Source organism: Centroberyx affinis, unplaced genomic scaffold, assembly GCF_046629955.1.
Source record: "Centroberyx affinis isolate AG114_WGS23_722 - 3 ecotype Tasmania unplaced genomic scaffold, CSIRO-AGI_Caff_v1 ptg009448l_1, whole genome shotgun sequence".
In the NCBI taxonomy this organism is placed as follows: Eukaryota; Metazoa; Chordata; class Actinopteri; order Beryciformes; family Berycidae; genus Centroberyx; species Centroberyx affinis.
Window position 1 is genome coordinate 3,556 of NW_027284532.1, and position 63,847 is coordinate 67,402.

Genomic DNA, 63,847 nt, shown 5'->3' on the forward strand with positions numbered 1-63,847 from the left:
CATTTCCACTCTATTTCACAGTAGTTTCTGCTGCATTGCTGCTCTCTTACACATGCAGCTCTTCAGCTTAATTCACTCTGCCCCATTTCAACATGTCTTTTACATATTTTCATACCTTTTTACTTCTTAGTATTATTACATTTTAGTACATTTCTAACATTAGTACTTGTCACTGCCCTCCTACTCTTCATAGTACTAGTACCTTCCAGCTTTTCACATAAGCCTTCCTACTATCTATCTACTACTATACTTTGTTCGCCTTCGTACTCTTCCTACCAACTACATATTTTTATATCTTTTTACTTCTTAGTATTATTACATTTTAGTACATTACTAACATTGTTACTTGTCACTTTCATATTTTCTGTTTCTACTGAATATATACCCACTCTTCATACTTAATACTTGTTGTACCTTTGATCATTTATATATACATTAAGCCTTCCTACTCTTCCTACTGTTCATACTACTAGTACCTTCCAGCTTTTCACATAAGCCTTCCTACTCTTCCTACCAACTGCATATTTTTGATACCTTTTTACTTTTTAGTACTGTTACATTTTAGTACATTTTAGTACATTTCCACTCTATTTCACAGTAGTTTCTGCTGCACTTCTGCTCTCTTATACATGAGCTCTTGCGCTTATTTCACTCTTCATTTCAACATTTTTTTTTACATATTTTCATACCTTTTTACTTGTTAGTATTATTACATTTTAGTACATTTCTAACATTATTACTTGTAACTGCCTTCCTACTCTTCCTACTCTTCATACTACTTGTACCTTCCAGCTTTTCTCTCATTCACATTGTTGGATACACGTTTGAACGGACGATCCAAACAGAAACACGCACACACACACACACACACACACACACACACACACGTGCTTACACACACCACATATGCTAGGTATTTGTTGTTATGGGCTGTCACATTTATATTGCATGTTCAGCAATCACACGCATTTTCTCCAGAAAATGCACCTTTCTAGTTTCTATTTGGAGTGGGCTTGCAGATGCATGTATTTACAAGTCAAACTTTTCAAGACAAATGGATGTAAAATAAGTAAACATTTATGTGCAATTGGATGTCACATGCTTCTTAGGTAGGTGTGTGTGTGTGTGTGTGTGTGTGTGTGTGTGTGTGTGTGTGTGTGTGTGTGTGTGTGTGTGTGATATAGACCTAAATGTTGTCTAACAGCCTTGAAGCATAAACATTCCACCAAGCCTCCAGCCGCTCCAGCTGCACCGGGATGAAAGCGGCGAACAACTCGAAATTGTGTGGAGTTCAGAAATTCAATAAAAGAAATAATACATGTATATGAATAGAGTTAAGCAGTCCAAGTAGTCAATTTTGTCCAACAATGTCTGATAGGAAATAATTGCAATATTTGTGTGAAGAATTCCCTGTAAGTCTCCTTTTTCTTTATGAGCAGTGCATTTAGTGAGTATCATCCAGTTAAGATGCAGAGCACTAATTATATACTGGTGGGGCAGGGGGGTGTAGGTACAGACAGTCAAACCTTTTCAATAAATTTCAACATTTAACTGTTTTTTTTGGTCCTTCATTCTCGCCACCTGTCACCTCACCTCCTTAAAGCCACAACCTGCACTCCAAATGTAAACAAAGGGAAGCCCCACCACCTAAAACTAGGAACTGAAGTTTGCCTCTGGGTTGGACGAATGTTTTCACTCTCAAATTGAATGAGCGAGCTCTAGATAGAAGGAATGGCAGTTTGTAATAGCTAAATCTGAGTTTCAGATTACTTTGAACCTGTAAAAGGTTTACGTTGGTATTGTTTGTGCTTACCGAGAGGTGGGGGGCCCAATAGGACATGTGTGCCCAGGGGCCCTGTGCTCATCACATTGAACTGCATGGTAATGTTAAGTGAGATGTCAAACAAATTCAAACACTCTAAACAAATTTATCTTGCATCCTGACTTATGAAACTTACTTCAGGATATTTTTAGTCAAATTATCTCATTGTGCCGGCAGATCATTTTGCTAATTTTAATAGATTTTACTTGATTTGTGTCAATATGTCAAATGTCAACCACAAAACAAGGATTTAAATCTTGCAACACGATTTCAGGATATTTTCAATCAAATCATCTTACTGCACTGGCAGATAATTTCACTGGTTTTAAGAAAAAAATGTTTCTCTAGGACATCGAAATTTTCCTTAAGTTTTGTCTGAAAGCAAGTTAGATTCTCAGCATTTTAGGCATCAGCCAGGTGGAAATGAAATCCCTACAGTCATGACCACAGGTAGAAACATCCCCGCCGCTAACAGAGACGTTATTGCCATTGCCCGGGGTGGAAAGATCTTCTTGTCATCGCCGTGGGTTACGAATAAACAACAAATTCCCACCGCAAGTAAAAACATCATCACTGCAGGTAGCCAGGGTTCCCACACCTTCTTAAACATCAAATTCAAGGACTTTTCAAGGACTTTCCAGGCCCAATTCCCTCAAATTCAAGGACCCAACACGGCGTAGTTTGAGACACAGATCAAGGTTAATTACTGTTACAACACTGAGAATATTTATAATGAGAACTAGCAGGCTTTACAGAAGCTCACAGACAACAATTAAAAAGAGAGAGAGGCTTGAATGTGTGAACACTTCTCAACTTCACAGACGGCGGGAGACACACATGCAGACAGCGGAACGTGGCCTACTTACTAACGTTAAGTAAAAAAAAATATCAAAACTTCAATTTCTATTCTTGCACAAAATATATAAATTCAAGCACTTTCAATGACCCATGTATTTATGTCTATTTTCAAATTCACAAACTTTCAAGGATTTCAAGGACCTGTGGGGACCTTGATCGACACTTTAAAGCCTCACCTGTAAACTGGGCTGCTGTGCCAGGAAGGCCTGGAGGATCTGTTTGCTGCTGCGGATGCGTACGGAGGCGCGCTCCGGCTCGAAGGCGGGGCTCAGCAGGTCGTGGAAAGGCTCGCTGGTGATGTCGTTCCCCAGTAAAGAGTAGTAGAAGAAGAACTCGGAGCCCTCCGCTGACAGCTTCATGGTGCTGGGGATCAGCTGGGAGAAACAACAAATAAACAACAAACAGATGAAGCTCTCTGTGCTGCTCACTGTGCACTTCTTCTTCTTCTGGGTCAGCACTGTGACACTGACTGTGACTGCTGCTAGGTGTTCAGGAGGAGCACTTTGCTTTCTGTAAATTCATTCTTCTTTTAATTCTTCTTTGACTTGGCCCGCCCAAGGTTTCTTCCATTTGTTCCTAATAAGGTTTTCCCTGTCTTCCTGTGTCTTGCGCTTTGTTCTGCTTCCCTGTGTTTGTCTTCCATCATTCTGCTCTACAATTGACTGTTGATCAGTTAGATCTAGTTAGGCTCATTCTCTGTACAGTCCTTTGAGACAGGCTGAGATACAGGGCTATACAAATAAATTAACTATAGTAACTAAACTAACCCTTGAAAGGTAAGTCAGGGTTCATACAGATTACATTAAATCAAATTCATGGACTTTCAATGACTTTTTCCAGCACTATTTTTCAGTTCAGCACAAAAGCAAGAAACATTTCTGTAAACCTTACTGCATTTTAACAGCCATCAATGCTTTAAATCACTCTAAAACAAATTGGTCTTCGTTTTGACTTGCATTCTGTCAGATACTGCAAACATTTTATTTATTTATTTCTAATCTATCAGAGTCTCCCTGCCACTGAGGTGGGGCAGGTCACCCTGCCTTAAAGAGCTGTTCAGATTTCATTTATATGGGTTTGAATGGAGAGTTTTAGAGGTTAGATGTCCTGTCACTAGGGTGAGGGGAGGTTTCAGCTGTGTGGTTGTCGTGGTAACAGGTATGGTGAGGAGTTAGAGGTCAGGGGTCGAGTATTGTGTGCACCTGTTCTAGTTTGGTAGCGAAGGCCACAGTGACAGACAGGACGAACATGTCAGCACAGCGGTCCGGAGGTCCGACCTGGTGGAAACCCTGATCCTGGATCAGCTCCGCCTCCAGCTTCTCTGGAAGCAGATCGGTTAACGCTGGGGAACCTGGAGACAGAGGGATACAGCAGAGTAGACAAGAGTAGAATAAGAATGCAAGACAATAGAAGAGAAATAGGAAAGAAGAGAGAAAAGGAGTAGTGAAGAAGAGCAGAACAGAATATAACACAATAAAACAACACACACAGAACACTAAGCTATATATTCAGTGTTTCCTTTACATTTAGTTAGCTGCAGTATGTTTCTAATACTTTGTCAAACTTTTTCTGCAATTTCCAAACTTCAAGACCTGGAAATTACCAGTTTTGTTTTCAATACATTTCCAGACTTTCCAGACCTGTAAAGCAGCTGAAACGATTAGTCGATTAATCAATTAGTCAACTGACAGAAAATGAATCGATTACAATTTTGATAATCGATAACCGAAATGAATACTTAAGTTTTTATTGGCTGCTGGTCAGACAAAATAAGCAATTTTAAGAATCACTTTGAGCTGTTTAGAGACTACATTTTATGACATCACTTATGACATCACTTCGGGCATTTAAGAGACTAAATGATTAATTGAAAAAAATAATTCAGACAGACCCCCCTGGATCCCAACAAAGTCCACATTGAATCAGATGTTTATATCAGCTAGATAGATGAAGAGTCATTTTTATCAGATTACACATAAACCGTAAATAACCCAAAAACCAAGTTACAACAGATTTAATACATGACAGAAGTGTTACTTAGCTGAAGTTCTTCTAAGAGTGGGCTTTAACGGTCTGTACTGTCCACCTCTGCATTTATCTATCTCACAGATCTAAGAACAACACAAACAAAGCTACACAAGATTTAAGAACCAACAGCAGTGTTCCTGGATCAGCTGACCTTGTCGGGGCGGGGCCTTCTTGGCTTTGAACCTATCAGGAGAGGGTTCGGAGGGCTTGGTGTCGCTCTCCAGCAGCACGCTGAGCAGGATGGCCGGACGCTGTTTGGTGTATTTACTGCTCAGCAACGGATACCAGCGAGGCTCCTGGACGAGACAGAAAAAACAACAACAACAAAAATGTATCATAACCTGTCCAGGAAACTCTCCAGCCACTTTCACTATTTTACCAGCCAACTGACTCCAAATACTGGCTGTTTACTTACTTACTTACTTACTCACCATGAATAACATTTAAGAGGCTTCAATGTATAAAATCTCATAGATTTTCATCTTAAACTCAAAAGGATAGTTTGGATAGTTTAAAAGTAGTGATGGGACAATATATCGATATTCAATATATCGCAGTACAAAAATGTGACATTACATATGGTGGGTCAGGAACATGAATGGTGATATCAGCTCCATGTTATTCTGCTGTCAGGAACATGAATGGTGATATCAGCTCCATGTTATTCTGCTGTAGTAATCACTAATGAGACTCTTGACCATCACAGTTTCACAAGCTCTCCATCCAAATTATATTATTGTCACTTTGTAATGACATTTTTAAATTGTTGTTTACATTCTAGCAGCCAATGGCATCGCTGGAAAGATTTGTGTCTCAGAAATAAACAGAATTCTGCACAGTCAGACTTTGTTGTCACTGAACTCTTATTTATTTCATCGTAACATTTCACTTCAGCATCAGGTGAGCAAAAACTCTAACATCATATCAGAAAGTGACAAAAACTTGGCACTCTGATTGGAGCCAAACAGATCTTGTCAGCTGACATCAATCCTGACATCAATCCTGCTCAAAACAAACTTCTAATCTCATCTATTTCAAAATGTCTTGATGTCAGGACAGAGGGAGAAGAGTTTTACCTGTTTGACCTCCTGCACAGACCGGAGGTCCAGGACGATGTATCCCACACTCTCCCTGGCCTTACTGACCGAGTCCACAGCAAAACACTGAAGCTTGATGGGAGTTCTCTGCAGCCTGGAGGACAGACAGGGAAACATACAGGAATATGATGCAGAGCTGGAGACTCACTTTCTCCATCTGCTGGCCACACAGGCTGGGGGATTCCAACATTCACCAAACACAATATTTAACACCAGACAAGGCCAATGGATTTTGGGCAACTAAGAGAAGGCCAACAAGCCCTCCACTGAAGGGGATAAATATACCTTTTCAGCTTAGCTTTTAATTAGCCTTCTTTTTAACTTTTTAAATTGATTGTGTTCTTTTTTTCTTTCTATTCTATTCAATGCACTTTGCTTGTTCTTTTAATGAATTTTGCCTTTCTATCTGTCTTTTATTTGCCTTCTATTGATGTAAAGCACTTTGAGCTGCATGTTGTGTATTAGGGCTGGGCGATATGGACAACATCAAATATTTTTGACCAAATACCTTGATATCGATATTGCAACAATATTGTAGGGATGACTATTGGTGCTTTCACAAAATATTTACACAAAGAGATTTTTGACAAATAATCATCAGTAATGTGGATATAATGACTAAGTGGGTAAAGGCAAATAATAGAACAGCTAGAACAGTCTGGTAAGTTCAGAAAATGACATCACTTTACTGTAATGCAGCCTTTAAAACCAGGAAAAGACACTTATGCCATATCACAATATTACGATATCCAAAATCTAAGATGATATCTAGTCTCATATCACAATATCAATATAATATTGATATATTGCCCAGCCCTATTGTGTATGAAAGGTGCTATACAAATAAAGGTTATTATTATAATTATTATTATTATTATAACGATTATGTCCTTGTGTGATTTTAAAGATCTAGTATCAACACTGGTTTTTACAGAAAATGAGTCTTGGAAAAGTCATGGAGAGATTGTGAAAGCGGAGTTATTTCAATGCTAAAATAAAATAAAAAACAAAACAGTAGTCAATTGATGCTAAACCAACCAAATATGATTTTAATAGAACAGGAGCTCTGAACAGTGACTGGATTTCTGCCACAGTGGCTCATGGTTTGACAACCACAGTCAAAACTCCCAAACTTTGCATTCACTTGCATGGGAAGAGTGCCTTGAATCATGTTTTCTGCTACTCCCTGTCACCTAAGCTTCAATGAGCACCTCTCCACTCTACACTGAAGCCAAAGCAGCGTTCCTCTTTGTAGATTAATATAACTACAAGTTGCCTCTTGAGTAAGTGAATCCCAGTGAGCACAACACAGTCCAGAGAGCTGCTGACCTGTGCTGGTGCAGCGTGCGGCGGTCCAGCTCCCAGGCCAGCTCCGTGCAGAACTGAGGCTGCTCCCTGTGGTCCACCGGGTCTGTGGCCAGCTGCTCCCCGTCGAACCGAGCCTGGACCACCAGACTGTGGCGCTGGCTCTTCGGGAAATGACGACCTGGGAACGGCAGAGGAAGATTTACACTGACACTCCTGACTAGGGACGGGACAGTAACTTCCTCAGGATGGGAAGTGCAGATCCAGAGAGGCAGACTGAGGAATCTGGGTGCCACATTTTAGTGAAGGAAACTATGGTTCTTCACACACCTATACCAGGAGACAGGTGCGTAGGAGAGGACTGGGAAGCTGGCAGATATGATATATATTTTGACTTGATTCGATTTGATTGACTTTATTGTCCACCTCAGTGGAAATTTGTCTTTGGCTTTTCCCAAAGTACAACAAGAGTACATACATTATGCATAGCACAACACACCATTAAAACATACAAATATACAACATACAATAATGCAAATGGGCAGGTAGCAGCAAATAGGTTATATAAATAATACCAGAGAGCAAATCTTATGAAATACAAGTGTTCCCTGATACAGTAATTCTGTGTTGAATACCTGTATGGCATAGGGAATAAAAGACTTCTTGTATATGTTCCGGCTGGCCCTTGGGACCCTGAATCCACGGCCAGACGGGAGCAGCTCAGACTCTGGGTGCAGTGGGTGTGAGGTGTCTGCAGTTATATGTTTAGCCTTCCTGTGTACAGCACTGTCAAATATATTGCAAAGTTGTTTTTGTGACTTGCCAATGACCTTCCCTGCAATTTTAAAAATTTTGGAGAGCTTGTTTTTGCTTGTTACACTCAAGTTGCCGCACCAAGCTGTTATGTTAAATGATAAGATGCTTTCAACCAGGCTCCTGTATGTATATATTTGCCTGACGAAGGTCTCACTACCGAAACTTTGCTTATTTTCTAATAAATGTTTTAATGCAAGTATAGACAGTGTGCGGGAATCTCTACTTATGTTCTGCCACATTTTTAGTAAAATAGTCGGCTACTTTCAAGGCCATCCATTCATTTTCAAAAGCGTTTTCTATTTTCTTTCATAGTTTTCCAAGGCCCTGTGGGAACCCTGGCAGACAAACTCATAACCAGGACAAGACTGTTCTGCACAACAGACAGTTCTGCACAACAGCCTTGGCTTTAATTCAGCTGTCATCCACAACAGGGAAACTGTGGGCCAGTCTCTGCCAGGAGGCAGCAATCTAGCAACCAACAACACTGTGAATCATCTGTACCCCAGAAAAATTACAACTCAAAGTGCATAAAACATGTTAACTTGTTAGTAATGGATTTTCCTGTTAGAGGCAACATTTAGCTGTTAATGGAAGAGCTCAATAAAGTTTCTCTTGATGGTTCAGACTGGTAAATTATCACCATCATGACTCAAATACAGATAGATTTTGGCTGTGGCTGGTAAATTTGTCTAATCGAGCAGCGACTTTGGCAGGTAACCAACCATCATTTGGAGTTATTCTATTCTATTCTATTCTATTTTAAACAGCTAGTTGGCTGGTAAAGTAGTGAAAGTGGCTGGTAAATTAGTCTACTCTACAAGTAACCAGCTGTCATTTGTATTCTATTCTAGAAATTGGCTGGTAAAACAGGAGTGACTGGTAAAATAGTCTGCTCTAGCAGCTACTTAGCAAGCAAATAATCAACCATCATCTGGAGTCCTATTTTTATCCCAAAAGTCTAGTTGGCCGGTAAAATAGTGAAAGTGGCTGGTACATAAAAAAGGTAAAGTTTCCTGCTGTGGTTGTTTCTGGCTCTGGGAGAGTAGGACTGGATTCTCTGGAACAACGCGGGTAAAATCCGTTTTAAAGTGGATTTAGCTAACCAAGCTGTCCATCACCAGTAGCAACAGGCTGCTGTCAGCCAGTCAGTCAGCTAGTTGTAACGTTACTTCACTTATGACAGAGATTTAACTAATATCTGCTAATGTCAGCACATTTCGACTCACACAGGCAATGTGTACTGTATAATTTGACGTTGGTTTTCAAGTTAGCAGTTAGTTAGCTGGTAAACAGAACAGAAACTTACCTTCCAGAATGGACACAACGATGAGAAGTTGGTCTGTCTTCGAAGCCATGTCGACATTTGTAAAACCCGCAGAGGAAACTTTCACAAACCAACGTCGACTGTGACTGTCTGTTTAAATTTCTAACTTTACGCCTTACTTTAGTTTCTAACGTGGTTCTGGAGAATAAACAGATGAGATTTGTTTACTGGAGGCTGTCCGTTGCAGCAAACAGCCGCTTTGTTGTCAAGCTTTGGCGCCACCCATTTTGTTTTAACAGCGGAAGAGTTGATGGGAGAGGCTCAGGCGGTGCGCGCCCCCTGCTGGGGGGGAGGGAGACAGCAGGGGGCGCGCAAGAAAGAAAGAAAGAAAGAAAGAAATGTGTTGAATCCCCAAAGCTTTAGAGAGAATACCACTACTATTATTTACTACCACGAACCATACATACGACTAGTACTACTGCCACTAATTTTAAGTTTACGCTGTGTAAACATTGTTTTCGAAAAGCTGCTACACTACACACAAAATCTGGTTAATAATAATATTAATAATAATGACAATAATAATATGTATTAATAGATAAATAGAAATGTACATTTCCTGGAGAAAATATGTGGGCTAGCTGAAAGCATCTGGAAGTCAGCTTTAAAGTTGAAAGAAATTAGTAAATATTATCATTAGAAACAGTTAATCTTATATGTTAAGGTACAATTTGACCAACAATGGTGACAATTCACTCTGCCATTAAAAGAAAAGCTGGAAGTACGTAGGCTACTGTAGTAGAAGTTAGAGTCCCACGCTTTCAGCAAACTAATTAATAAACACACTCTCTCACGTAATATACAGTATACACATATAAACTATAACAGTACTGCATATCTTCAGGGAGCAGTCAAAAGAAGAAGGTTATTTTCCTAATCAGCAGCATTTCAGAAGAAAAACTCGAGACAAAAGACTATATATAAACATCCTTTAATCATGATTGCCAAACATATGAATTAAGGCATATACAGTATAAAAAAGCAACAGCAGGTTTCATGTTTATACGATTTCAATGTAATTAACTGGATACACCGGGTGGATAAACTGAACATACCAAGCAGCCTTATGAGACAACACCGTGTCTCCCAAAAGATGACAGTATTTTGTAAACAGAGTTCATAGCACTATATTCAAGTAATAGAACGACCACTGATACGATGCAGGTAAGGTGTTGTGAGGCAGAGCCGCTGGTAGAGAAGGCTTGGCCATGAGGGTTTTATTGTCAGGCCTGTTGGCTTCAGTCCTGCTGCATGGTTGTTGCATTGCTAACTCATATGATCTTAATGGAGGCTTTTAGGTGACGTAACCCTCTGGAGGCCATGTTGGAGGTCCACTAACTAGGAACTGATCATTTCATCACTGATCCATCTGATTGATTTAGTGTTTAGATAATGTCAGCTTGTTAGCTAGCTAACCATAGTATCTGGTCAGCTAACCATCACTGTCTTGTTGTTAACACATCTGATTAGCACACTAGCTAACGTATCTAGTAGCAGCTAGCGTTAGCATGTTCACATTAACATCAGTGTGTTTGCTGGCTAGTTAGCTAGCTAACAGTTTGTTCAGGTTAACTGAGCTGACTCTTCTCAAGCTACAACTCTTCATGTTTTGGAGTAGAGACTAGGGCTAAAGACAAGACAGTTTACTGTGTCACAGTAACCTACATTTGGAAACAAATCCACCTTATCACACTATTCACTTTTACTGAGAACGTTACTGAATGGATCTGCAACCAAACCACACAAATCTTTTTCAGGTATCTCTCTGTTTTTAGCCTGGTTGTTATATATTTAGCCATTATGTGCACACAGCCAATTCTCCACTGGACCTCCATGATGGCGCCAAAAATGTCTGCTAGGAAATTGTGACCTAACTGTAAAGCCTGTATGGTCACCAAGGTGATGTTATGGAGGACACTGGTCCATATTTACAGCCATCACTTCTCCCTTCTAGAGAAGACCATAGTACAAGCTGGACTGATTGTGCATTCATGTGCTGTCAGAATTATTGGATATACTTTCCGACCAGGAAGCACCACTTGTTGGGAAATCGGGATACTAGATGGTACACAAATTGGCCGAGTTGCGATGTAGCTAACTGTAGATAACTGCTTACTTTAAACTTGATAAATCAATCAGATAGGACGCTTTTATCTCCTGATCAAACGCAACTTGCAAGCTATAGCGTTAGCATGCTTAGCTGACGTAACAATTGAGATGCTTCAGCACCTCAATTTTTGTTTTTATTTCCGACCAAAAAGCACATGAACGCGTGCAAATTGGGTGTCCAACTCCACAACTCGTACAGCCGATGTGCACATGAATGCGACAGAACTCTATCAAGGAGTTTTTGACAGTCCGCTCCATGAAAAAGACAGCAGGACAGCACTCCAGAGTTTTGATCAAGATAACACAAAAATATGGATGATTATAGAGGGCTTTGCTTCCTATTTACAGCCAACAGTTCTTAGTTGTAGAGGAGTGGCACTGGCAGTGGTATGGCACCAATAGTACAACCTGACCAAACTCAGTCTATCAGAGGCTCTGGAGTGAGTAAGAGCTGGGTCACCTTGTAGAGAGCAAGGGAGCGGGGCGGGCCGAGCCTGACGGGACCCTGACCGGACACAGCAGGCTGCTTTGACTTGAGCAATTTTGTGTCCCCAAAAGAACATGCTCACACTTCCAGGGTTGGGGGTTGAATTCCCACTGGGGCCACCAACAGTAAAAATGTGTGCGCTCATTTTACTTAAAGAGTAACGAAACCCCAAACACAAATCTGTGTAAAGCCTGGCATGTAATGGGAAAAAGCGTGTTAATGAAATGGCCATCTGCTATTGGCTGATCTTTGGTACCAGCTGATGTCACCACCTGGGGCGTGTTCAATCGCCAAAAGGATCGCCCAAGGAAACAGTAGTGCATTGAACGTCCTGTTGCAAATTGTTTGTTACAGGTTGCTACTGACTCAGAAGAAAAGAAGAAGAATCTCGAAGAATTCTCTGAGCCAATTGTGCAAACGGGTGACAGGCGTTCGTACGTAGCCAATGAAAATACAGAATCACCCTGAACGGGATCGAACAGACCTCAAAAGCCATTATGGACGTTTCACACCATTGACAGCAAACGATTTGCATCGTAGCAAAACGATGCAAGCTTTGAATGACATCACCTGGTACCAAAGATCAGCCAATAGAAGATGGCAATTTCAGCAGCATGGTTTTTACCTTCAGTTGACAGGCTTTACACTTTTGGGCTTCAGGTTTAGTTTCTCTTTAAAGGTGCTTTGGATAAAACCATCTAGCAAATGGCATGAATTACTTTAGTATTCACTGCTTTAGAATTCACTAAATGGCACATATACCTTTCATGTTCAGCAAACAGCATCATATACCTTTAGCATTCACTAAATGGCATTCATCATCAGCATTCACCAAATGCCATACACCGTTAACATTCATCAAATGACACACAGACCTTTAGCACTCACCAAATGCTATATACTGTATGTGATAATGCAATATAAACAGCAATGCCATACATCACAATGCCACCAAGTCAAGTTCCTGTAGGTTTATTGTACCTGGAGGATAAAGTGATTCTGACTCTGCTGCCTTCCCCCCCGCCGCCCGCCGCTCCCCTGCATGGCTGATGGAAATAAACATAGAGTACGATAAAGCATGTTAGTGCTCTGCCATGAATCTATACAGAATATATACACCACTGGGTTCCTACATGGCACTGGGCAGGTAGATGTGAAGGTTTACTCTCACATAAAGACAATACAATCAACATGGTTACGCTCAAGTACAGGTTAGTAATACAAATGTAGCGTCAGCACTATGGGGGGAGGAGGACCACTTCAATAATCATAATAATAATAATCATAATGATAATAATAGACTTTTTAGCTTCCTAATGCTGTTTCCCAATAGGAGTTTTTAAAAAAAACAAACGATCAACACTATTGGGATAATGTAAGTCATCATCAGTACATTCAATCATATGATCATATTACACTACGATAAATGTGCATTTATAAAGTTGAACACGCAGCCGTGGCAGGGCTGAGTGGGCGGCGCTGTGGGATGTTTTCTTTTTTTTTCTTTTATACACGCCACTTGCCGGGCTTCCGTCCAAATTCTGCAAAATCGAAAGCTTCAAAAGTCTAGGTTTCTGGATTTGTACAGTTATTTCGTCCTTCAAAATGATCCCAATCCCACTTTCCATCTGTCCGTCTGTCCGTCTTCCCGTCTGTCTGCTCCTTGGTGGTGTGTTATAAAACGGGTGGTTGCTGTTAGTAAGAAATGAAAGAGGTTTCTTTTTTTTTTTTTGTTCTCTGCCTCTCAGCGAGGCGAAGCTTATTCAACACCATGGAATAGATGTCTGATAAATCTGCCGTTCCTCATGTGAGACGTGGTCACATGGTCCTACTTCTTCCCTTCGCTCTCTGTGGAGACAAGGAGACAAAACACAGGCTTACATTTACATTCTGGGCATTTAGCTGAACGGCTTAAGTCGCTCTTATCCAGAGAGACTTACAGTGAGTGAGCAGGTAGCACTCTGACGTGGGCCGTTACAGGGATCAAACCTGTGATCCTGCAGCCATGCGACGGCCTCCCGAACCTTTAGGACAACCTGCCCACTGAGGCAGCGGCAAGATTAATCCGTTTTGTCTGTCCGTCTCTGTTCATTTCAGTTAATTTTCAATGAGAGCTGTCTGTTATCCGGACAGGACTGATGACGCTCCGTCTGTCAGATTTCCATCTATTTTGACGGACAGAAACTTTACCTCAGTTGAACTTTTTCTGGACAGACGGATTCCTCAAAAACCGTTCAGCCAATCAGAGGCGTTCCTATGTTTGTTTTGGAAAAACTAGCACACAGTCCGACCAAAACAAAGATAAACCAGAGAAAGCCTGGTGGAGCGTTGGGATGACTGGAGGTTTTCCAGCTCAGTTTCTTATTGAATTTAAACTGTAGAGTCTGTTTCTGCTGTTTTCTATGAAGCAGCTCCGTTATGAGCAAAGCTTCCTGTTCCTCTGCCTCGCCGCCATGTTGACGCTCAAAACAAACCAACAGACAGAAAACTATCATCAATAATTCTGTCTGTCTTCTGATGGATCAGTGTGGCCGCCATAGGAACTGTCAGAGTTAGATCCGTTGATTGATTGAAGCAATAATACCAGACAGGGCGTTTTTTTTCTGTGATTACAGGTATGACTGTCAGGCTGATATTGACGTTTTATTAAACATCTGATATCGGCCGGGCATGTCGTCCACTGCTGACATCATAGTGGTTCCTCCCTGACCACAGCTACATAAAACCAGTCCATTAAACCTTCAATGAAATTTCAATGTCTTTTTTGTAAATACATTTTTAATTTAAAGGCAGTAATGTCTCCCAGAGTTTCTCCACCATTGAACAGGTGTGGTGGGTCACTCTGCCTCAAAGAGCTGCTGACACTGAAAGAATTTCATCAGTCTGGTTTCAGTGGAGAGTTTTAGTGTCCCATGATGGTCTGAATTAGGGCTGGGCTATATGGTTGAAATCAATATAACGATTTTTCTCGATATCAATATATATCACGATATGGTTCATGTATGCAAAATCACATTAAATAATCAAATGAATGTTCATCTCATTGAACCGAATGGTAATGTTAGGTGTGGTGTCAAACAAAACAGAAATATTCAAACAATATTCCTACCATACCTCATTTTATGAGAGTTTTTAAGTAAAATTTGCTTGTCATCATCAATTTAGATAGCAGAAATGTGTCACGATATTAAAATATCTTCATATCGTCACAATATAATTCCACTGAAACGATAATATTGAATTATCGTCCAGCCCTAGTCTGAATGATGTTTTTTCCACCTTGACAAGAATACAGTTCTGGGGAAAACATGTAAAAAAAATGGAATGATTTTGAATATTGGTACAAAATATAGGCTGCTTCAATACGAAAACATCTGTCTTGCTGGTGGCCTTGAAAAATCCATGCAAGCTGAGCACTGAACTCCCCATAATGACAGTCAGAGACTCCCTCATGGGTATTATTGCTTTTACACAATGGCTACCAGTGCATGTGTGCGGTGTGAAACATTATCTTCAAATAGTTTACATCTGGGTTTCCCCAGCTACCATACCAGTCCACACTCCTGTTTTTCCCAGGATTTTGCCTTAATTCAATTCTCTTCCACTGAGCTTCCCATGACGGCTTTACTCCTGTTAATCTCCGTATTTCAGAGCAGTTCTCATTTACAGATAATTGCAGTCTTTGCAGCAGTCATTTGTTCTGGAGAGTTACTCATCACATTATGCTGCTCTTTCACGTTCTTTCACGCTTTGAAACAGAAGCAGTGATATATGGGCTATGAAAATGTATGGAAAATATTGCAGCGTAAGTAATGATCTATCTGGATGATAATTTAGGCAACAAGGCACAAGCTTTAGAGAGCAGAATAAGCAGTGAGTTGTGATTCCAAGGAGAAAGGTGGATATTAGATTTATTGACCCAGCAGACTGCCTGAAAATGAGACAATTCTGTATCTCATTTTGCTCTCGGTTTGCATTTCAGATTGTTTTATTACGTGGGCCTTTTGCCAATTCATTTTATAAGATACAAACTAAGAATATAAACTATGAGCCTGGGATCCACACTGAAAACCCATCTGGGGTGTAAACGATATTCAGTATAGAAACTGGCATTCTGTGATATCCAAATATAAATAAGGCCAATATAACTTTAAAAAGACAAATAGTGCTACCAGCTAGCCCAAATCGGCCACTAGTGGTGTGTGCGCGTGTGTGTGTGTGTGTGTGTGTGTAGGAACATACGGAACATAGCCTGATGCTAATACTACAGAGTCAATATGTTAAGGGAACACAGGCTGGGCTAATACTAACATGTCAATATGTTTAGGGAACATAGCCTGCTACCAATACTACAATGTCAATATGTTAAGGGAACATAGTCTGGTACTTATACTCAGTCAATATGTTAAGGGAACATAGTCTGATGCTAATACTACAGTGTCAATATGTTAAGGGAACATAGTCTGGTACTTATACTCAGTCAATATGTTAAGGGAACACAGTCTGGTACTTATACTCAGTCAATATGTTAAGGGAACATACCCTGGCGCTAATACTAACATGTCAATTTGTTTAGGGAACATAGCTTCTTATCAATACTACAGTGTCAATATATTAAGGGAACATGGCCTGATACTAACACTACAGAGCCAGTATTTGAAGGAAGGTGTCCTACCAGTAGAGGAGTGTCCTGCCACCTGCTGACTGGAGACCAGCGATCTGGAGCTCAAACCTTCAACACACAGGAGAACAAGAACACAGTGAGAAAATCTGATGTGAACTATCAAACCCTCAAAACACACAGACAGTAAGACGAACCTACTATAATTGATCAAACCTTGAACAGGCACTGATAATGACAGATGTACTGTAGCTCATGTTGCTGTTGGTTAACAGACTTGTAATGTCATCATACACTGTGTGACGGCACATCAGATAAAATCTACTGTAACTTGCTGTTGTTTGATAGACAGATTTAAACCTCAACACACAAAGACAATAAAAAAATCAAGTCTGTCCTTGGAAAGATGAAATATTTAACAGATTTTCTGTTTTTGTGCTAATAAAGCCTTTCTGAAACACCAGCATACAACTATCAGATGAATCTGAAATCAATTTCAGTTTCTATTTCTGATGTGTTCCAGTTCTTGTTTAGTATTTAAATAACTAATTCAAAGTAGCTTACATTTTTATCCTTGAAAAAAAAATAAAAAATAAAATAAAGTTTATTCTGTTTAGAGATTAATCTGCTTCAGTTTGAATCAGAGACATGGCAGCCGCTGTGCAGTTTTACCTTGGTAGATGTCGTACTGTCCTGACATCAGATTGTAGCTCATACCCAGGTGTGTGTGATGGTGTGTGTGAAGATGCCGGGCGAACGACACATGGTTCCTCTCTCGCTCCGTCTCTCTCTCTCCCTCTGGTGAACCCTTCTCTCCAGGCTGTGGGAACAGACACAACTGGAGTTTCACTTTTCCTTTCCAACCTACTATAGCAAACTGTTCCTTCATGTTGTTCATGTTGATGAGATATCTGTCACTTCTGTCTGCAGCATTACCACTTCCTCTCTCTGTTCTCCACAAACCCAGGGTCACTTCAGGTCCTTCTGTCTTGGTGACACTGGTGCAGAGACCAGCGGTGGTCTAATCACAGATTACATTACTGTTCTTACTGTAAGTGAGTTGCTTTTTTGTGTTTACATTTGGCTGAAGGATTGTTCTTCGCATTTAAATCGCATTCCATTACAGAGTAAAAATTCTCTCCATAAACACTGCATCAGAAACTGTCAAATTATAAATTGCATCTGCATCAAATATGCACAATAATGCGGTTGTAACATTAACTAACTCTGATATTAAATAATCAAATTCATCCATGATATCTTAGTTAGCATTAGCCCAATAGGTTAACACATATGTTTGCGTTAGCCTGGTTGTTGTCCTGCTAGTTCATTAGCGTTGCTATTTGGATAGCTAACAAGCTAATAGCGAAAGAAACATCAGTGCAGTAACTGAATAACAGGGATAGATATTTTCATTTTTTTTTATATCACAGATGAAATAAAGACATGAAGTCTAAATTTTTATAAGCTCAACATAGTCTATAAAAACATTTACATAACATATTGAACTCCTTGTCCTTTTTGCATTGGATTTGAAAGATCATATGTAACAATGTCTGTTTTATTTAAAGTAACTCAGTCACTTTTACACTATGACTTCATTTTAAATGAGCTGCTTTTTACTATTACTTAAGTAGATTTTTACACCAGTAATTTAACTTCTGCTTGAGGAAGATGTTTTGGTATCTTTCCACTCCTGGCAGAGACAAACTGACAGCTAACACAGTCCAGTATAGACAAGGCACAGCCAGGGAGAGCAGGACCTCTGCTGCAGAGCAGAGACTCTGTGGACTGCAGACGATATAAATGACTCTTGGTTTTTTACAGTCAGTAAGCCACTGGAGATATATGACTGTTTCCTGCCTCCATGGTTCTCAAACAGACATCTTGCTGTGTAACTTGCTGAACTGGGCCAGTCTACCACACGCACTATGAAATTTAAATGGCTGCTGCTGCATATCATAGGCAGCGTTGTGCTCGTGTTGTGCGTGTTAATGAAACATTTGTCACTTTTGTTAGCAGCCTTGTTGCCACCAGGCTCCTGCTGCACTGCTGAGAAATCACTTAACAACAATTCAAACCTGTTTGTGGCAGCAAACTATCATGTTGGGTATGTTAGCAGTAATTGTGTCAATCGCACCAGCAGCATTATTGCTTTCCTGTTGCTGTTTTAATATTCAAGTCTCATTAACACCATAATCACATTCACACACTTTGGCAAGTCATGCCTCCAAAACAAGTCATGTATTTTCTTGTGCTTGTGATGGTACAGAAAACACTTTTCCACATAATTTAGAGTTAATTAAATGTAAAGACTAGAATAATAGCAATTGACTGTATCAAGCATTCATCACCAGCGTCCATTTTTTACAGGCAGCGTCTATTAAATTTGTTTTATTCCTGTTGTATTTGGCTTTTTTCTTATTGTTTTAACTCTTTCTCTTTCAGGCAGTTTTTTGCTCTTCACACTGATTAGAAGAAATCAGATCTGTGTCACATGTTCGGTGGCCGAGAGAGCTGAACGCACTGCAACTTAGGAAAACACATGCAAACAGACAAAACACAAGCAAATTAAGAAAACATCTTCATCAATTTGACAACACATCCCACTGAGCAATTTTACATTGATTAGACGTTTAAAACACGTCTAAATGGCCCATAGACGTCTAGGCTAAATTAAGTTTAAATGGGGTTGAAAAGTGAAAGTTTATTAGATGTCTATACATAGACAAAATTATCCTGGACTATATGAGAGCTACGCATAGACGCAATGTTGAAATTACTTCTTGTGCTCAGATAATTATCTTGTAGGCTAGTCTACAGGACTTCTCTGGTGCATATTTTTGGTATTTACAGATGTTTATTCATTGTAATAATGTATTTACTGCTTGGTCTAAAATAGGTCTATACATAGCCGTAATGATCCTGGGCTATATGAGAGCTAAAGCACAGACGAGACGTTGAAATCACGTCTTTTGCTCAGTGGGATGCGCTGCAAATACACACAACACAACCAAATATAGAAACGCTAAAATAAACGTTAAAATAAACCAAAAAAACATACATTTTACTTCTTCAATAACTTCAAAAGTCACAAAGCATTGAACAACAAGTGTGTCCCAGCCGGGTTCATCACTTTTTTGTGTCCCCTGGAAACAGAGCCGTTGTCGTCTGTGCTACTTGTAGCGCATTTGTGTATTTGGTTGTGTTGTGTGTATTTACAGTGTGTTTGTGTATTTACAGTGTGTTTGTGTATTTACAGTGTGTTTGTGTATTTGGTTGTGTTGTGTGTATTTGGTTGTGTTGTGTGTATTTACAGTGTGTTGTGTGTATTTACAGTGTGTTTGTGTATTTACAGTGTGTTTGTGTATTTGGTTGTGTTGTGTGTATTTGGTTGTGTTGTGTGTATTTACAGTGTGTTTGTGTATTTGGTTGTGTTGTGTGTATTTGGTTGTGTTGTGTGTATTTGGTTGTGTTGTGTGTATTTACAGTGTGTTTGTGTATTTGGTTGTGTTGTGTGTATTTGGTTGTGTTGTGTGTATTTGGTTGTGTTGTGTGTATTTACAGTGTGTTTGTGTATTTGGTTGTGTTGTGTGTATTTGGTTGTGTTGTGTGTATTTGCAGCGTATGTGTTGTCAAATTGATGAAGATGTTTTCTTAATTTGCTTGTGTTTTGTCTATTGCATGCATGTGTTTTCTTAAGCTGAAGTGCGTTGAGCTCTCTCGGCCACCGTACATGTGAGAGAAAATAAAAATCAGCCTGGGGACAGGTGCAGCTGCAGTGTGAACGGAGCCTAAATAAAGTCAGTGAGAGCGAGTGGTTCTCACAGCAGGTGATTTCCCGTGGTACTGATGGCTCTGCTGCTGCAGCAGCTCCAGGGCCGACGAGTCGCTGCTCTGCTTGCTGCTCACCGCTCCTCCTCTGCTGGGCTGGTTCACCTCCGAGTCCTCCCTGCCCGCCGTCTTACCGTACAGAGGGTAGTGGAAGCCTGGGACACACACACACACACACACACACACACACACACACACACAGCCATAGACAAAGAAACACATATTCACAGATGCACACCCACACACGCAAAGTAAGTTTATATAGCCATGTAAAACAAAGAATTTCATAATGTACTCCTACTCAGTTTTATTTTTAGAGCCATTTAATTGCCATATTACACATATTTATAACTAAAGTACGACAGCAGCTGAATGCGCTTTTCAGCAAACTAAATGTTTTTGTTTCTTTGGTTCTTGATGTTTGGGTTTTCAGTGCTTTTTATTCTTAGTTTTCCTCTCCATGTCTAATTCCTTCATGTCTTAACGGCTTTTCTAATGTAGATGCTGCTGCCTTCCCTCTTAGGGATAATAAAGACAGACATAACTGTGGATAAAACTGTGGATTTGGTTTTTGCAGATCTCTCTTAGTCACACCAGAGGGGTCAGAGGTCAGAGGTCAGAGGTCGCCCGCAGTGGCAGCCATGGGTTCAGTTTAGTGCTCAAAGACACTTCGACAGAGATGAACACACCGGCTGCTGTGAAGCCGTCACCACGGTTACAGCAGGTCTCTCTCATCACCAGCTCACCTCAGCCTCATTATCAAAGCCAGAATCCCCCCTGTGACAGAAGTACCATATGTTCTCCCTTTGATCGCAGACATCTCAGTCTACATTTGTGCAAATCTAACTAGACGCCAAAAAGTCACACTGTTTGTCTCTTCTCCACTGAGAGACAACAGGAAGCTAAATTTCTAGACACTTTGACAGCACTTTGACAGGGTAATTATCCGGAGATATGAGCACATTTTTATGGTTCAGAGGTGCCAGTACTATAATGACACAAAGTCTGTTTGGGTGTGAAAGCTCAAAGACACATTTCATGAGGCCAGAAACTCAAACCTACCATTCACAGTTAATAGAGAAGCAAAAAACGATGGAACAAACAACCATGTCTCTTCATAACTCAGATCAGTGACTCAGTTTTCTCGATTCCAGCTTTATGACAGAGATTCTCATGTTCATAATTATTGAACTGTCTAATATCACAAGTCCAACATAAGTCAATTTTCCTTTACAAGAAAGGCCAGAGCAGACTCTATCTGCTGAGGAGACTTAGGTCTTTTGGAGTGCAGGGGGCATTCCTGAGGACCTTCTTTGCCAGCTCTGTCCTTTCTCCTTTCTCCCACCACCTCCACTGGGTCAAGGGGGCATCCCACCCTTGACCCAGTGGAGGTGGTGGGAGAAAGGAGAATGATGGCTAAGCTATCATCCCTGATGGAGAACATGTCCCACCCCATGCAGCACTGGGCAGCTCCTCCAGTGACGGGCTGCTTCAGGAGAGGAGCAGGTCCTTCCTTCCTGCTGCTGTCAGACTTTACAACCAACACTGCTCCCAGTAGACCACACACACCAAGTCTGAACAAATTCACTCATGTGCAATATCAATGTATACCAAACTGCAATATCAATATTTCCTATGTGCAATAATGTGAATTCAACCGTTTACTGTAACTGTTTACTTATGTATTTATTATACTGTATCTTGCTTTTTACTGATGCCTTTTTCCCTTGCTTTTGCACTATCCCCTTTGCTGCTGTAGGCTAACACTGTAAATTCCCCCGTTGTGGGATTAATAAAGGATTATCTTATTTTATCTTATCTTATCTTTTCTGTGTGGCAAGTGGTTAGGAAGGCTGCCCTTCAACCAGAGGACCGAGGTTCAACCTCCTTCACATCAAGCATCCGCCCTGCTGAAGTGTCCTTGAGCAAGTGACTGAATCCCTACCAGCTCCAGGACTGCTGACCCGTGACCTCTTTGTTATCTCCGCCAAGGAGGTTATGTTTTCAGTGCCGTTTGTTTGTTTGTTTGTTTGTTTGTCTGTTAGCAGGATTACGGAAAAACTACTGGCCTGATTTTCATGAAACTTGGTGGAAGGGTGTAGCATGGGCCAAGGAAGAACCCATTAAATTTAGGAGCGGATCCGGATCTGACTCACGAACAAGCAATAATAGCATGAACCTTGGCGGAGGTCTGCGCTCTCCAAGTGCCCTTCTAGTTTCTAAAGTGTTTACCAGGATAGTTGTCTAATACAGAGACTGGATATAAACCAGTGCACAACAGTCTCCGTGCAGAAAATAAACAGTTTGGTTCCAAAATGAGATAAAAATGTAACATCTACTCTGACAAAGTGACTGCTGGCATAAAAGTAAAACTCACTACTAAAGGTGATTTTCTGCTACCTTGAGCCCTTTACTTACAAAGCAGTAACATTTTATGAGGATGTAATCTTTTACAATGTGGAGCATTTAACATCTAAAATGGACAAGTAGTGTTTTGAAATGAAATCCCCCTGAGCAAAAATCTATTCTGGTGCTCAGAACCAGTTGAATATGACACTCAAAGAAGAAAAATGGCCTGCACACTGAGGAAGGTCTTAGTGCTGAAGTGTCTGTGTAGTGCATTCTTTTTTTTTTAAATGTTTTATATTCTGCATTGATTGAAGAAGTAAAAAGAGAAAATAAAGCGAGCCTGAGCTTTGACTTTTGAGTGCAGGCAATTTTTCTTCTTCAACTGAAACCCCGTCAAACCCGGTGCGGAGTCTTACCGGGATAGTTGTGGACCAGAGTCGGGGACACTCCTCGGTAGGAGCCGCCGCCGCTCTCGCACATGGCCAGGTAGGGCGGGTAGGAGGAGTGCTGGTACTGGATGTAGGGCTGCTGGGGCGTCATGGGAGGAGACACCGCCGCCCGGGCGCTCTGGGACTCCTCGGACAGCGCTCCCAGCGGCTCCTGGCCCTGCTCCTCGAGCCCCTCCAGCCTATCGGAGTCCTCCGTGTCGAGGGCGAGCGGGAGTTCGTGGGATCCGTGGGCTCTGGCTTTTTTAGCATCGCCGCCTCCTCCTCCTCTTTCTCCTCCTCCTCCTCCTCCCACTCCTCCTGCGGTCATCTTGGCCCCGGCAGGCTCCATGGTAGCTCCCCATTCCTTTGCCCTTTCGGCCTCGCCCTCCTCAGCCTCCTCCCCATGTTGACTCTGTAGCTCCGAGTATTTGCTGTGAGCGAGGCGGTGAGCCCAGGCCGGGCCGTCTGAGGGCTAGATCGATGGGGACAAGTGTTGGTGCTAGTTGCAGTGTTTCCCCTATAATTCTTTGTTAACAGTGGTGGGTGGGAGTCATTTTGGGGTCGGTTCAACATCCGTCCATGTCTCTGTCCAGTTTTTGGTTCTAAAGCCAGTTGTGGTGCTAAAACTGTTCGATACTTTTTTAATAATAAGTCTAAATGCTACGCTCTTTTCTCTTTTGTGTTTTTGGGTGGGAAAACAGGCTAAATTATAGCGCTACTTTCATTTTCACATTTTCTTTTGGCAGGGGCGGAGAATTTCTTGCTGTGGCGGCCCACCGCTGCTGAGTGACTATAGAGGAAACACTGAGTACTGGTGTGAACAGAGCCATAGACAGACCATCTATCACTGGCTCTGGTGGGTGATGTTGATGAAGGATGACGACGTTTCAACAGGCGGCCATTTTGAAGTGGGATGAGAGGAGCATGGCGTCCCGCCCATTGACACAAATCAAGATAAACACCTGATAAACTGCAGAATTTAGGTCAGACTGAAGGAAAACAGCATTACCTCCCCAACACGGCCTTTGTTCAATTTGTACAAATCAAACACTTTGTTTCTTGACCCAGTGTCACTAGAGTTAGCGGATAACTGCAGCGTGAGATGACATGTTAAAAATCTGTACAATATTTCTGAAAAATCAGCTCATATCAAAACCAACACGTATGTATTAGAAAAGTTTCTTTTGCTTGTTTATGTGTTGAATGTTTTACATTTACAGCTACAGTTGAAATGACACATTTTCCCCCTTGATTCACACTCAAAACATTAAAACCATTTGCATTCATCAAATCAAGCCACACCATTTAGCTTTGATGCCAAAGCACATCTATAGCACCACACAAACCACATCGTCATTGTTATTAGCACCTATTGGATTTGCTGTACACAATGTATGATTAATCTCTTTGTGATACTTTGAATATCAACAACAGTCATTTAACACACCAACACATCACCGGCGGCGGCGGGCTATAGACAGAGGGAGAAACTTACACTGGAAAAGGAAACATTTGAGTCCAGATCTGTCTGACTGTTCTGGTTGTGGAGTGATGAAGAAGAGGAAGAGGAGGATGACTTGATGTCATCACAGTCTTTCATCGAGACCTGGTGCTGGTCCACCATGCCGCCGTGCGCCGACTTGGCCCCCAGACTCTGTCCCCTCTCCCCTCTCTCACCCCTCTCTCCTCTCTCACCCATCTCCACGTAGGACAGGACGGGCTTAGGACAGCACCCTTTAACGCCGTCCACTCCTTTAGCCAGCAGGGGTCCGCCAGCTGAACCCCCGACCATGTGTTTAACCTCCTCGCTGTCTCTCACCCCCTGTCCCCTCTCGCCCCTCTGCTTGCCGCCAGGCGGCTGGTCGCAGCATTTGGAGGCCAGTAACAGTTTCTGGTCCATGTACAGTCCTCTGGAGTACTGGCCGTAGTACAGGGACTGGGCCAGGGCGGTCTGGGTCTGACTCATCGCCAGCTGGAGCTGAGACTGAGGCGGACCGTCGGATTTCTTAGAGTCCGAGAACTCGTGGGAGGAGCTTTTGTCGTCCTCCTTCAGGTCCTCCTTCCTGTCCTTCCCCTTGCCGTCGTGAGCTGAACTCTTGTGGAAGGAGGAGCTGCTGCTGTTCTGCCTGTCGGCCTGCATGAAGCCCTGCAGGTAGTACGGCTCGTAGCCGTGGTAGTACGGGGACTGGGGGTCTTTCGAGGACGGGACGGACGCCGTGGGAGGGGTTTTTCCGGGGTTACCGTGGTTACTGTTAGAGGTCACCTCGGAGGAGGCGGAGGAGCCGGACTTGGACCTGGGCCCGTCCGAGCGACATTCGGAGGATCCGCCATCGTCCCCGGCGTCCGAGATGTCGGAGTAGGCGGGGCTGTTGTTCTTGCTGCTGCCGTCCGCCGACGCCAGGCAGCTGCCGCCGGCGTCGAGCCGCGAGGAGCCGCCGATGGAGGGGCTGGGAGCGTTGTCGGTGAAGGTGTAGACCTTGTCGGCCTCGGCGCGGATGCTGGCCATCCTGCTCTCCTGGCTCTCCGTCAGCCCGTTCATCACTTCCTGCTTACTGAGGTGCTCCTTCAGAAGGCTTCCGGAAGCTTCCTTGGCAGCCATCTTAGATCCCCCGCCGCCGTCTTCCATTTTGATTCCGCCGCTGTCCCCGTTAGGCGTCCTGGTGGGCGTGTCTTTGCTGTGCTTGTCCTTCAGCCTCCGTTTCTCTTTCTTCCTGGTCTCCTTGCTGCAGGTGACCAGGGTGGCTTTGACCAGGTTCGGCTCCACCACGATGCTCAGCTTTGGTTTGATGGGCTTCAGGGGAAGGTTTTTACTGGTGAGGCCCACGGCGGCCATGGGCGAGGGCTGCTGTTGCTGTGAGGTGGCGGTATCGGCTGTGTTGGTGCTGGTGGGGTACGCGGTGTTGGGGATGGCGATCAGCTTGGGGGGAGCGGGGGCCGGGGCGATCGGCCGGTTGGTCCGCGACTTGGACAGCTTCTCTACCTTCCCGTTGGCCTTTTTTCCCTTGTCGCAGCCTCCTCCCTTCTTGTCGATCAAACCCTCGGCTTCTAGTTTGGGCATTTCCACCGTGGAGTTCCTGTCCGGGACCATGCAGTTCTCCAGAACCACGGTCATGTTGGAGATGATGGGCAGGTTGCTCAGGTCGTCGATGAGCCCGTCTTTCAGCAGCGAGGTTCTTCTGGTTTTGGAGTTGGCCGTGGGGCTGTGGTCGGTACTGAGGAGGAGCCGTCTGTTCTTAGGAGAACCCACTGTTGTTACCTTGTACAGCGGGGCGGGCTTCTTGGAGGAACTGTTAGCATTAGCGTTGCTGTTGGTCTCGGAGAGGTCGTACGTCAGGTTGCCGATGGTTTCCTCGCAGTCCGACAGCCGCTCCTCGCTCTCCCCGTCCTTCATGGTCTCCAGCTCCGGCTTCCTCTGCTCCTCGGCCTCCAGGTGTGCGTGCGTCTGGTGGTAGCGCAGGCCGTTGATGTGCTTGTAGCGCTTGGTGCAGTTGGGGTGGGGGCAGTCGATGAGGATGGGAGGGGGAGGCGAGGAGGCGCAACCTCCTCCCGGGTCCATGAACGAGGGGTCGGACTTGCCCTGCGGCGTGGACGGGGCGCTGCGGGACTTGGCCCGGATCCTCTTCCCGTTCCCGTTTTTAACGTCGTCAGAGGAGACCAGGCTGAGGTCCAGGTCGGCCGGCGGTTTGTTTTTTCGCTTCCCGGAGGAGGAGAGGGAGGAGGTGCTCGTAGGTTTCACCTCCTCCACGGTGAAGAAAGACTGAGGCGCTCTACAGTTACTGTTAATGAGGTTCAGGCTGCCTCTCCGCCCCTTGCTGTGGATTGGTCCAGCGGTTCCGGCCACGCCCCCTCCGCGGCTCCTGTGCTGTGATAGGCCCCTGACCTTGGCAGCGGGGGCGGGCTCGACGCAGGGTCGCTCAGCGATAGCCAATCGCATCCGTTTCCCCCGGCCACGCCCACCTGGCGTCTCAGGGTCACTGGAGGGAGACTCGCAAAACCTGGACAGAGGAACAGAAGAACCAAAAATTTAAATGGCTTAATTTAAAAATCACTTATGCACAACCTGGCAAAGCTCCAGAGACGAGAGAGAGCAATATGTCATATCATATACTGTGTATCATATCATATCATATCATATCATACCATATCATATCATATCATATCATATCATATCATATCATATCATATCATGGGCAGCTTGCTCTTATCATCACCCAAATTAAACTTCATCACACACACACGCCTTGGAAAACGCCTAGATAAAAGATTATTATTCAAGACACATGTGGAACACCCACAATTCAAGGATAAAAATTGGATTTTTGTACAGAAGCAAAGCCTGCTTCTCTTTTGATGATAGAAAAAAACACATTGCCCAATCCCCAGTCGTGTCCTTATTTGATATGAAGACGTTTTGTATTCACATGCTGTCCCTTCTACTTTGAAGTCATTTGATGCAGTTTACCACAGCGCCTTGCATCTTATTATAGGAGATACATTTCACACTCACCATTGTGATTTACATCAAAAACCTTAACTGCACACTGCATTAAATGTATCTACAGTATAAGGCTCTACTCTTGAAGCTGCCCCTGCACCTCGCATCACTGCTGGCTTTTAAACCCAGTAATTATGACGCCACACCACAGCACAGTTTGTGTTAAATACGCCACAAACAAATATGGATCTTGGCAACAGTGGTTTTTGGTCTTATAAAACTTATAAATAGAAAAGACTGCAAAGCACTTTGAAATTAGAATTTCTTTCCCCCTCACTGATTTTAAAACAATGATATCTCACATTCTCTATGATGTTTGTAATTGCTTTTTATAATGTGGGTCCCTGAACGCCACTGAGTGTGACCGACTGCTGTGACTGAACTGTATTGTGTCGTTTCTTCTTCTGTTCTAAGATCTCTCTTCGAAAAGCGATCTCAATCTCAATGAGACGACCTGATTAAATAAAGGATAAATGAAAAACAAATGATATGATATATATGATACGATATGATATAATGTGATGATGTATGATATATGAGATGAGATGAGATTACATGAGCTGAGATTAAATGATGCGAGATGAGTTGTCACGTGAAACGCGGCGAACAGATAACAGCGGAATACAAAAGGGATTTACATCACTGACCTACAGGGATCCACTATAGCCTACATTTCCCATAATTCCACTTTCCCTACCAGCTTGAATTTGTTAACTTTGTCCTGTTTAGCTGTAATAATGCAATGGCTCTTCAGCTGTTCTTCTTATTTTATTTTTATATTATGCATGAATGTTATGTTTTGTACTTTTAATTTAATGATTTCATATTTTAGCATTATTTAGTCATAAATCCATACAAGACAGATAATGAATCATCAAAAAGGAACCATTTTGCTCCGTTGAATTATATAATAGAGCTGCATTCAATCGCTGCTGACAGATGTCCTCAGTGACAGAGTCCAAATGAAAAAAGCAATTTAGTTCCTGGTTTCTGAGATTAAGCTGTAATTGCCATGACAACAATCATTTGCATACAGGAGCAATAATTGAGAGGTTTTAGCCCGGAGAGTCGGGACTGTTACATTTTCCACTTGGCAATTACAAAAGCCACTCTCCATTTGTAAAACATTTAGGCTGGAGAGTGGAGAGCATTTTGTTAATACCCAACTTGGAACAACAGCTGACAGCCACAGAACTGATTTAGCCTCTTTTTTTTTTTTTTTTTTTTATCTCGGTGACATAAAAACACATTGAGAAACAAGCTCCCTTTTACAGAAGGTCCAATAAACAATCGACAACAAATAAAAGCCAATAGGATAAACAATAAACTGGTTAGACATGAAGAATAAAACAGGAAAATACATCAAGGAAAAGCAGATGAAAGCCAATTATATGAAAGTCTGTCTGTAAAAATGGGTTTTAGGAAGCTATTTAAAATATGACCCTGATTTTACCAGACTAAGCTCCTCTAGCAGCAACATTGTAGAATTGTCTGTTAATTAATAAAAGTCTAAATCTCTACCAACTGTGGCTGCAGATCCATTCAGTAACCTTCTCAGTAAAAGTCTCTGAGTTGTATGTTGAGAAGAGTCAGCTCAGTTAAAGGAAAACTCTTCCGCTGATATACATCATCAATCTGTGATTCACTCCAGGAGTTATTTTGTGATGCAGTGTTGTAATTTACCAGTTTGTTGTACCCACTTTCCCTCAACCTGCCTTATCTACTTCTATTTGAGTTAGTGATTTCCTGCATTTCCCAGAATGCCTTTGGACAGCCCCCAGAGAACGGGCACGAATTTGTTCCATTTAGCTGTGACTGGAGCAGACTGTGTGTACGTGACAGGAGTGAAGTTAGCTTGATATTGGATATTGGCTATTCTGTGGATATTCATTTTTCCACCTTCAAAAATTTGTAAAGCAAACAAGTAAAAGCTCATGAATGAATGTTTTTGTGATTACTGGAAGAAGAAATTACAACCACTTTTTTTCAATATTTGTGACAATATTTTTCTTATTATAGAGAAACAAGCTACTGAAATTTGACTGTGTTCGTAATTTGTTTTTCAAATATTGAAACCAGTGGTTGTAAATTGTTCTTCCTGCTCCAGTAAAAACTCACGCCTTTGATATAATTCAGTCAAAATGGCGTGAAAATAGGGAGTTCCAGATATATCAGGTGTTGTGGAAAAACAACAAGACAGTTAACCTGGACAAACTGTTAGCTAGCTAACTAGCCAGCAGGCTCATTTAGCAAAGACACTGATGTTAATGTGAACATGCTAACGCTAGCTGCTACTAGATACTAGATACTAGTGTGCTAATCAGATGTGTTAACAACAAGACAGTGATGGTTAGCTGACCAGATGCTATGGTTACCTAGCTAACAAGCTGACATTATCTAAACACTAAATCAATCAGATGGATCAGTGATGAAATGATCAGTTCAGTCAGAAACAGACAGAAATTAACCGTCTGTTCAATTCTGTTGAGACAGAAACACAGTCAGCTGTTCACAGAGCTGAGGACCTCCAAGATGGCCGCCAGAGGGAGGTTATGTCACCTGAAAGATCTCTACAGAAAAACAACTGAAGGGAAAAAACTAAGACAACAAAACAGAAGCAGTGTTACCTTGGAGGAGCCCAGTCATGCTTGGTACAGTCTAACAGTGTTCCCACGTAGGTCCTCTTTCTCCACGTCACATTCACCACCAACACACCTGCCAATCACAGGCAGAAGACTGTTAGGATCAGGCTTACCAGAACCACAACAACTCTAGGTATCCACGTCACTTTGAAGACCTCAAAGGGTAAAAAAGCTCAGGATGTTCTTCTACAAATGACATTTACAAAATTACAAATTGTATTCCAAAATGCTGCTGTTGCTGCCTGAAACTCATCAGTATTTCAAAAAACAGATGACTGTATCATTCAAAACTACGGAGCCCCTTAAGTCCCAAAAGGTGATATTTTTTTTATCTTGTGCGCACAAGTTAATTATCTTGTGCACACAAGATAATTAACTTGTGCGCACAATATAAAAAAAAATATCACCTTTCGGGACTTTAGGGGCTCCTTACAAAACAGAACGATTTTGTGAGCAAAGGTCATAACATGACTCATAACATTTAGTAACTCATAATGTGCAGTCGAGACATTATATAATATCCAATAAATTCATTGTATTTGTACATTTGTCCAAATAAGTAAGCTAATAAAACACAATGATAGAAAAGAAAAGAAAACAAACAACATTGTGTGCAGGTAAACAATACAAGAGGCTTTTAAGAACCATTCCAACAGACAGGATAACAGATAACAGGTAAATGGAAATTCAACAAGCAGGAAAGCGGCTAAAGGTTTGGAAACAAAACGCTCACAACACCTGGAAGTGTGAAGTTCAGGTTTAAGAGGCTAAAATTGTTTTCAAAATGGTTCGAGCTGTTTGTGTGCTGCGGCCTCTGTGAAATTGTTCAAACTGATTCTGGTCAGGAACGTCTGACGAGAAAAATACACTCTTCCATTCCTGTCAGGTTTCTGTCAGGAAAGAAACTTCAACCTGCGAGGTTTAAACTCTAATCTGGGGATGAAGAACCTTCAGCCAGCCGGGGTGAGTCTCTCTCTCTCTCTCTTTCTCTCTCCCTCTCTCTCTCTCTCTCTCTCTCTCTCTCTCTCTCTCTCCCCCTCTCTCTCTCTCTCTCTCTCTCTCTGTCTACACACACACGCACAGACTGACATTTTAAAACCATTAACCTCTCTTTTGTGATGTGCCAGTGGCAACGCAGAGAAAATCAAATTTGGGACACATTACAGCTTTAAAACGAGGTTTGACTGCAGCACACTTCTCGCTCTTCAATTAGCTCCATCGCCACCTTTAAAAATGCTTTCACAGCACGGGGGATAAACCAGTTTCTGTGAGACACGGCGAGCGTGTTTAACGAGAGCGAGGCGCCGAAACCTCCGGGTAACGAGCCGGACGGGTCTGATGAGGAGACGTCATCAGTCACCTCAGTCCCTGTGAGGTCACTTCCTGTCTTAACAGCATGAGAAACTAGAGTGTCCAGACGTTAGACAACAGACAGACAGACAGACACAGCTACAGACGGCTCTACGATCCAGTAATCCCTTAAAATACCCGTACGTTTACATTAAACAAAACCCCCTTAAATACACATTTTTGACTCAGGAAATTTCAGGGAGACAAGAGCTTTCCATTCATGATTAATAACTAATAACTAATAATTAATAACCCTGTAAACCTTGAATCAACCCATGAATAAATCCCTTATAAACCCATGATACTAACCTAACTTTTTTAAAAGCTGTGTTATTTTTGATGGATAATAAATTATTAGCCTATGTAATAGAGAAATTAAGGACATTTCAGGGATAAAATGAAGGGTTTGGTTTTGTAGTGCAGAAAAACTCCAATGAGAATTTTTGATCCAAAAAAAGTACAGGCTGGAAATCGATGAAAAACATCCGGTCAACCTCCAGATGCATTATGGTCATTTTGTGCTATGGAGCAGAATATGTCTGATTTCCCCTTTAAGGGAAAAAAAAAAGCATAAATTGACACTTTTACAACTGAAATTTTCTAATTGATTTTTGTTATTGATGGTTGTTTGCATTATGATCATCACTGAAGATCATATTATCCTTATAATTTACCACCAGATCAGACAGACAGACAGACAGACAGAAAGAGAGGCAGACAGACAGACAGACAGAAAGACAGACAGACAGACAGACAGACAGGCAGAAAGACAGACAGACAGACAGACAGACAGACAGACAGACAGACAGACATATAGATGTAAAGTCAGACATGCTGTGAATTCTGGGAGCGCAATAAAGAGTCGAGCCAAAAGCCGTTTGATTTGCGCTCATCAAACGCTCCCCAGCCGCGGCGGGGGGGAGGAGGGGAGGAGGGAGGGGGGGAGGGGGGGAGGGCTGAAATGGTGGTCTTCTTCTTCTTCCTCTTCTTCTTCTTCTTCTTCTTCTTCTTCTCTCTCTCCAATTAGTATTCCGCTTAATCAACATGCAACCCAGCAGCGGCGTCTCCCTCGTATCCCTCCGCCAGAGGAGGGAGGTCCGGTTATCACTACGCCTTCTGAAGGATAGTCCCCGAGCGGCAGGGAGGAGAGCACAGCACAAAGATGATGGAAAATACTCTTTTCTCTCTCTTTCTCTCTCTCTGTCTTTCTCTTTCTCTCTCTCTCTCTCTCTCTCTCTCTCTCTCTCTCTCTCTGTCTTTCTCTTTGTCTCTTGCATCTCATAATATAAAAGCTAAAATCCTCCCTTTCCATCCCTCTCTCTTTTCCCCTCTTCCTCCTCTTCTTCTTCTTTCTCTCTCCATCTTTCCATTCCCCTGCCTCCTCCTCCCCCCCTCTTCTTCTTCTTCTTCTTCATCTCTCTGGCTATGGGGAAAAAAACAAAAATCTCCATTGCGCTTCTCTCCATCCTTCCTCCCCTCCTCTTTTTCCTCCTCCTCTCCATCCCTCCCTCTATATCTCTGGCCTGTTTGGAGGGAGGGAGAGCATTATGTACTATCTCTCTCTCTCTCTCTCTCTCTCTCCCTCCATCTTTATCCCTCCTCTCTCCTTCTTTCTCTCTTCCATCCCTCCATCTCGCTCCATCTCTCCCTTTATATTATATACCATACATATACGTATTTGCACATTCTGTATTACTATATTGTATAGAATATACCATATTATATCTATATTATATTATATATCCTACATATAGGCTACATGCATATAATGAGATTGTATATATATTTTATGTATACGATAGTTTCAGTATCTTTATCCAGATTCCACATTATTCATATTATATATTTGTATCCTATTGTAGATAACTATATTAAATCTCCATATATATAATATACAAATATCCCCCAATTCACCCTACATTCTACATATATTACTGTTACTTTGCACATCGTATTTCTAGGTTAATTTCTAGGTTCTTGAGCTGTGTTTTTAGACTCGCACAAACTGGAAGTTACAGAATTTAGTTTCCCCTCTGCCATTGAAGCTCTGAATTCAATGCACTGATTGAATGTCTTGTGCCAATGTATTGCTAATGTGTTGTGGTCTTCCTGTTTTGTATGAATATTGTGTGGTGGGTATGTGGGTACATGTATGTGAGGCTGTGTATAAAGGGTGGAACCAAATTTCCTCTTGTAGGACAATAAAGTATCTATCTATCTATCTATCTATCTATCTATCTATCTATCTTATATACTCTGATATTTTCCCTTTGCATTTATTTTAAATATTTTGCTTGAATATACTGTTACACTGCTACTGTTATATTTCTGTTTCTGTGCTTGCTGTCTACTGTCTTCCCTCTTGTCGTTGCTATTTTCTTTTTACTGTCAGTTTAATGCTATTGTCGAGAAGGAGCAATGTTCAAATAACGCAGAAGATGAACTGCATCTCTCTGGCCTGTTTAGAAGTACAGCAGCACAGGATCCATTATCCACTGTCTAGCTTTTCCCGTCTCATTCCCTCTACCTTTTGGCTTCATTAAAAGCACAGTAAGTGTCTGCTGTATAATTCACTGTCTATCTTTCTCCCCTCCTTCCTCTCTCCCTCCGTCTCTCTGGCCTGTTTAGCAGCTCGGTGCGTCTGGGAAATATTCCCCCGCGTTGTGTTTGTGTTTCCTTTTTTGCCCGAGCGGACAGGAGCTCCAGTTAATTAATACTGGGCCGGGATACAAACGCCTCTTCGCAAAACTCGACACTCCACTTCAGAAGGCCGGCGGCTGGCAGAGCGCGATGGGCGCCGGGAGATGGGATTTATTCATTAGCGGCCTGAAGTAAGGTATTACACCTCCGCCGAGAGGCTATAGCGCCGCCCGCCGTCCTCGTTAACGCTCTATCAAAGTGCGGTGGCGTCGAAATCGGTGAGAGAATCGGGCCGTCTGATCCGCTGCCCGGCGGCCCCAAGGTATCATTTTGTAATATTGGAGCGGTTTCTCTGCTTTGGACTCATGATTGGGTCTAGTGCCGCGCCAAAAACTGCTCTCATTTGGATAGTTGGTTGTGATGAAAAATTAGGACTGTAATTTGGTTGGAGATGTTTTTATTTCTTTTCATATTGGCGTCATAAGGTGTCTGAAAACGGGATTTTCTTGTTGCATTTGTTTTCCATATTCACACTAGGATAGCAGAAGGGTCTAAAGGTAAGGTGGCCGAGATGTGTCGAACGAACTGCATATCCAAAACGCTTTGCAAATTCGAAAAACACAAGCGCGTTAACGGAAAACACAAATGCAAAAGCCACAACATAACAACGGAAGTGAGCAACAACGGATGTTGACAACGAAACGGCCGATTATTATTGCCGGTGGACTATTACTGCCTGCACATGTGGAAGAGGAAAGTTCTTGCCCGTTTGAGAAGTAAGTGAAACGTTCGCTAGCTATATGATTACTATCGCTATGTGATTGTCACAAATTAGCAATGTTGTTCAATGTGCAGGCAATAATAGCCCACCGACAATAATAGTCGGCCCGTTTCATTGCTCACTTCCGTTGTTATGTTGTGGCTTTTGCATTTGTGTTTTCCGTTAATGCGCTTGTGTTTTTTGAATTTGCAAAATGTTTTGGATATGCAGTTCGTTCGACACGTCTCGGCCACCGTATAAAGGCCTTTACATGGTGTGGAAATGAAGGGTTCGTACACCCACCCAAACGGACAGTCTGCAGTCATTTGCCTTTCATATTCAGAGCGTACCCGTACGTACTAAAGACCTACATTTCCCACAATCCTTGCTCGCGTTGCCAGATGAAACCGGGACTACGAAGCGGATTTAAGGCGTCAAGAGTCTCTGGAGGTGAGGGTTTGAATCCCTCTCCTGACAAATAAATTGTCTTGATACTCATTCAGTTGTCCGTTTCCCTGTGATTCCAGACTTTTCCGGACACCCTGTAGAGCGACGATCTGCAGCCATGTGCCGTCTAAAGCCAAGTGTCTGCAGGTTTTCATTCCAACCAAACACTACACCAGCTGATGTTGCTGGTTTGCACTCCTTCAATCAGAGAGACGGGAACTAATCAGTGAAATCAGCTGCTGTAGTGTTTGGTTGGGATGAAAACCGGTGGACACACGGCTCTCAAAGACACCTGGTTGAGAATCAACTTTGCACGTTGGTGGCCCCAAATGGCAGCGAGAGGTAACTGTTTGAATTTTGAGGACTTCACTGCCCAGACACCCTGTAAGATTGAGGTCAGTAAACTAAATATCTTTGTCTCAGTGTCTGGCGAGGTGGAGGTGAGTCCAGCTTTCTCTGCTGCTGTTTAGGAGACACTTTTTTGTATTTCTCTCTTCAATTTGGATCGGTCAGTTTGTGTGTGGAGAAGATTTCCCACCAGTGAGCAAACTGACAGCCGAATTTAATTTGGACAAACAGGGAGAATCTGCAGCGGCTCAGTTAGTGGGGATGAGACGCTCCGCTCTGCTGCAGAGACTGAGAAGACGCTGCGGCTTTACATAAAAATCCTGCCTGGTGCAGCTTTAACCTTGTTTGTGTTTTAGGGGGCGAACTGAGCTGAATTATGCAGCTTTTTAATTTCATATTTTCCCAAAAGTGGTAGTGATGATCTTACCGTGTGGGCTTATAAGAGCTGAATACATACAAGAGATAATATAATACATAAATTTCCACTGCTATTCTGTTTTGCCGATGAGAGACACTCAAACCTAAAGTCTACTCGTGAGGTAGAAGCCCCACTTTTCGCTCAGTTGCTCTTCGTTGCTCGGTTGCTCTTCAGTTACAGTTGCCTCTTCCCAGCGGTAATTGTTTTGTTCCCCATGAGCTGTCAGAAATTTGCTCAATAATGTCCTCATGCAGCCTCTAATGAAGAGCCTCCTGTTACGGCGAAGTCAAGTCCCCCTTCATGCATTTATCCTGCGTCTATTCTGCATTAGTACTGCAGGCAATGCTGTCTTTACTGTTAGAGAGTAGAACCAAACCGAATCAGTCTAGTCTCCCTCAGTCCAATAGGCAGATCATTCCTGGTGACATCCAATTCAAACATTTCCTCTTAGAGATTTGGAAATGGGGCAAAAGTGCAGCAGCTTGCATTCAGTTAAAACTGGGACTCCTTCAGCAATAGACCATATCATCCAGTGGACCACGAATCTTAAACATGAAACTGGTGGAAAAGAAAGCCACTGTACCTGAAAGAGTGCCTGGCACGGTAAGTCTGGGCTTTTCCACAAATCGAGGCGCTCTTGTATGGGGAGGAAGAGTAAAGTCTTCTGTCAGAGTGAAGTCAAGTCAGGCTTGGGGAGATCAAAAAAGCCGCTGATGCGTTTCAGCCATCTTGGCCTTCGCTGGGGCATGACAAGGGGCTTTTTTTTTTATTTGCCTGTGTTTGACTTAACTCCGCCATAAGACTTTCCTCATCCTCCGCATACGAGAGCAGCTCAGACTCGCCGCACCGCGCAGGTACAGACGCTGTCTCTGCTTTCCTTTCCACCATTTTCACATTTCAGCACCTTGTTTTCCCCCCCCTGCTTACACACATTTCACCACAGAACACAGAACATACCGGACTCTTTCGCTTTTTGATCATCTATTTCAGCTTAGCGTTTAGGTGCAGAAACTCTGTTATAAGAAGCTCAAAAGATTTTCCTATATGGTATATGTATATATCTCCTCCCCTTCATCTACATCTCCCTTTCAAGATTAAAGTCGTCTTAATAGGGGAAATTATCGCTTTCGCCTTGATTCATCAGTCTGTTTCATGGAAAGAGAAGTTGGTACAAATGTTTCAGTGTAGATTTTCCTATGGATGCTCTGGAGCCAACAAACACATAGCTGCATATTATCTTGTCATGAGTACAATTCACAGTTGTCAATTTAGCCAATTAGCTGCCACTTTTATTCAGAGCGACTTGGCAAAAGCTGCAGCAGCATAACAAGGCAACATTATTGGACCCTATTCAATGTAACTGCAACAACAAAAAATATGATTTCTCTGTCCCCCATGTCTTTTATAAACAAGGAAACATGGGAAATGAGATTTTAACAGTCTGACGGTAGCTTAGTATAACACCATATATGTAAATGTAGAGTTTTGTTGTCTATAGCTCATTGTCTTTAACACCTTGTTTACAAGTCAAGTCAATTTTTACTGTCCCAGATGGGCGATTTGTGCTGCAGCAAGTATAAATCACATATCACAACATAAAAACATATAGTATCACATAGAAACATTAAAAGAAAAGTGACATGGGTCCCTGCTTATACACATTTTACCACACAAAGAACATACTGGACTCTTTTGCGTTTTGATCACAAATTTTAGCTTAGCATGTGGGTACAAACACACTGTTGGGCAACATTAGAAGAAGCTCAAAGGATTAAAACAGCCTCCCTGCTCACCTTCCTCGGTCTCGTGCCACACGATGCCCTCCAGGTTGACGCTGGTCCCGGGCTGGCAGGGCCCCAGGCAGGCCGAGTCGCCCTCCAGCCCCCCCGGGACGCCTCCGTCCTGGGTGTTGGTGCCGATAGACCTCGTCCTCACCGCCAGCTGCTTGGGGTTGGAGGGGGGCAGGGCCGGAGGGGAGAAGGAGGGGGCCGAGGGCAGGGAGGCTCCTGGGGCCCCGGGGTGGCCCGGAGCCGGGGGGGCGGGCACTGTGAACATGGGATCCACCTGGAGAAAGAGGAGAAGGTAGGTTAAAGATTGGAGAAAGGGACAATTTGTTATTTTAGTTCAGTTCAATTCAGTTCGATTTAATTTTTGGGCTATCTTGCCACATCAGTTCAGTTCAGTTCAATCAAATTTAGGTCCATAGCTGCACTGAATATGCCTATAGACAGGAAGGGAGGAGGGTCAGAGAGATATTAGTTAAAAGAAAATAGTGAAAAGGATTATTATTGTCATTTTACTATTACTGTAGTGAATCCAACCAGCTAATAGCAGGCAGCTGACAATTTGAATGCTGGATCCTGCTGCATAAAGGAGACTAGAATTGGAAAGAGATTTTAGAAGAGGAGACATTTTCACAAATCATTCTTCAACTGTCTCCCTTTTTTTTTTGTTTCCTCCCCTTCATCTACATCTCCCTTTCATGATTCAAGTAGTTTTAATAGGTGAAATCAATAAATTATCATAGCTTTCACCTTGATCCATCAGTCTATTTCATGGAGAGAGAAGTTGGTACAAATGTTTTCAGTGTAGATTTTCCTATGGATGTTCTGGATCCAACAAACACATAGCTGCATATTATCTTGTCATGAGTACAATTCACAGTTTTCAACTTAGCCAATTAGCTGCCACTTTTATTCAGAGTGACAGTAACAAGACAACATTATTGGACCCTATTCAATGTAATTGCAACAACAGAAATGATGATTTCTGTCACTTATGTCTTTTATAAACAAGGAAACATGGGAAATGAGATTTTAACAGCCTGAGGGCAACATAATACATGCCTGTGTAGAGTGATATTTAGCTGGACTCAGTCTGCCATCACCCACCACCTTCACTTCTTATGGAAACAGGGAAAGTAGTCCCTGCTCAAAACAGTAGGCTATTTTTATGTCACATTTTGTGTAAATTTTACCAATCTGCTACACACGACTTGGCCGCTTATCATTTACATAAAGTCATCATTACATAAAGTTTAGCTTTAAAGCTAGGCTACTACAATTTCTAACTTTCCTTTTTAATGTAGGTCTAATGCTATTTACCGATGTTGTTGATGCCAGTGATGCTGTTGTACGCTAAGGAGTTAGCATGGAGCTACTATCACTCAACACGGTGTACGCTAAAGAGTTAGCATGGAGCTACTATCACTCAACACGGCGTACGCTAAAGAGTTAGCATGGAGCTACTATCACTCAACACGGCGTACGCTAAAGAGTTAGCATGGAGCTACTATCACTCAACACGGCGTACGCTAAAGAGTTAGCATGGAGCTACTATCACTCAACACGGCGTACGCTAAAGAGTTAGCATGGAGCTACTATCACTCAACACGGCGTACGCTAAAGAGTTAGCATGGAGCTACTATCACTCAACACAGCGTACGCTAAAGAGTTAGCATGGAGCTACTATCACTCAACACAGCGTACGCTAAAGAGTTAGCATGGAGCTACTATCACTGAACATAGCGTATGCTAAGGAACTGTTTGTTATTTATGAGGGGGGGGGGGTGCAAAACGGAGGAGGCACGTCAAATAATTTTTTAAGTACTGTGGAGGGACTTATGTTTTTCATTTGGCTTTAAGGGAGGGACATACAACTTTAAATGGTTGAACTTAGGTGGTACAGCTTTGACTACAACTGGCATAGTTAAGTGGTGTATATACTAAGGGTTATATACTAAAATATTTAATGCAAAGTGCAGCATGCTCCGGTAGCCTACTGGTTAAGACGCAGACCTCATAATCACAATGTCTGCGGTTTGAATCCGGCTGTGGATTTTTGTCACATGTCGCCCCCCCATCTCTCTCTCTCTGCCTTTATTTTTCCTGTCTTGAACGTTGAATGTTCACATTTAGACACCGGTGTAAAAACCCAGGTGAAATATGGTCTAAATGTGAACTTTGAATCAACGTCTTCAAATAGTTTCACTTTCACTTTTGAACCTGTCAATAATATAATTGAACGTCAATAATTTTGGTGTCGAGTTCTCATCACTTTATAGATAAGTTGACCAACAGGATACAGAAACCTCTGGGTATTCCTTTAATGACAATACATAATTATCAGCCACAGTGGCCAGTTGTCGACCAGCTATGGCCGACGTTATATCACACGTCTATTCTGCTCTTTATTTTCTGTTTTTTTTTGCCCCAGCAGAGCTTCATAAAACAGAGTTTCAGTTTCCAAAGTCTGTGAGCGATCTTAACCATTGTCATCACCATGGTTACTTGTAATTTGGTGCCTTTAAAAGCTCTTCTCTTATCTTCAGCAGTTAGTATAGTCCCAGTTAGCTACTACAGCGCTGGGAAATAATGCTGCTGAGAGAACAGGAGCAATCAGCAATGAAGGATTTTTCTCCGCGTTATGACTCAATAAAGATTACGGGCTTGACAGATCTGGCTGCATGATGCTCCTGAGTGATTTCTACACTCAAAAAAAAAAAAGAAAAAAGAAAAAATCCTTGCGATGCCAAGTCAGTAAATACTTGAGAAAACAGCGGCGCTTTGTCAGTCCAAATGGAGCTCGTCTGCGTGGCGTTTGGTTTCCCAGATAAACGAGTTGTCCTCTATTGTGTTTTTATGAAGATCAATCAGTTAGTCGCACAGGTCGCTCTCTGAATCTGAAATGAAATGATTTTTTTTTTGTTTCTTCGGAGAGAAAAAAGACATTGGATGCTCTGAGCTTTCCTTTAAAATCCCTCAGATATCCTTCTTCTTCTTCTTCAGTACCTCAAGCTGCCAGGGTTAGGGGTTCAATTCCCTGTGTGACTGAATGGGTAGAGCAAGGCAGTAACACCTGCAGGGTTAGGGGTTCAATTCCTGCAGGGTCACTGATGCTAAAAAATTATACTTCTGGTACTGTAAGAGGTTTTGTTTAAACTATCCACTGTATTTGTTATGTTAGTATTATGATAAACAATGCTAAATGCAAAATAGCAATAAAACAAAAGACAGACAGTCTTCTGTGCTTTCTCAAACCGTCTGCTAACTCCCACACACACACACACGGTTACTGACAGAGACCACCAAGGATTTCTAGACCAAATCACAAAGCAAATTAAATATAAAAGAAGATTCGTGCTCCCCTGTGATTTCTATTCTGCCGTTAACGCCCTTCCTCGCTCAAACCGCCCGCCGCATCCCAGAATAACACTCCATCACACACACACACACACACACGGAGCAAATCACACTGAACGTAGAATCACGCCACAAAATAACAATATAAAAAAAAACAAAAAAAAAACACGCCCGTTCCCCTGCGCTTTGAATGCTTCTACCAAATCATCTTCTCTCACACAGTTTCTTAATTAAAAATCCGGCAGTACACAGTTTAAAAAAAACACAACAATGACTGACTGGGAGAAATGTAGATGGATGGGGAAAGTGGATGAGTAGCACTCTACTTTCTCTCAACAAAAACAAAAAAAAACAATGAGGCTGGGGTCATATAGGACGCTGTTTTGAACATGCATATATCTTTTTTTTATTATTTTGAGTGGTTTGTGTGTCTCCTCCAAACTATGTATCTGCATATCCTCCATTTGATTGATTGATATTTTTTTCGTTCATGGCAGCGTATTACAATCATCCAAAGTATATATGTGTATATGTATGTATGTATATTATGTATAACTATTTATATACATATAAACATATCCATATACCCATATACACAGACATACACAGTATATACGTACCATGACCGGAAAGGAGCAGAAAGAAGAAAAACTTACAGTACCTGCCCCTTTTTTGTAATTCAGATACAAACTCAAATAGCCTGCCATTTAATACCAATACTTAAGCATTTTATCTAGAAACCTAATTTTCATATACAAAAAAACAAGCTTCTTCTGTACATTTATTTGTCGACGTTTTTTTATTTGTTTCAGAACAGAATCCTCGTCCTCTTAAGGAGTGAGTAGAGCTAGCTAACTCTGTCCTCCATTTTTATTTTCAACAGCTTTATCCCCTTTGTTACGTGAGATTAGCAAGCTAACGCTAATTAAGCTTCTCCTCTGTCTGTTCTAAACAGCCGGTGTCTGGTCGCTCTTTCCTGGGGAAAATCCTCTGCCGCACAGGAAGTGATGCGTTTTACGTTTCCGGTTTGTTTGGAATCAACAGAAGAAGAAGAAGAACTGGGTAGTTAGCATGAGCAGTGATAGCCACCATGGCTGAACAGACAGAGAGAAGAGAAACTCAAACTGCAGCAACAGAAAACCCAAGCTCCGCCCACACTGTTTGATTGACAGGTGATCTGTGGGAAGAGCAGAGCAGAAACACCACAGTGAGGCTGAGGGACAAAGATGGAGACTGAATTAAAAAACAAAACAAAACAAGGATCTCGAGGATTCGCCCTTTAACTAAACCACACAGGGACACGATACACAAAGACCAAAATAACAATAAAATATTAAATATGCATGTGTTCCCTCAAGCTTTGCACAAAGACAGAATCTGTCCTGTATCTCCCGTTCTTCCTCACTTATAAAAATTACAGACTATAACAAGACAAAATCACAAAGGAAAATGCTAAAATATCCTTCCTCACAGTCAGGTACAGAAACACATACGGACTAACAAACAAACCTCTGTGTGACACAACAACAAAGACCGGCATGGTGTCGCTTCTTCCTCACACACACAATCACATGACAGAACCACACAAAGCCAAAACGCCCAATCACAAAATAACAAATACAAAATCACAAGGCAAAAGGAGAATAAAAACAACAACAAATAAATACAAAACAGCTACTGTTTCCACAAAATAGGTGAATCTGGATAAAAGCTTTGATTTCACCAACTGACTCTGCTTCAGTCGTGACAGACAGGCAGGTGTAGATGGAGAGAAAAACACTTTATGTCTCCTAGAAAATGAAGTGCAATTCAATATGAAGCAGGTCTTCTTTAATGTTTTCTGCACTGGTCTGCGGTGCTTTGTGTTCAGGTTAATCCTTCCTCCATAAACAGCTTCCTACCTCCCGTCCTGCTGGATTTACCCAAATTCATCAAGAGGGAGGCAGCTGAGTTTCAATTAATTCCGCCTCTAATATGTATAATTAAACAAAGGGGAATGTATTTTATCTTTAGTTTTTATCCCTATTTTTTAATCTTCAGTCACATTTTTATGTGTCTCTGAGTCTGCAGAGCCCGGTTGTATGTGTTTAAAAATGCCAATAAAGAATTTTAATCAATCTATCCATCCATTCATCCCTCTGTCCTCCTCCCTCCTCCCTCAGCTCTGGAGCTGTAAAACTGACTTTGATGATATTGATTTGTTTGATGTAAGTGATTTTACCATGAGGGATTTATGATCCCATGACACCGGTACCAGTGTCTGATACTGAGGTGATACTGGATACAATCTAATACCAAGAGACACAAGACTTGAAGTCCTGTCTTTTTCGCACACCAAACAATAAGAAGAATATATATATATATATATATATGTGTGTGTGTGTGTGTAAACAGAGGAAACAGAGGAAGAGATTAAAATACTGCTATGACTACTACTAATAAACCTATACATCATTTAGTACAATGCATAAAAACAACAATAGTAAAATATATGAAAAGAAGAAAAATTAGGAAACACATTCAAAAGAAAAAGTGGTGAAATAAAATGAAATAAAATCCAAAATGATACAAAATTAAAAAGTGTGTAAAAATACAGTTGGAGCTCTTCGGAATTACGTCCCATCCTCCTCTTCCTCCTCACCTTTGCTTTCCTTGCTTCCTCTCCTCCTTACCACTTCCTCCTCTCCTTTCCTCTCCTTGATTCCTCTCCTTTTGTCTTCCTCCTCTTCTTTCCTCTCCTCTTTTCTTCCTCTTCCCCTTCCTTGCTTCCTCTCCTCCTATTCTCCTCCTCCTCCTTAAATCCCTTTCCTCTCCTCATTTCCTCTCCTCCTCTTTTCTTCCTCCTCCTCCATTTTCCCTCTCCCCCATCCCTGTCTGTGCTTCCTGCCTCTCCTCCTTTCCTCTTCCTCCTTTCCCTTCCTCTCCTCCTCTCCTCTCCTCTTCTCCTCCTCCTCCTCTCCTATTAAATCCCCTCAGTGAGCCGCCACACTGACAGTTTTTTTCCCAGACAGAAATCATCCTTGTCTTTATTGTTGGGCTGCTGAAAGAGGAGGCATTGTGTGTGGCGGTGTGTGAATGTGCAGACGATCTGTGGTTTGTGTAGTGAGTGTGTGTGTGTGTGTGTGTGTGTGTGTGTGTGTGTGTGTGTGTGTCTGCGAACGGTAGCCATCTTTTTTTTTTTTTTTCGTTTTCTTTCTCCTGCCTCTCATCTCCCCTCTCTCTTTCTCGGCGCCGCGCTCTGCGCCTAAACACATCACAGTATGTACACACGCACACACACACACACACACACGCACACACACATACACACACACACACGCGCGCACACACACACACGCACACACACACACACACACCACTTCCCTTTAGTGAATGAGAGGCTCTAATGGCATTTAGACTGACAGAGTGAAAAACGTGGTCATTACTCACCGCCATAATAACTCAGACTGTTGAACGCTAAAATATAAAAAAACTAACAACTGGTTCCTCTGAATTCAACACTGACACACTGCTAGAGCAAATTAACCATTAAGAATAATTATCAGTTTGCCCAATTTTGCACAAAATAACGCCCCAGAGTTGCAATAATTACAAGCAGTGCTTTCATAATGAATTCACACAGATATAGAGATCTTTCTGGTGATGTCACCCTCCTCTGGCGGCCATCTTGGAGGTCCTCAGCTCTGTGAACAGCTGACTGTGTTTCTGTCCGTCTCAACAGAACTGAACAGATGGTTAATTTCTGTCTGTTTCTGACTGAACTGATCATTTCATCACTGATCCATCTGATTGATTTAGTGTTTAGATAATGTCAGCTTGTTAGCTAGCTAACCATAGCATCTGGTCAGCTAACCATCACTGTCTTGTTGTTAACACATCTGATTAGCACACTAGCTAACGTATCTACTGTAGTAGCAGCTAGCATTAGCATGTTCACATTAACATCAGTGTGTTTGCTGGCTAGTTAGCTAGCTAACAGTTTGTTCAGGTTAACTGAGCTGACTCTTCTCAAGCTACAACTCTTCATGTTTTGGAGTAGAGACTAGGGCTAAAGACAAGACAGTTTACTGTGTCACAGTAACCTACATTTGGAAACAAATCCACCTTATCACACTATTCACTTTTACTGAGAACGTTACTGAATGGATCTACAGCCACACCACAACAAGCTGCAACAGCTGCTCTCTGCTTCTAGCTGTTTGATACACATTTACACTTTATTAACTAACAGCCAGTTCTCCAATGTTCCTCCATGATGGAACCAAACGCAGAGCCACAGAACTGCAGCCTGCAACAGAAAACACTGTTCGCTTAAATAGTTTTGAAAATAAATCTTAACCTTAAGTTTGTGATTCAGTATCTCAAAAATGCCTGTAAGCACTTTCATTTTCTCAAACCAAAGACTCAAATTGCCAATTAAACTTTTAAAAGCCTCATTAGTTGTTTTAATTTTGTGCAAATGCTAATGAAAGAAATGAAAACAAGGAGAAACAAGGAGAGGTAAAGTTTTTTGTTCCATAAAACAAGATAGAAGAAGGGAACATGATGAGGTGAAACAAACAGATTTATATAGAACCAGAAAATGGTTCTAAAGGCTTGTAGCCTGAACCACTGCAGAAAGGTTTTTATGCTCAAATGATTCTACATAGAACAGTTTGGTGCTGTGAGGAACCTTTCAACAATGCATGAAATGTTCCAACCAGTAAAGCATAACAGGAGCGAATCTATGTTCCCAGGGTCCCAAGTTCCCAGGGTCCTATGTTCCCAGGGTCCTATGTTCCCCAGTTCAATATTCTGTTAACACATTAACCCTCCTACTGTGTTAGGGTATTGTGTAAATTAGATACTTAAGTCATGATGTCATGTTTTTTATATCAGTTAGAAGACAGATGTGAAGTGTGAGAGTTAGATTCAAAAACATGTATACTAGGCTAGTTTTCACCTAAGGAAGCATTAAGCTATGACCTTTGGTGATTCCATGACTCCAACCATTTGATAAGTTCCCTCAAGTGTAGGCCTGTTATACTGAGAGCCATACGGCAGTGCTGGGGAACAGAAAACCCCTTTGACGAGTTCCCACAATAGCCCAAGTCATATTAAGCGAATACAGAGCTGGGGAACATCTTTTTCAGGTTCCCATTATGTGCTATATAGAGCTGGGGAACATAGGACCCTGGGAACATTAGGACCCTTTGTCATGTTCCCATTATGTGCCATATAAATCTGGGGAACATGGGACCCTGGGAACATAGGAATGACTCCAAGCATAACTCTGACCTTTTTCGACCTGGACCCTATTCATTTTCCATCGTACCGATCAATTCTGACCAACATTTCTTCAGTTTCTTCACTACTGAGCTAATTAGATAATTCCCTCTTGCTTGACTCTCTGAAAATCCACCCCAAAAGCAGCCAAAGTCTTTGTAAACATATTGAGGCTCCATCCATGTCCTTACAACTTTCACTGTTTATTTTGTAAGATAATGCCTTACACAGCGGTGCATGGAGACGGGGTTCAGGTCAAATATGGTTGGAGTTAGGCGGCGGGCGCACTGATCTGTGTCTGTCCGTCTCATTGCTTCACTGTTTCATTTCAATTCATTTTCAATGGGAGCTGTCTGTTGTCCGGACAGGACTGATGACGCTCCGTCTCCATCAAATTTCCATCCGTTTTGACAGACATAAAGCTGAACCCAGTTGAACTTTTTCTGGACGGACGGTGACGATGGTGATTCGTCACCGTCCGTTTAGCTATTCAGAGTCGTTCCTACATTCTAAGTTTTTTTATTTTAACGAATCAGCGAGAACCACTACCTGAACCAGAGAACCACTGTAGAACCATCCTGTTCCCTCCATGTCGCACAGAGGAACAAGATATGATTTAAGATGACACGGAGGGAAGGGAAGAGGCGTTTCCCGAACAGATGAGTGTTCAGGTTCTGGTGGAAGCTCGGGAGAGTTATTATCGTGCCTCTTTCTTATTTTTCTGTATTTCCTCCTGCAGCGGCGGCTGCTGAATGGAGGCAGAGGAAAGCCTGGCAGCGCAGAGTGTGTGGGAGTGCAGTTGTACCACGGAGCTATTTCAGACCGGTTGGCATTGATACTTAGACACCTAATGGACTCTCACTACGATCTGCCCTATCTGCTGCACTGCCATGAAAACACTTCTGCCGCCTCCAGCAGGTATTAATGCTGCCGGTCGTGTCCTCGCTCCTGCTGCTAGCAGCCGTCTGCTTGTCCTTCTTCCCTCGTACGTGAGATCCTGTCCAACTATGAAGTCTGTGGAAAGCACCGCTCCTCCTGTTGGACTGATATTCCCATTTCACAAACACGGCTGACGTACTTCTGCAGGGTCTAGATTAGAGATGGGATGATCTGCTACGCGATCTGAGGTTCAGGATTCAATACAACCAGGATACGATGTGATCAATAAATGTTCAGTGACAACAAAGTCTGACTGTGCAGAATTCTGTTTATTTCTGAGACTCAAATCTTTCTAGCGATGCCATTGGCTGCTAGAATGTAAACAATTTAAAAATGTCATTACAAAGTGACAATAATATAATTTGGATGGAGAACTTGTGAAACTGTGATGGTCAAGAGTCTCATTAGTGATTACTACAGCAGAATAACATGGAGCTGATATCACCATTCATGTTCCTGACCCACCATACGGATTGTCACATTTTCTTATTGCGATATATTGAATTTCGATAAATCGTCCCATCACTAGTATAGATCTGTTCTCAACAACGTGTTAAAAAGCCAACTTTCTGTCTTATCTGACTGTCTGTGATCACAACATAGTGTAAAACACAATACAGCTGTTGTCACTGACAGATCTTTCTGTTTTGTGACCCTCAATCAAATCCCTTTTTTATAGTCAAGCATATTTGGTCAGATATGAAGATACTAAATATCAGCACAGAATATCGACAATCAGCGGCCTTAATTTCAAAACCAAAAACCCATATGGGGAAATCACGTGCCTTATTATCTAAAAGATAAATACCTGGGAGGGAGAGATACCTTGTTAGAATACTATTGGCAGCTAGTAAAAATGCAATCATGAGGAAATGGTTCACAGTGGAGCCTCCTGCCCAGAGACAATCTGGATATTGTCAAAGAAATCTTCCTAATGGAAAAACTCACGTATACTTTGAGATTGCAAGAAGAACAATTTGAGAAAAAAAATGGTTGAAATTAACATTATTCAAGACACTGAAAATGGAAATGATATTTGTACTCTGTTAGAATGAGACTGTTAGTGTTAAGACAGACTATTGGAGTTGTAATTCCCAAAGTGTTTCTTGTATAACTATGTTAAAGACAATCAAAATTAAAGTGACAAAAAAGAAAAAACATATTGGTCAAACCCCGCATCCTACACTGACTAACTGAATACATAAAGATGACAGTGCTTCTGATTCTGAAGTAAAGACCCACAGGTAAAGGTAGAATAATAATAATACGTTTTTCAGGGTTATGGATTGTCCTAAAACCCTTTATGCCTCCTATGTAAACGATAATAATCCTGCACTGTTTTCCTACAGGATCATGTGGGATTGGTTGGAAATGAGGACAGATTCTGATTGGATCCCCTCGTCTGTCTGAGCGGCCTGTCAGGATCACTGTGTGAGACTCACACACTCACCTGGACCCCAAACTCAACACGGACAGCATTAATCTGATATGAAACCAGTTAAGGCAATATTCATTAATGCCTTATAATGAGTGAGGCTTCCAGTAAATTCAGTTTACTGGTCCTTGTACAGATAATAAGTGTATTATAAGCATACATGCACAGAAAATGACATGTATAGCATTACAAATATTATGTTAGAATTTATGCGATTGCTATTATCCCACAGAAAATATACTGTGGCATATTATATTGTGTTTTGCCCAAATTAATTATAATCCACTTAATGTGCCTATAATGAGCTTATAATGCCTTATAATGAGCAATGCTTCAAGTAAAGCACACATGCATTATTCTCACATGATTATATCAGAAAATTAGACGCATAGCTTTACAAATATTATGATACGACTGTGTTATGAGATTGCTATTAGCCCACATTGAATATACTGTGGCATATTAATTATAATTCACTAATAATGCGCCTATAATGAGCTTATAATTCATTATAATGAGCAGCACATCAAGTTAAGTCGACGTTTATTGGTCCAAGACAGTAATGCTAATAAGTGTATTATAAGCACACAGCATACAGGCAGTCTTCTCACATGATCATATCAGAAAATTGGATGTATTATGAATCTGATGTCATGTTACGTTGTTATTAACCTCACAAGTTTTTGCACATTGAATATTCTGTGGCATATTAGATCATGTTTTGGTCAAATTCATTATAATGCACTAGTAATGCGCCTTATGAGGTCATAATGCATTATAATGAACAACACTTCAAGTAAACTCAACCTTTATTAGTCCATGTATAGATAATAAGTGTATTATAAGAATACATGCATTATTCTCACATAATCACATGAGAAAATTAGACGTATTATGAATCTGATATTTAACCTCATATGTTTTTTTGCACATTGAATATACTGTGGCGTATTATTAGATCATGTTTTGGTCAAATTAATACAATGCACTAGTAATGCGCCTTATGAGCTTATAATGCCTTATAATGAGCAACAGTTTACAACGTTTATTGGTCCAAGTAATGATAATAAGCGTATTATAAGATTAGAAGCACTATTCTCACATGATTACATCAGAAAATTAGACGTATTATGAATCTGATATTTAACCTCATATGTTTTTTTGCACATTGAATATACTGTGGCATATTATTAGATCATGTTTTGGTCAAATTAATACAATGCACTAGTAATGCGCCTTATGAGCTTATAATGCCTTATAATGAGCAACAGTTTACAACGTTTATTGGTCCAAGTAATGATAATAAGCGTATTATAAGATTAGAAGCACTATTCTCACATGATTACATCAGAAAATTAGACGTATTATGAATCTGATATTTAACCTCAATACACTGTGGCATATTGTTGTCGTGTTTTGGTCAATGCACTTAATGTACTGAATCATAATGCTGCTGTAATACACCTAACGCCTCATAATCCACAACATGTGAAATCCAGTTTCCCTCAGTCCTGTCTGCACAGCGGAGCGTGTTTCCATCCTGATCCGGCTCTTACTCAGGATCAGCTGTTTATATGCGACATCATATCTCCATCCCGGCTCTCCCTGAACGCACCGAGCACTGCGAGCGTTGCCATGGAAACGGAGCCTGTGCAAACCGCGAAAAAAAAAAAAAAAAAAAAAAAAAAAAAAACCCGGCGGTAAACGGGATCATTTGTGTGCAGAGTGTGTATCAGGAGTCAGATTCCTGCTCCGCTCACACTAAACAGGATGTGATGTTTACATGCAGCGGCACAAAAACACCGGAGAGCAAAGTAATAACCGGATATTGATGAGCGTGTAAACACACTGCAGATTGTATTGGATTATCAGGATGCAGCGTCCGACCAGATAAAACAGTCAGATATGCAGAGAGAGAGAATTTCCTTCAGTGAAGAAGAGCGTTCGCTCAGCAGACTGCAGGGAAACAGACTGACTGGCATCATAGAAACTGACTCCAGACCAGCCATTCATATTCAGACAGAAACTGAAGTGGGTCTTATTGTCATGCAGATGATGACAGGCTGGGCGCTTTCTCAGAAGCAGATTGGATCATATTGGCTGGGGTTTGACTGGTGTGGCTTCTGAAGGCTGATACTGGGGTTTTTAGATATTCAAGATCTTTAAATTTGACTGTTTTCATTGCATTTGCTGAAAAATTCCCAGTATTCAGTGTTTCCACCAGAATTGTATTGCTGTCAGGGAGGAAAAGCCTCTGAAGCAGCATTCAGACCAACATGGGACACTAAAACTCTCCACTGAAACACAGACTAATGAAGTTATTTTAAATTCTGTGGACGACACTGACAGGACAATATCTAAAATGTAAGAAAAGGCCAATATCGGCCCAATATATCGGTCTAATGCTAATGTTTCCCAACATGTTCTTACTATTTTCTCACAATTTGTTGTTTTCTGTTGATTATCTGTGTTGGACTATTTTGAATCATTAAGCTCATTTAATTTCGTTATAGGTACATATGATACTTGCATAGCACTTTCTCCATAAAGTCCCTTGGTGATTATAGCTGACCACCATGCCTTCAGATAGTGAGAAGCCTTTAGATCAAGAGGGATTAACAAAGTACAACAGTAAAAATATCCAAACTTTCCCTCAGAATTTAATTCTCATCAGGGTGGAAAAGCCTCTGAAGCAGCATCCAGACATTTAGTATCATGGGACACTAAAACTCTCCACTGAAACCCAGCCTAATGAAATTATTTTAAATTTTGTGGACGACACTGACAGCACGATATCTGAAATTTAAGAAAAGGCCAATATTGGCTCCATATATCGGTCTACCGCTAAACATTTTCTTATTTTGTTACAATTTGTTGTTTCCTGTTCATCATCTGTTCGACTGTTTTCAATCATTAAGCTCATTTTATTTCTTTATATATATCATACTTGCGTAGCACTTTCCCCATAAAGTCCCTGGTTGACTATAGCTGACTGCCATGTCTTCAGATAGTGGGAATCCTTTAGATCAAGAGGGATTAACGAGGAGCAACACTCTCTGAGTGAAAAATATCCAAACTTTAATTGTCAGTCACATTAAAAGCACAAAGTTTTCTTACAAATAAACCTCCTGACTGTTCAGGTTTTCACTGACAGAGTGCTGCACCTCCTAATCCTCTGATGCAGTTTCATTCAAAGAAGCATTTCTCCATCTGGCAGCTTGAACTCGCTTCTTTTCCACAATCCTTTAGATCAGCAAATAAACAAAAAAAAGCAAGGAGGAGGCAGGTCAGCATCCAGAGGGTTTGACCAGCAGCCTCTCCTTTAGATTTTACTCCTGTAATTTAGGAACTTTAAGGACAGGTCCTCAAAATGTCTAAATTCTCCTGAGTCAACTTAACAGTCCAGTTCCCTCCATATAATTATCTGCTTTTCTAGACCAGTGGTTCTCAACATGGGGTCCGGGGACCACCAGGGGTCCTTGAGGGGGTTCCAGGAGGTCCCCAGCAAATTGATGAATTGTTAAACTTCAGCATTATTTCATTTACCAGAAGTTAACACAATTAGATAATGTAGAAGAATGACTGTTTTGGTCACAGTTTCTCTGTTATCTCTCTACCTACAATACAGATAATCATGGGATTCTGGACAAAATCATATCTAACAATAAAAAATATTCTCAGATTTGCGTGCGAGAGACAAAATCTCATCAAATGGGGGTCTGTGGTCTTAATGTGGACTAAATTAGGGTCTTTGATATGAAAAAGGTTGAGAATCCCTGTTCTAGACGATCTTTTGTGCTGATATTCACTATTTGACCATTTTCAGGCCCCAAAAAAAAAAATCCAAGTATTCAGTGTTTCCCCGAGAACTGTGTTCCTGTCAGGGTGGAAAAGCCTCTGAAGCAGCATTCAGAGCATCATGGGACACTAAAACTCTCCACTGAAACCAGACTGATGAGGGGGAAACAGTCAGCAGGGTGACAGCACCTCGCCTCACGGCCTCAGCGAATGGGAATCCTTCAGATCGACAAATAAACAAAGCAGGTCAGCCTTTCCCTGTCAACAGCATATGCCAGGAGGAGTGTGTGTGTGTGTGTGTGTGCGTGTGTGTGCGTGTGGGTTGCCTCTGTCTCTGCCAGCCGAACGCTGAACCACTCCATTAAAAAGGGGAAACCGTTTCTGTTTCCTTCGCCTCTCCGTCTGATTTCTGTTTCCTGCCAGTCGGACGGCGGCTGGACGTTTGACGCTGCTGTCACGTCCAATCCCCCCCCGCTCTGTCAAATGTCTCTTTCTCTGCCTCCTCTCCTCCTCCATCCCTCTATCCGTCCCACTCTCTCTCTCTCTCTCTCTCTCTCTCTCTCGCTCTCTCTTCCTCCCTGTTTTTCCTCCCTGGACGACTTATTTAAATCCAATAACCAGGGCCTGATTTCAGAAGTGCCAACAGCCCTGTTCTTCTGTCACATTATTGGAAAACAGACTTCAGACTGGCTTAATAAACCTCATGCATCTATCTATCTATCTATCTATCTATCTATCTATCTATCTATCCATCTATCCATCTGTCCATCTATCTATCTATCTATCTATCTATCTATCTATCTATCTAGGCCTATCTGTCTGTTTGTTCAGCTCATTGCTTCTGACACAGTGGGTGTTTTTGCCCAAATGGAAAGATGCAAACAAAAGCCTGTATATAATGCAATAAAAACAGGATTTACAGGGAAAAGGAAAGGAGGTAAAAATTCTTATTTTCTTCATGTTTTCTGTTTTGTGTTCTGAGTTGCCACAGGGACGCGACGCGGTGGCGGCGGCGGCCATGTAAATAGTTGCTTTTCTCCCACGTTTATCCTCTAATCTCCAGTAAAACAAGGAGGATTGGATTTAATGATTTGTGCTTGGGAGAAGGAGGAGGAGGAGGAGGAGGAGGACACAGCCCCCCCCTCCTTCTCCTTCTCCCCCTCCTTCACCCCCCCCCCTCTTTCCTCAAATCACAGCTCTGTACATCAGCATGGTTAAATATCAGCAGACAGCACTGGGGAACAATGACAGCAGCTGGACAAAAACAATCACAAAAATATCAATACCTCACATCCATCCATTCATCCATCCATTCATGTCACCATTACTATTCCTTCTGTGTGTGTGTGTGTGTGTGTGTGTGTGTGTGTGTGTGTGTGTGTGTGTCCAGGCTGTGTGTGGATGCTTTGTGGCCTTCACACCTGCATTCTTTGACAGTACTGTGTGTGCCTTGAATATCAAGATTCACTGTGATGCCCCAAAAGAAAAAATAAATGTGTTTTTTTTCCTCGTTTCATCTTATCTATATAGGATAAAAGCGCCGCACCGTCTTGTCAAGCCTGAAACCGTTTTCATGCAAAGAAAAGAGCAGACGGTTCCAGCGGTGAACGTGATGGCTGCTGTATATGTGTATTTATTTCTTTATATATTTTTATGATTGGCCTCCAGACAATAAAAGCCCGTCTAAGATGCTCCTACCTTCTCGGCTCCTCTGTGTTTCTTGGCGGCCGGTGTGTCGTCATGCCGCCTGACAACAATAGCGCCGCCGCCGCCGCTCTTTACTCCACAGTCCAGCCCGGTTTTATTATTATTACCACCGTTACTCCCGCTGTTATTGTTGTTATTCATATTGCTATCCCCCATGATCCTGCAGTCCGGGGCGCAGTGTCCGGGGCCGTCTCGGCACAGATGCTCGGGCAGGGCGGACGACGGGAGGAAGACGGAGGGAGGAGGAGAGCCATCGCCGGGCTTCTCCTTCCTCGTCCGGACAGGAGGAGCGGCGGGAGGAGCGGGAGCGGCGGGAGGAGCGGCATCCCTCTCCCTCTCCCTGTCTCTGTCTCTCTTCCAGCCCCGGATCACATTTTTCCCCTTCCTCTCCTCCTTGCCTTTGGCGCATGACGCAGGAGAGGCCGTGGCCACATCGGAGACGCTGCTGTTGTTGTTGTTGTTGTTGTTGCCGCTGCTGTCGGGGTCTCTGGCCGCTGAAATCATCTCCAGACCTTCTCCACCGCCGCTGCGTCCTTGAGCCTCCCGACGCTGCTGCTGCTTACCGACCCCGACGCACACCTCGCCGCCGCCGCCGCCGCGCACCGCGACGGCAGGCGCTGGATCCGCCGCCTCCGGCTCCTCTCTTCCCTCCCGGCCGGCCCGGCTGCGTTTCAGCGCGGATCTCCTCGGCTCCGACCCGACGCCGACAGGTCCCCGGGTCTGGAGCGAGGGCACGGCCGCGTGTCTGTCGGCTCCCGCGGCGTTGGAGGAGGCGGTGGAGGTGGAGGTGGAGGAGGCGGCGTTGTTGGGTGACAGCTCCCTGCAGTCCGTCAGCAGCCCTCCATTCTCCCCTCTCAGGAAACGATTCATCTCCTCCTTCCTTGTCTCCTTTGTCGATCTCCCAGCTTCCACGATCAGCATTCAAGTCATTGTCAGATTGCCAGCCAGCCGCAATGTGCCAGTGTGTACCGAGGCGGCCACATGCGGGTTTATTATAGGCTGCTGGATCAGGCCCGGGTCCCCATCAAACTAAAGGCTGGGATGACATCTAAATTAATTCTGACAGAGCCAGTGGTGGGTAGGAAGCTTTACTGGGTCCCCTGTCCTCACAGACAAAAAAAACCACACACACACACACACACACACACACACACACACACACACACACACACACACAAAAAAATCATCACATCCCAGATAAGCATATAGCCTACACTCAATCCATTCTGCAAAAAAGACGTTCATTTTACATAAACCTCAGAAAAGTAAATACATAAATATATATAGGCTATAGGCTATATATATTCACATAGTATCTTAAAATAAGTAGGCTGTATTTCAAATATTAAAAAAAAAAAAATAGCCCAATGTGTTTGGACATGACATTCATTTGAAATAGCCAATATGTTGAGTCGCTAAAATATAATTTTTGGATATGTTTCCTAATAAAAAAATCACTTTTATTATCATATTCCTATTTTATAGTCTCTTACAGTGTGTACATGATATATAGGTAAAACATGGACACAATATCCGTAAAGTGTGAACACGATATAGCTAAAGCTCAAAACAACATAAAGTGTGAACATGTTATAGGTAGAGTGTGGGCACGATAGGTAAATCATGATACACAATATTTTGGTAAAGTATGGAAACAATATAGGTAAAGCATGCACATGATATAGGTAAAGTATCGACACGATATATAGGTAAAGTGTGGAAACGATATAGGTAAAGCGGGAATACGATATAGGTAAAGCAGGAATAGGATAGGTAAAGCGGGAATAGGATATAGGTAAAGCGGGAATACGATATAGGTAAAGCAGGAATAGGATAGGTAAAGCGGGAATAGGATATAGGTAAAGCGGGAATAGGATATAGGTAAAGCGGGGACACAATATAGGTAAAGCGGGAATAGGATATAGGTAAAGCGGGGACACAATATAGGTAAAGCGGGAATAGGATATAGGTAAAGCGGGAATAGTATATAGGTAAAGCGGGGACACAATATAGGTAAAGCGGGAATAGGATAGGTAAAGCGGGAATACGATATAGGTAAAGCGGGAATAGGATAGGTAAAGCGGGAATAGGATAGGTAAAGCAGGAATAGGATATAGGTAAAGCGGGAATAGGATAGGTAAAGCGGGAATACAATATAGGTAAAGCGGGAATAGGATATAGGTAAAGCAGGAATAGGATAGGGAAAGCGGGAATACGATATAGGTAAAGCGGGAATAGGATAGGTAAAGCGGGGACACAATATAGGTAAAGCGGGAATAGGATATAGGTAAAGCGGGAATAGGATATAGGTAAAGCGGGGACACAATATAGGTAAAGCGTGAATAGGATATAGGTAAAGCGGGAATAGGATATAGGTAAAGCGGGAATAGGATATAGATAAAGCGGGAATAGGATATAGGTAAAGCAGGATAGGATATAGGTAAAGCGGGAATAGGATATAGGTAAAGTGGGAATAGGATATAGGTAAAGCAGGATAGGATATAGGTAAAGCAGGATAGGATATAGGTAAAGCGGGAATAGGATATAGGTAAAGCGGGAATAGGATATAGGTAAAGCGGGAATAGGATATAGGTAAAGCGTGGATACAATATGTAGGTAAAGTCAAAAGCTTATAGGAAGAAAATGTATTCCCAGGGTCCCAATTATGTCATAGTTGCCAGTACATATTTTGTTTTCTTTTGCGGTTTTTGTCATTTGTCATTCTGTCATCTTTTTTTTTCCTGTATATTGAAACACATTTCTCTGACACACAGATCAAGGAGTAAAAAAAAAAAAATTGGATTTGGAGTAAAGTGACGCATGAGTGAGATGTGTGTAAAGCCAGTAATTATTCACTCACTCACCAGGCTGCTGAGGAAATAATGAAAGGAAATATCTCTCTCTCTCTCTCTCTCTCTCTCTCTCTCTCTCTCTCTCTCACCATGGTAATATTGTTATGAAGAAATGCCTCAGAACATGGGCAGGAATCACTGAAATGAACTGGCATAATAAGTGTACAGAGATCTGTCTTGGTGACAGAGGTGCAGAGACACACACTGATCACTTCCACACTAACACAACACACACTGATGCACATTACACAGGGACAGCAGCAGCTCATACACAGTGCAGAGGGACAGCGCAGGACATTTAATAAGAGGAGATGAAACTTTTATCATCCCAGTGGAGAAACTGAGTGAATTAGAAGACAGAAGACCATATCAGCCTACATATATTCAGTATTTAGTAGCGTAACACAGTATGATAGCGGCTCTAGAGGGAAGCGTATTGCATTGGTCCAGCAGGAGCAATTTCCTGTATCTATTTCTATACAGAATATATAATTAGATGCAGGAAATAAGTTATAGGCATCGCAGGTCCCACAGTATATTTAAGTGTCTGAAGAGCTGCAGGTTCGACTGATACGGGTTTTTGAAGGCTGATACCAATACTGATATTTTTATCATTAAGAGTGCCAGTATTTTGCACCAGTATTTCGATATATATATTCATTTAAAGGTCCCATATGGTGTAAAGCAGGACTCCCCTTGCCTCTGTGATGATAAAGGAGTTGGATGGTCTATCTAAACATGGTGAAAGTATCAAAACTAAATCCACACAATCCATATTAGTGCAGCGAGCCTCTAAACGAGCCGTTTGGACTTCCGTAACTTTGTGGCGTCACAAAGGTTCGCTCATTATCATTTCTGTAAGAAATAATAGACTAACAAAGTGTTTTTTTTCAAAGCGGTTGAGCGGTTGTCATTGTTTATTACCGGAGAGTTTTCCCTACCTGTAGCCGCCGGGCCGCGGCGTCTCACGTTTCACTCTGGAAACGGTTAGCCAATCGGAACGGAGGGGTCGTTAATATTAATGAGCCTTAAAGACACGGAGACAGAAACGGCCTGTTCTTGGTAAGGCTCAGAGAGATGCTGGAAAATGAACGTGGAGAAATGGATTGAGAGTGTTTTTGGTTCATGACACCACACACACAGCTTTGAATGGACCTCAAGACACAAAATAAAACTCTGGAAAGTGGAGAATATGGAGCTTTAAATTTGACCATTCTCGTGCCAAAAAATTTAAAGTATCCAGTGTTTCCCACAGAATTTTCCTCTTGTCAGGGTGGAAAAGAAATGTGAAGCAGCATTTAGACCATCATGGGACACTAAAAATCTCCACTGAAACCCAGACTAATGAAATTATTTTAGGGTCAGCAGATATAAAATTTACAGCTTTGAAAAACATGAAAAACATTGAGTAGATCTGCCAGCTGCATACTGCCAGTCCTTTTAGTCATTTGAGAGAAAATCATTCAGTCTTTAGTGAGGAAGCTCAGCAGGGGGCGCTGCACTACAACCTGGACTGGGTCAGATAGCAGATACCAGATCCAATCAATCAAACTTGAATTTTGTTGCACATTTCATACAATTCTGTGCACTTAAATAAAAATAAAAGCAGAAAAATTTGAATGAAACTCATTTATCTAACAAAGTACAATAAACATGGGCCCATTTTTCTGTAAATATAACGTGAAATCACTCTATAGATTCAACATTAGACAGGTGTAGATGTATTTTTAATTGATCTGCTGTGATGTTTCTGTATTGAGTTGTTATGGAGATAAATGGAGTCTAGACAGAAAACAACAGCTCATTAGACTGATATTGGTGCATTACAATAGACAGTTGAGTCATGAGTCACAAGTAGCATGTTATGTAGTGTAAGTGTAAATATGGTTTAATATGAATGAATGAAAGAAAGAAAGAAAGAAAGAAAGAAAGAAAGAATAAAACCTTTATTGTGAATTTGTGTTGCACACAAATGAACACCATTAAAAATATTAAAGACATTGAGCAACATTAAAACATAACAACCAACATTTAGCATAGGGACACAAACCACAAATAATAATACATAGGCATAAGTCATCATCATCATCCTCATACAATAACTACAATAAATACATAAGTGTATAAAGTAAAATGCAGAAGCAGAAGTGACGATCTGTACAACACAGGTGAATACCAGTGTCAGTTCCTGACAGTGGTGGGTAGAGTACTGAAAATCTATACTCAAGTAAAAGTACAATTACTCCCATATAAAAAATGACTCAAGTAACAGTGAAAATGACCATTTGAGAAACCTTCTCAAGTAAAAGTAAAAAAGTACCTGGTTAATAAATTACTCAGAGTACAAGTTACTTTCCATTTTAATATTTTTTAGGGTGTGCGGGCCAGTGCAAAAATAATGAAAAAACAGCACTTGTTGATAAAACTTTCTTAGCCCTTTATAAAACAGAATATAAGTCTGTTTAACTCTAGTATTTACAGACATTATCAAAGTAACCAAACCTATTACAGCCCCAAAATGCAGTAGATACCGAATACAATACAATTAATTAAAACTCAGACTTTCTGTTCTGTAGTATTACTCCCTGTACCAAGACCTCAGTCAGTCAACTAGAGAATGAAAACTTCTCTACATTCACATTTTTCATTTGGGGATTCCCATTTGTTGGAAGCTGCCTCTTGTTCTGGGTTTTGCTCTGTCATCATCGCATCGTGGTCAAAAGACAGGTGGAGCTTATTTTTCTTCCAGGCAGCTGGCAGCTTGGCCTCTGCAGTAGAGGAGCTCCTCACCTCCCCCCCCCCCTACACTCAATCCCCACATTTAGAGCAGACTAGTTGTAACGAAGGTATAAATGGCAAATGTAGTGAAGTAAAAAGTAGATTACTGGCACAAAAATATACTTGAGTAAAGAGTAGCAGTACAGTTTAAAAAAAGGAACTAAAAGTACTCGTTCCTTACTACCCACCCCTGGTTCCTGACACCACTGCAGATATTCAGAGATGATTACCAGTAGGTGGGAGTTTCTGTTCCAAAACCTTGAGTCAGTTTGAGTTGAAGTTGAGTCACTGGCATTGATCAACATCCTAAAGATATAACAAGGTCATGGTAAGACTTACTTTATTTTTGAGGAAAGTGTCAGATGGATTGTTATATTTTCAGACTCACGCTCTGTTTCAGAAGAGACCGGTTCGGTCCGTCTGTCATCAAACCGTACGAGCCTTTGAGCCGCAACGCCCCACATGTCAAAACCTTTCCTCCTGCCTGTAGAGTGTGACAGCTTCACTGGAAGAAAAGTCTAACTTCACTAACTTTAGTTATTTAATCTTGTTTGAGCCTCAGTGTGTCAAAACAAGTGAAGATCTGCCTTCTTTCCTCTGCAACTCAAGTGACCGTCTGAAATAAAGCAGATCGCCTTGTTCAAGGTGAAGTCGCTTGATTACAAAAATCTTGAAATCAGCTGAAATATATTAGAAATGAGTCAAATTATCTTAGCTCTTTGGCCGATTCCTTCACTTGTTCTTGTGACCAAATATAAGATTAAATGACTTGTTAAGATGAACATTATTTGTTCTGTTGACGTACTGTTACACCCTCTGGACAATAGCGTCACATTGACACTGAGTCTTACAATCTTACTTTTCTTTAAAAAAAATGAAAGATTCTGGCAGTGGGGTGAAGTTGTTCCACCTGGTTCCAATGCAAAAAAAAATCTTGACAGTCATAGAGTGATCTGTCTCTAGATCTCACTGCATTGGCAGATTTTTTCACTTGATTTTTCACTTGATAAATCTGCTGGATCGCTTTACGGCACAAAACAGGAAGAGGTTCTGTTCTTCCAGAGCAAACGGAGCTAAAGCTTTGAGAGTTTCTGGCAGCAGATGATGGAAGGAGGGAAAGGAAGATGGAGAAATCACTTCCAACATGTTGATCCTCTTCAGGGGGGAGGAAGCAACGGGGCTGATGGGAAATGTAGTCTTAATGTGGAGAAACACTAGAACGAACAATACTACTGGAGTGTAGGAGAACAATTGCCTCCAACATGGAGTCATTGGTTTACAGTCATTAGACCAAAGTATTACAGTTAATTTGACAGTAATATAGTGATGTTAAACCTGCAATAAGCCTGAAACTATTGTGTGCTATGTGGAGATTTCGTTGAGACATAATGATATAAACCAATATCCACACAGCAGCAGCTGTGTTGCTGTTTTCTCCTCTTTTCTAAAGCTTGTTGTCAGATTCTGCTCCTGAACGAAGCTCCTCCCGCTGTGAAAACTAGCTTGTCTCCTCCCTCACTGTTTAAAGTGGCGCTCACAACCCTCCTATCTTGAAAAAAATTCTCATAATGGAGGAACCAATGAAGCAAGAGAGTAAACTTGTTAAACTAGTAAACTTGCTGCCTCTTCACTTGTCATTGTGGGACATGTGACCTTCAGCGAGAGAAAGATCTGTCAAAGTGAGACCGGTAAGTGGTGAGACTTCACAGCAGGTACGATTAGCTTAGCTGTTAGCCTTTATGTCCTTCGGGAGGTTTGTCCTTCGGGGCCTCTGTAGTCCAGCAGCTTTGCTGTGGTTTATTTACAAATGTGTTGTGGTTTCTGTCGCCCTCTAGTGGTCGGAAAATCGCTTAGTGCAGCTTTAAAAATGCTGCGCACAGCAGGTTAAAAATGGGCTGTTTTACAGTGAAGGTGCTATAGTCTGCATCCAAACACAGACGGGAGCTTGTCAATCACTGACTAGAGCCACTGATAAGAGATTTGGGTCAAGAGGAGGAGGAGGAGGAGGAGGAGGAGGAGGAGGAGGGAGGCTGGCACTGAAACATCTTCATGACTTGTGTGCAGTACAGTGGGACATCAGAACAAACACAGAGCTGCTGTGCTGTTGATGACAGACAGGAGATATAATGAGGAGGCGTGTTGTTTGTATATCAGTGTACCAGAGCAGCAGAGGTTAGTTAGCACACTGTAAACCTCCAGAAGCAGAGCTGAGTGTTCTGCATGTGGCTCCATGTCACATCAGCTGCTGGACCGCCTGGAAACACAGAGAGTGGTACAGCAGAACCAGGTGTACTCAGTGTGTGCTGTACATATTGAGCAGCAGTTGGGTTAGTACAGCCGGTGAGTGTCAGGGGAACAGTGCAGGACAGCAGGAGATGGAGAGCTGTGGAGCTGGAGACTCGTCTTGCTGTCGCAGACGGAGCGCCGGCCCGCTCACCCCGACCCTCAGCAGCAGATCTGGACGACAACAACAACAACAACAACAACAACAACAACAACAACAACAACACCGGTAAGAGAATTCACTTCAGGACAAAGCAGATTCTGATAATATATAAAAAAAATTAAGAAATATAAAGACATTTTCTCACTTTTTGTCGCCTATTTACAATTATACGTGAATATTATTTTCTTCGTTCCATCTGCATAAGTTTCCTCCGACCGGATTCCGGTGTTCCACTTGTTCAAACTGAAAGGTTTAATAAACATAAAGAAAGAGATTCACTTGAAAACAATTCAGCAGCAGGACTAGTTTTTTTTTATATATTGTCAGAATCTGCTTTGTCGGCGTTCCTTTATGTGCTAGAAGTGATTTTCAGACTGTTCCTCCAGACAATGGCAGTGAATGGAGAGAGAAAAAAAACACAATTCTCCAGTCTGCTCTACCGGAGCAACAGATCACAGAATCACTGGTTTGGGGTTTTATCATGGAGGGAGAGACCCAAGACTCTACAAGAGTTGCATCGAGATTTAACCGGCTCTTACTTCTTGCTCTGCCGTGCACTTCTCTATCATCATGATCAGTCCAGGGTCACAGGATTATTTGTTCCATCTGTTGTCTGGGTGCTGTGACCTCTGACCCCTGCCTGATATCAGACAGAACTGTCAACTCGTTCCACTCCATTTCCATCTCCAGTCTGACATTGCCTCCACTCTAACCGATTTCCGTGGGGGAGGGGGATTCGATTTTCCCTAACCGATCACTAGAGACCGACGTATCCGCCTGAATCTAACGTCATTTTAAGTCGACACTGATGCCCCCTGCTCCCTGCTTTCATCAACAAAATAAAACCTATAGTTCAAACCTGTAGTTGAGACAGAGGTTGTGTTTGAGGGTCAAAGGTCAGCCGGTCTGTTTACACTGCATAGGATGGAGGGAACTTTGTGTACAACAGATGTTTTTTTCCTACCATATGTCACTGAAATATAATATAAACTGTAATTTAGTCGCAGTAAATAACACATTTTGATAAGCTGAGTACAATCTGAGCACAGTGAGAGAGAGGAGCACACCGGGAATAATTATGTGACTCATGTGATCCATCGTATTAAGATAGATTTGGATTCTTGCATATATATAGGGGTTATAAAAGTGGACAATAAAGTATCTGTATATCTATCTATCTATCTATCTATCTATCTATCTATCTATACAAACTTATATATTCTTCACCATCTTTTGCGGTCATTGCAACAGCATATAGTAGGATACAGCAAAAAATAGGATATAAATATGAATAAAGCAGATGAGGGG

At 41.9% G+C, this 63,847-nt stretch overlaps 2 protein-coding genes across 2 annotated transcripts; both read right to left on the reverse strand.

Moving 5' to 3' along the window:
- Positions 1–2,856: 2,856 nt before the first annotated feature.
- LOC139640433 (centrosomal protein of 120 kDa-like) lies at positions 2,857–9,288 on the reverse strand (the record flags this gene model as incomplete). The annotated part of the gene is made up of 6 exons (XM_071514630.1): positions 9,233–9,288; positions 7,135–7,291; positions 5,785–5,899; positions 4,860–5,004; positions 3,883–4,031; positions 2,857–3,054 (listed from the first exon to the last, which is right to left on the reverse strand). Coding segments are annotated over exons 1-6 (813 nt in total), but the record flags the coding sequence as incomplete, so codon positions are not given.
- Positions 9,289–13,674: 4,386 nt separating this feature from the next.
- On the reverse strand, positions 13,675–55,333 carry znf608 (zinc finger protein 608). Its single transcript, XM_071514631.1, has 8 exons — positions 54,455–55,333; positions 37,972–38,242; positions 30,201–30,288; positions 24,574–27,073; positions 23,067–23,550; positions 20,296–20,456; positions 17,140–17,287; positions 13,675–13,694 (listed from the first exon to the last, which is right to left on the reverse strand). Exons 1-8 carry the CDS (start codon positions 55,331–55,333, stop codon positions 13,675–13,677), a joined length of 4,551 nt encoding a protein of 1,516 aa, XP_071370732.1.
- Positions 55,334–63,847: the final 8,514 nt, after the last annotated feature.

Coding starts and splice junctions, on each gene's coding strand:
- znf608 (XM_071514631.1), bottom strand. CDS start 55,333: ATGAATCGTTTCCTGAGAGGGGAGAATGGAGGGCTGCTGACGGACTGC. Junction 30,289..37,971: donor GTGGCACGAGACCGAGGAAG/GTGAGCAGGGAG, acceptor TGTGATTGGCAG/GTGTGTTGGTGGTGAATGTG. Junction 23,551..24,573: donor CAAATGTTTCCTTTTCCAGT/GTAAGTTTCTCC, acceptor CCATCGATCTAG/CCCTCAGACGGCCCGGCCTG.